This window comes from Heptranchias perlo, chromosome 16 (assembly GCF_035084215.1).
Source record: "Heptranchias perlo isolate sHepPer1 chromosome 16, sHepPer1.hap1, whole genome shotgun sequence".
Lineage (NCBI taxonomy): Eukaryota > Metazoa > Chordata > Chondrichthyes > Hexanchiformes > Hexanchidae > Heptranchias > Heptranchias perlo.
Genome location: NC_090340.1, coordinates 34,305,626 through 34,366,573, shown reverse-complemented (window position 1 = coordinate 34,366,573; position 60,948 = coordinate 34,305,626). Strand labels below are relative to the sequence as shown.

Here is a 60,948-nt window from a genome sequence, read left to right as displayed (position 1 = left end):
GCAACTTATCTTAATTATTATGTGAAGCAACAATCAAAAAATCTCAAAAGCAGCAGCATAGGTTGTTTCTGGGCCACATAGAGCATGCGATCAGGCTGCCCATATACATACAGCTTTAGCTGGTCTGTGGCTTGGGAAACTGGACTTTACCCTCAAAAATATTGTCAAACAATACTTTAGGAAACAAAGATGATCTGGAATTTTGTTTGGTTGGATTCAGTACAGCCCTGATAAAATAGCTAATATTCTGAGGGACACTGTCCCTAAAGGGGCATGTAGCAGCCCAGTTAAAATACACAAAAAGAAACACTAAAACTTACCCAAGGACAGCAAAGTTTACTTGACCCTGGAGGATATGAATTAAACTTACTGAATCGGAAGTACAGCATTTGCACAAGACTGCATTAATAAGTCAAATTTTAAATTGAAATTTAAGATAAAAATGTTATTGAATGCTTGAGTTTCAGATTAACACATTTATAAAAAATGACAATTAAACTGCAATATCATATCATCCCATGAAGCAACAGCATTGTTTTTGCACAACAGTTACAGAAAAAAGGCTTCAAAATGTTCATTTCAGCACTTGCTTTAGTTAATAGGACAAGCAGTGCTCAAAAATTATTTACAAACTTTAATCAACGATTTTGTAATTGATGAAAGGTAGTAACACTATACAAAGTATTGGATAAAGAACCCATTCAGCTCGACATCCTATCAGATGCAAATGATAAAATATTAAACCATATCTTGATAATCCAATCTGCTCTAGAAAGTTAAAATGACAATCCAATAAACATTACTCATTTTCTTAAAAGAAAAAATACACCAATCTAAAATGGCGAGAAATTTCTCAAGAGCTTTCAAGATATTGCCAGTTTTCTCTTTTCCCATAATTTCTAGGAGACACTGATTCCTTCCTAGGGTACAATTTAACAGCATTACCCACCCCCCATTACTGCATAAAAGTGCTCATTATATATGTGAGCCAACAGCCACCCAGCTGTGATCAGTTAAAGTAGCAGAAATCAGGGATCAAACCTAGACCATCCGAGTTCGTTATGGCTCTGCTCATTGAGTAAATGTGCAGAGATATCAGGGAAATCCTTAATCTGATTGAACATGGCAAAACTGTCACTGACATGAAGAATGCTGGGTGATGCTACATTTCAGAAACTGGTTGAAAAACAAAAAGTAGCATACTAGAAAACAAAGCATTAAAGTACAACTTTAATCCAACTTTAGGCATTTCAGTAGTGATCGATTTGAAGTATTTTAAGCACTTTTGTTCAATGTTTACAGCTACAGTTTTACCGGCTAGTTTTTGTTTAACAAAATACATTCTCAAAAAGTGTTGTTGATAGGTAGCCATCCAATCAAAGAACTTTAGAAATTTACACTTCAATATTTGTCAACAAAAATATATAATTTTGGTACTATTTACATGTTCTCACAGCCAGTAAATAAATAAAATATCAACCAGTTTATACACTGGCTTGTCTATAAGTGAAATATTCTTTTGCTGAATATTCAATCTTTGCAAATCTATGCTAAAAACTTATTCTCTAAAAAGAATACCTTCAGATCTTATACTTTACAATAGGAAATGCTGAAAGGTTAATTGAAAAATGACTTCCCATTTTCTCATCCTATTCTTCAAGCTACCTTTATCACCATGAGCCCTTAAATGAAAGGAGGCAAAAGATGTTTGACTCAGCATTACTCCAGCTGAGACAGAAGGAGGACACATAGGCTAAAAGTAGATTAATTGAGATGAGACTTGTACCAGTTTCTTCTGTCCCGTGGAAATGCTGCAGCCACTGACTGAGCAAAAACCTCAAAATTTTTGGCTCAAAGGCCAGCTTCTGCCTCAACTCAGACAAGCAATCATGGCGCGGTGAAGAAGGGCTTTGCCACTTTACTACTGGTCAACTGTGAAGTTAGACTGGGTACCCCCCAAATTAACATTTATATTCTAACATTAAGAACATATGAACAATTATTACGTGGCAACTTATTCTTGATCCAGCACCATTGCAGACAGTGCATTAGGGTCCCTCATATGTGGCTGTGCTGCAAGAATTTGATCAATTTTCTGCCTTTGTCTGAACTCGGGAAATATCTTCAACAACTCTTGTTTTAGTTGTTCAGTTTCCTCTTTCGATCGCAAAGGAGGGATCGGAGGTTGTCTCAAGGCGAATGGGAAAATGGCAGAGGGTGCTGCAAGTGGTACATTTTGACCAAGCATTGCATTTGGCCTCTCTGGTAAAGCCCTAAAAAGCAAGAACAAAGTGAAAAGGTGCTAATATCAGTTCTCAGAATTGCTAAAAAGTACAGCTCACTATATAATGAGTGACACATCCACATATTCAGTTGTTTGTACACAAGCATAATTTTAAGTAAGTGCGCTTTCTGGAATATTTGAGAACATAAATGCAAGCTGAATTTGGTAAACAACAGTACTGTAAGGCACACTTTTGAAATACATTTAATTTTCTACCATTCTTGGAACATCTGGATGGATGGTTTGAGCATCCAAGGCAAACACGCTTGCAGGAAGTATTGCCTCCTGTCTTCGCTCATGCTTGAAATTGCTGAGCTTGAGGAGCAGCAGACTGTTACATGCAGCAAGTGGAGAGGTTTCTGGATCACATATTCCAATACATCACAAGCAGAGTGATACAGGATAAGAATTGGACGTGGCTGACCAGTCCAGGTAGGAAGAGAAGCAGGAAGGAAGTTCAAGGGTACCCTGACAGCATGGATTTGGCCATGTTTTTGTGCTAAAAGTGAGAAATGTTAGTATTTAGGAATGGAATTCTTCCCATTTCAGCCACCCAGTGTATGCATCAATCAATTCCAAGGCAGGTATAGCACAGCTAGATGCAGAGTCTATTGTGTCCCAGTGAAGTGCTTCAACCCTAACTTCAGAAGAACAGCATCAGTGTGATATTTGGACCATTTCACATATCAGTCATCTTGTGGTGAATTAGGGACAGTTTTGTGCTGTAGGCACTGCTCACTTGGACTGGTTGAGACTATCCAAATTAATTTTTCGTAGGACTCTTTTAGCTAGCGAAGGAGACTTTCATCTCATCAGTCTAGGTTGGATTCAGACTCGGGTCCAGAGGTGACCTAACTCACCACTAAACCGACTTCACCCGCAAGCAAGTTTTCAATACTGAGGAGGATGACGACTCAAGTAAGGGCAACCATGAGGGGGAGGGGGTTTGGAGAGGGAGAGTTGAATTACATTTTTTTGACGTATAATCACTGTTCTTTAGGCAACCACAGCAGCCAATTTGTGCAGTAGGCCCACAAACAGCTGATAAATGACCAGTTAATCAGTTTTAGTGGTATTGGTTAAGGGATGAATATTATCAGAACACCATGAGAACTCCCTGCTCTTCTTTGAAAAAGTGCCATGAGATCTTTTACATTCCCATGGACATGCAGGTGGAACCTCAATTTAACATCTCATCTGAAAGAACAGTCTGAATTGAAATGCTAGTCTAGATTATATGGTCAAATCCTGGAGAGGGGCTGGAACCCACGATCTTCTGACTCAGGTGAGTTTGTTACCACTCACCCAAGTAGTACCAATTGATGTTTTATGTCACAACAAACAACGTACAGAAGAATAGGGAAAAAGAATTCCAGGAGTTAGGGAGCAGTTTTAGAAGCACAACCTCAAAAATTAGTAATCTCAGGATCACTACCAGTTCTATGCACCAGCAGAATTAGGAGCAGCAAGATTAGGGAGGTAAGTGTACCATTACAAGATGTATTCAGAATCTTGGGGCATTGAGACAAAGCTGCCATACCAAGGAAATTCAAACTAAAGTGAATATACATCAATGCAATGGTATAAGATATAATGATGGAGAACTAAAATAAAAAATCATGACGTAATAGCAGTAAATGTGACTGCAGCCTGGTCAGGATTGCCAATTATATATTCTTGGGAATAAAACTTTCAAAGTGTTTGATAAAATACCACATAACAGACTTGTTAGCAAAATTGAAGCCCATGGAATTAAAGGGGCAGTGGCAGAGTGGATACGAAATGGGCTAAGAGCAGAAAGCAGAGAATTGTGGTGAATGGTTATTTTTCAGATTGGAGAGAAGTATGCAGTGATGTCCCCCAGAGGTCAGTATTAGGACCATTGCTCTTTTTGGTATATATTAATGACCCGGACTTGAGTATTTCAAAGTTTGTAGATGATACGAAACTTGGAAATGTAGTAAACTGCGAGGAGGACATAGACAGACTGGTCAAATGGGCAGACACATGGCAGATTCAATTTAAGGCAGAGAAGTGTGAAGTGATTCATTGTGGTAGGAAGAATGAGGAGAGGCAATATAAACTAAGTGGTACAATTTTAAACGGGGTGCAGGAACAGAGAGACTTGGGGGTGTACGTACACAAATCTTTGAAGGTGGCAGGATAAGTTGAGAGGGCTGTTAAAAATCCTTGGCTTTATAAAAAGAGGCATAGAATACAAAAGCAAGGAAGCTATGCTAAACTTTTATAAATCACTGGTTAGGCCCGAGTTGGAGTATTGGGTCCAATTCTGGGTACCACACTTTAGGAAGGATATCAAGGCCTTCGAGACGGTGCAGAGGAGATTTACTAAAATGGTACCAGGAATGCAGGTTTTCAGTTACGTGGACAGACTAGGGAAGCTGAGGTTGTTCTCCTTAGAGCAGAGAAGATTAAGGGGAGATTTAATAGACGTGGGAGATTTCTTTTTGGACACTAAGGGAATCAAGGGATATGGGGATAGGGTGGGGAAAATGGAGTTGAGGTAGATCAGCCATGATCTTATTGAATGGTGGAGCAGGATCAATGGGCCATGTGATCTACTCTTGCTCCTATTTCTTATGCTCAAAATAATGATTGATTTTGATATTTTTTTGAATTTTTAAAAAAAAACGCAGAGTGTTGATATTATCTGGAATGCACTGCCTGAAAGAGTGGTGGAAGCAGATTCAATAATAACTTTCAAAAGGGAATTAGATGAATACTTTAAGGGGAAAAATCTGCATGTCTATGGGGAAAGGGCAGGTGAAATGGGACTGATTGGATAGCTCTTTCAAAGAGCCGGAACAGGCACGATGGTTGAAAGGCATGCTTCTGTGCTGTATCATTCTATGATTCTATGAGGAGTGATTGGGAGAAAGAAAAGGAACAGGGGTAGCAGTAATAATATCGTAGCATTAGATTTAAATAGAGAAGTGTTCCAAACAGAATCTCTTTGGATTGAGCAAATTAACAGCAAGGAATCATTCACATTACTCACAGTATATTCTAGACCATCGATCAGAGGAAGGAAATTTGAGGATGAAATTTATAGACCCGATTAGAAAGATGTGCATTAACAAAATCATAATTGTAAGGTTTACATTAACCAAAAATAGACTGGGATGTGGAAATATTTGTGGTGAGAAAGAGGTTTTTTGCAGCATTTTCAAGTCAGTTTCCTCCACCAATATGTTGCTGGTCCAAGAAGGGAGGAAGCTCTATTTGACCTGATGCAGGGAAATGAAGCAGAGTAAGGTGGTGACCGAGAGTAGGAAACATTTGGGAAAAGTAAGCACAATATATGATTGGGATTAATGCAAGAGTAGAACAGGAAAAAACTTGACAAGAGTACTTGATTAGAATGAAGCAAAATATACCGAGATAAAAATGAATCTTTCCTAGATTAAATGGAAGAAAAAAAATTGGCAAATAGAACCATAGATCGGCAATAGGAAATACTTAAACATGAGATGAAAAAGGTACAAATCAAGTATATCCCCGTAAGAAGAAAAGGGAATGAATTGAAAGCAGAGGTTTCATAGATGAATAGGTAAATTAGATATTAAACTCAATAGAAAGTACTTAGCACTTACAAGGTAGATAGATTAAAAATAAGAAATCCTGAACAAATTTAAAGAATATAGGAAAGTTACAAAAAGGGAGATTAGAAAGGCTGAAAGGAAGCATGAGAGAAAAGTGGCCAAAAAATATAAAAGGGGAATAAAAACACTTTATATAAGCACATGAGTAACACAAGGATGGTCAAGGTTCGAGCTGGGATGCTAAAAGGAGGAAAGTTTGTAGTTGAGATGTGGAGATGCCGGTGATGGACTGGGGTTGACAATTGTAAACAATTTTACAACACCAAGTTATAGTCCAGCAATTTTATTTTAAATTCACAAGCTTTCGGAGACTTCCTCCTTCCTCAGGTAAATTGTTTACAATTGTCAACCCCAGTCCATCACCGGCATCTCCACATCATGACTACCATCGACACCACAAACTGCCGGCTCACAGTGGAAAGTGTAGTTGAGAGTGAGAGGATGTAGATAATTAAATACTGAAGTACTAAAATACAAAATAATTACTTTGCTTCAGCTATCACAGAGGTGGTGAATATTCAGGTTGCAGAATTTAACAAAAAATATATAATTTGTATTAATATAGCATGTTCAGGACATTCCAAAGCACTTTGTAGCTAACAGTTCACTTGCTGAGCTATATTGGCTCCTAATGACCCAAAGTTTTAATGGTATTGCCAACCTCTACACGTTCCACACTATACCAGGGCCTACCTAGATCCCAAATACTAATTGACCTGAAAATAAATAGCAAATATAGAGGAGTATAAAAATGGATGGCAACTCCATATTGGCTCAGCTGGTTGAAACACTTAGCAGTTGAGCCATAGAGAACAGGAAGGTTCCATATTCTATCACTGGACACTGTTGATTTAGTATTAGTGACAATAAGAGTGCCATAACTGGAATCAGTACCCCTGGGTTAGGGAGAAAATAAAAACTATCCAGTGCTCCCTGCTGAGATACGTGTGCAGATGTGAGATGAAGACATAATTGGGTTGGTTGCAACTCCCACTGTGGTTAATAACCTACTGACACTACCTGAATTTAAGCATAAAGAACTACTTCAGCAAAATACTGGAGGTGCCTAGTTCTCATGAAACTATACCCCAACAAGTAGTTAGTATCTTCAGCAGAAAATGATTAAAATACAAAAAAAAACTTTGTTTCACTGTTAAAAAAAATCTGAACTGTGGAGAAAGCCATAAAATGTGATCACTTTCCAGTGCATAAATGTCTGATGAAAGGTCTCTTTGTAACAAGTACCTGCAAGTGTCCACTTGATGCAGAAAAGCATCCAATCTGGGTCCATGCCTCCCAAGGGGATCATCTGGTATCATGAATATGTCTCCAACAAATGTATATTGTAGTAACCTAATTCAGAAATAAAAAGTTTACAACTTGCCCAAAGCAAGGCAAATGAGTATTTTTAAAAAATCACTATGAGAATATGTCCAGGTAAATTTCTGTAAAATAATTGCTCATTTCTTCCCCCAAAACTGGAGGTGTTTTTGTTTGCTCTCATCACTCAAATGAATCAGATATCAATTGCTTGCTTAAATTGGAACTCAAAACAGATCAAAACTTCACATCTAGGACTGGTGGACTTCAGCACTAATTTCCATCCAATCAGATAATTTGCTAAATTGGGGAATCTGAATTTGTCACTATCACTAAGTGAAAAAATATGTATCATAATGCAGTTTTGCAAACTAAGACTCAAAAACTCTATAATTAGAACTATTAAAGATGTAACATTAAAGTACAAACTGGATGCATGAACAATGTATGTAGTCTGTTCAGCATTTCAACAGCACAGATCTGCATCACCAGATTATGTTCCAGGTATTAGAGTAGCCTCATATTCAATAAGAAGTTAATCCTCCAACATTATAGCATTCTACTGGGTTTCATCCAAGCATACAAACGACACTCCAGTTTTTATTGATGTCAATTATAAAGAGACAAAAAATGGAATTCCTCGATTGTTTAAATAAGTAAATGCACCATTTAGTCTGGTACTATTTAATGCAAGTTGTTGTTGTACTGAGTTATTCAGGTTATGATGGTGTGCAGGAATTATATAATCTCAGCTAGGCAATGGTGGGTGCACTACAATTGGGACCAGTGGCCTCGGGCTTGGGAGGGAGAAAATAAAAGCATAGGCAGTGTACTGCTCTCAGTCATTATCCAGTCACTCCTGCTGGAAGGTGCATTTGTATGGTCAGGTCCTGTGGCAAATGATACCCGGACTTCAAGGGTTAAGTTAAGAGGAGAGATTACACAAATTGGGGTTGTATTCTCTAGAGTTTAGAAGGTTACGGGGTGATCTGATCAAAATTTATAAGATATTAAGGGGAATGGATAGGGTGGATGGAGAGAAACTATTTCCGCTGGTTGGGGATTCTAGGAGTAGGGGGCACAGTCTAAAAATTAGAGCCAGACCTTTCAGGAGTGAGATTAGAAAACATTCTACACACAAAGGGTGGTAGAAATTTGGAACTCTCTTCCGCAAATGGCAATTGATACTAGCTCAATTGCTAAATTTAAATGTGAGATAATACCTTTTGGTTGCCACAAAGCTATCTAAGGGATATGGGCCAAAGGCAGGTATATGGAGCTAGATCACAGATCAGCCATGATCTTATCAAATGGCAGAGCAGGCACGAGGGGCTGAATGGCCGACTCCTGTTCCTATGTTCCTAATGCAGCCCTCCATGGATAAACAGCCAACTAATATCATCTAAGCTCAAACATGAAGAATGGCCATTTTAGTAAGATGCCCAAGGAATGCCACCCATGGAACCATATCACAACATTAGAAGGAATAAATGGGAAAAATCTATTATATTAAAAATCTTGCATATGGCATAGACTTCTTGACAACAAACCTTACTTAATGTCACAATTTTGAGTCACGCTTTTTAAGTCAACATTTAATATTGAAAATCAGTATAATATTTATAATGGAAAAACCCTATCCAAAAGATGTTTCCTTCATTGTCAAGGTTTTTTGATGAGTGAAGCAAATCATTCAAAAGGCCTGTCATCTGTACATTCTGAGTTTGTCCAGTTTGCAATTTGTGCATCAACACGAGTTGAAGGGTAGAAAGGCATTTCTCTCATCTAGTGAGGATTTGAAAGTTTATTTGCCTTTTCTAAGACTTTGAAAGAAACATGAAATCAAATTCTCAATGCGCTACTTCAAGCAAGTCTGGCATTTATTTAAATATATTAGCAATTTTAAAAAATAAATTAAATGCTCACACAGACAACAGCTGTAAAGAGATTGTTAATTTAGAATGTAATATTTTAGTCACTTCAGTTAAATCTCTTCTAGACTATTTTTGAGGCATAAGGAATTTTTCCATATATAAAACTATATAAATGATGAATTTTTGAGCACTTTGAAGTAATTTTTTCGTGGAAATTTGTCTATTAATGACTGCAAAAGTCAGCAACCTCACCAAGAGTGCACTAAGTTGCCCACTTCTGTACTCCTGGCACATGTCTGGAGTGCACATCAGGAAATTACACAACCAAGCCCATAATTTACCATCCAGTCATTTTAAGCAGAACGTTTATGCTTAAATGGACAGGAACACGATGACAGGGACTGGCTGAGAATGGGAAAAGTAATGGGTGGGGCAACCTAGGGTGCAAAGAGAACAGTGGATGGATTGGAGGAAGGACAAGTGGGAATATAGGGGGAGAGGGGGTTGGGGTCTGGTAGTTGGAAAGTGGCCAACTGCAATTTGGGTCCCATTCTTCTGCCACCCCCATCTACAAGGCGGTTAGGCCTTGCTCCACCCAGTGCTATCAGACCCCAGCAACCCCAATCAATACCGCCAGACACTAGCCCCTCCCAATGTTCCAAAATCCCCTCCCCAGTCCTGCTGGACACCAGGACCATCTCCTGAGACTTGCCCTCTTAGTAATCAAACTCCTATACCATATTCCCAGTGTTCCCTGAACTCATAACCACCCCCCCCCCCATGATCCCAGATCTCTAAACTGCCTTCCCATTGCCCCCAAATCCCACGATGCCTCTCACTGTGATCCCTGATCCCAGGACCTGCCCTAACTTAAACCATACATAAACAGTCATTACTTCATGGCACATCATGTGTGAACAGTATGCTAAATGTATATGGTTGAAAGAATAAGACTGGCATATGGTTACCTGTCTTGAATTATTGATTTCCAGGCTGAAGTTTCATACACAAATTCTTTCAGGTTGTCATTAGTGACAATAATCCCTCCTGTTTTCTCAGCAAGATGCAACAAAAACCTGCAACGGGGAATTGTATGTCAAAATCGTTTGGAAATATTAGAATAGACTGTCAACTACAGTTGTGAGGTACTGGGGGTGGAAAGTGCTTCAATATACCTCTCCGGTTTTTCACTCCCCCAATCCATAATTTGAACCCATCGCTATTCCCTAGCTTTCATTCTCTTTTGTCACCATCTCAGGCTTGAATATCCTATGAACAAGCCCATCCAAAACTCTGCTGCCCATATCATATCCCACACTAAGGTCTTTTCCCCATCATACCCATCCTTAAATTACAAGCTTTTGGTCATCTGCCCTTGGCCAGTTTTTCTTGGGATATTTTGCTATGTTAAAGGCACTTTATGAATTCAAATTATATTCATATGAAATGTATATGATAAACTGGGATTAGGCATACTGTGAAAACATGGGCCAAGCTCAGCCATTTACTAGTTAAGGCTTAAATGGAATAGATCACATTACTGTATCATATTAGCAATCCTAGCCCTTCTATACTATTAGAATTGTTTCACAAATTAGAGGTGGGTCAAGGAAAAGGTAGCACCTTATACCACTGCGGTACTTTTTTGTATTCCATCACAACTTTCCTCATGCCAGTACAATGCTGCCAGGCAGACGTCTTTCAAGTCGACGTTGCAATAGTTTTTCTTTGTGCTGACTATAACTCCATCCACTACAACGTTAGCCTTTTATTACATTTAAAAAAGACATCCAACATAGGTTTCTGATTCATCATTCAGTCTTCAACTGATTGAAGAGCCAGCAGTCTCATCTGTTCTTTTCAAATCAATAAATACCGATGATCAAATAACCTATACATGTCTTCAGAAAATAGGGAACGTGCTAAGTTTTATGTTTCTTCATTTACATTTTTTTTTCTTTCCTTCCTTTGCAGTTTCTCATTCATCCCAAATTGTTCTCTTACTGGTCTGTTTCAATCCATTTGTTTTACGGTTTCTCATAATTTTCACATTGTTTGCCTTGGATTTACAGTATCTCTTACTTGATTCTTTTCAAGACTGCAATGCCCACATATAAACCAATTGCACTGCATGGCAGACTCAATAAGTATATGCTCAAGTTAATTGCAGAACATTGTGGGCAATAATTTTCACAACAAAATGTAGCATTTTACTCAACAGGGGGGCAGGAGAAAAACAAACACTTTTCTCAGTGGGAACTTGAATGAAAAAGTAATTTTAAAAAAATGTGTTGTATTTGACCCATTTTATTGCAATTGGAGTCCTACCATCTGAAGCAAAGATTATAGTCAGTATAACTGCTGTATAACTATATAACTAACACTGTAAACAGCTTTTACAGAATTTTACAGCAAAAGTAACTTTAAATTAGGAATAAACGTTCATTGAGCAGTACTTCAATTAAAAAAAATACAATTAAAGAAAACGTACATATCAGGAAATAATCAAAGTATCAGAGTTCATAAGCCATTAGCATTGGTCTAGAGTAAAGAACACAATGAAGGTGTACTAGGTACATCATTTTACCTGTCATCATGAGATGCAATTCTTACTCCACACACAGTTCTAGCTGGTGTGAAAGAAAGCACACCCAGTTCCTCAAGTTCCGTTAAGAAATGCTGCTCTGTTTGAAAAACAAACAAGGTTTATCACATTCATCTTGTACTTAAAATGTCTAGCAAAAAACACTTGTTCTAAAAAAAAACTGTGGCTTTTACAGTCTGAGGTTTAGTCACTAAATTTATACAGACTCACATTTACAGATATGCAGCTCTGGAAAGCCATATAGAGTGGAAACATATAGATATGTTTTGTGTATACCCCAATAGAACTAAGAACGTCATGAGACACTCAATGCCAAAGTCAAAGAGAAAATAACTTTTTGCCTCAAGAATTTCAGTATGTTTATAAATTCAGGGTATATACTAATGTACAAGCACAGAAATCCCAAAATTATAAATGTTTAACGCAGGTTTTATTTTTAGAGCATACCTGTGATTTTGGGATCGCGTTTGGTTCTCCACTGAGGAACAAACACAGTTATTTTTCGGTGACCATGATTCCAAAAGAATTCCACTGCAATAGCAATACCACGACAGGAAAATATTTTTTTCATTCCATGGCTATGAAAGTAAAAATATATCATGAAAAACTGTTAAGACTCAAAAGACAGTATCATGCATTTATGTCACAAATTCTTGCAATATGAATTCAAATCAACCCCAATTGCTGCACACGACAAGGACCTGGAGTGTAAATATTTACGTACAGCTTACTCTTGTTAATTCAAAAGTAATTTTTTCCTCAAAATATTTGAATTACCCAGTCATTTGAACAGCAGAGGCACAATTAAGCAATTTCAAATTATGAGTAGATTGTGTGTATATACAGACAAACATTGCACACAAAATTTTTGGCAGTAAATTTGCCTGGTACTCAATTTTTTTTTCACAAAAGCTGACTTTATGTTTAATAGCCAACTATGTAATGTTTCTGTAGGACAGTTTATTTGGACTTATACTAATGGTACACAAGAATCTTATTGCAAAACTTAAATTGTCTGTCTAGGTGAAGAGGCGAATTGCTTACGCAGACCTCATATTAATCTAACTAAAGATTAACAAATGAGATCTGAACCTGAATTAGGAAATCACTTGCCCAGAAAGATCATTTGAAGTCTATCTCATAGATGTTCATTATAAACAAGTTTAACTGAATTATATAAAAAACACAGCACAGAAATTGAAGACAATAACACAATATTTAGTATAATTAAAATTTTACAAACTGATTTTAGGACATAACCTGAAGTCCATTAATTACACAGAATTTACAGCACAGAAATAGGCTATTCAGCCCAACCCAGACGAGTCTCCTCCCACTCTACTTCATCTAACACTATCTGCATATCCTTCTATTCCTTTCTCCCTCATGTACTTATCTAGCTTCCTCTTAAACATATCTATGCTATTTGCCTCAAATACTCCATGTGGTAGCAAGATCCACATTCTAACCACTCTCTGGGTAAAGAAGTTTCTTCTGAATTCCTTACTGGATTTATTACTGACTATCTTATAGTTTTGGACTTCCCCATAAGTAGAAACATCTACTCCAGGCCTACCCTATCAAACCCCTTCATAATTTTAAAGAACTCTATTAGGTCACCCCTCAGCCTTCTCTTTCCCCAGCCTGTTGAGTCTTTCCTGATAGTTATAACCTCTTCAGTTCTGGCCTCATCTTTGTAAATCTTTTTTGCACGTTCTCTAGTGCCTCTATATCCTTTTTGTAATATGGAGACCAGAACTGTGCACAGTACTCCAACTCTGGTCTAACCAAGGTTATATTTAAGTTTAACATAATTTCTCTGCTTTTCAAATCTATTCCTCTAGAAATGAACCCCAGTGCTTTGTTTGCATTTTATGGCCTTTTTTTAAATATAAAAGTTATATAAATTATGTGACAACAAAGTTCTGGAAAATGAAGTTAGGCAAATAAGTGATGAGATTAGGAGAACAATTGGGAAATAGTGACTATAACATACTTAGGCTCCTTGTCAGAACAGAAAAAGATAATTAAGAGTTAAAGATAAAGGTGCTGAACTGGAAAAAGGCAAAGTTCAATGAGATAAAAGGGGATCTGTCCCAAATTAACTGGGCAGAAACGTTGGCAAACAGGTCAAAAAGCAGTGGAAAAAATGTGATGCAGTGTACAAAATAAATATGTTTCTATAAAACAAAAAGGGGATGTAAAGTGTAGAGGTCTGTGGATAAAGAGACAGATCAAAACAAACTTAAAAAGGGAGGCAGATGATAAATTTAGGGCTAAAAAACTAAAAATAATCTTGAGGAATACAGGAAATGTAGGAGGGGAGGTGAAAAGGGAGATTCAGAGGAGCTAAAAGAGAATATGAAAGAGAGCTAACGGATAACACAACAGGAAATAGTATGGGCTTTTATAAGTATATAAAAAGTAAAAGAATTGTTAATGAGAGGGTAGAACTACTCAGATGAAGGAGGGAGTCTAAATGTGGAGAATGAAAGTATGGCACAGATATTAAATAAATATTTTTCATGAGTTTTTATAAATGATGGTAGAAGTGAAAAAGTAGTGTACCAGAGAATATGAAACAATTAATAGAACTGTGGAAAAGGAATTGGTTCTGAAAAAAAATTAACAGAACTCAAGAAGGATAAATCACAGGCCCTAATGGCACGTACCCTTGGCTACTGAAAGGCAAGAGGGCAGATAATCAAGGATCTGGCCACAATTTTTTTCCTCCTTAAATATGTAAATTATGCAGTTGGACTGGAGAGTAATCAATGCATCACTCTTATTCAAGAAGGAAGAGAAGGCCAAATCTGGTAACTATCGACCAATTAGTCATCAATTTTTGGCAAATTCAGAATCCATAATTCGAGATAAAATTCATGAGCGTTTTGAAACGTACGGATTAATCAAGAACAGCCAGCATAGATTTGTTAAAGGCAAGGCGTCCTTGTTTTTTTGAAGGAGTGACTAATTAAAGGCAATGCAGAAGGTATAGTGAATATGGAATGCCTTCTGAAAACCATAAGGTGCCTTACAAGAAGCTTGTTCCCTGTCCATTAACCGACCTTCTATCCACATTGCTGCTTGTATCATATGCTTGTTTAGGCATATGAAATAAAAAGGGACATGTAGCAGCACAGATAGAAAGCTAGTTGATACACAGTAAACAAAGTCTCAGGGCAAGTGGGTGTTACTTGGACAGGAGAAGGGGTGGAAGTGGTGTACCCAGGGGTCAGTGCTGGGTCCACTTTTGCTCTTGGTATGAACTTGGGTGAAGGGAACACAATCTTGAAATCGGTTGACAAAACAAAAGTAGGAGGTTTGGCAAACAGTAAATAGAGCAGTAAAAGATTAACCCGTACATTTCAAAATGCTCATGAATTTTATCTCGAATTATGGATTCAGGAAAACAGACAGGGTAGCAGAATGGGCAGATCCAAATTAATGTGGCTAATTATGAGGCAATACATTGTGGGAGATAAAGCAAGGAACATGAGTATACCCTTAATGAAAAGACACTGGACAGTGGATGAATAGAGCACCTACAGGTTCAAATACACAATTTCATGAAGCACGATGTGGGTAGATAAAACCATAAAAAAGTCCAATAGAATTTTAAGTTTCACAAATAGGGGCATATAGGAGTAAAGAAGTAATAATGAATTTATGTAAAACATTTATTAGCTCACACTTAAGAGTACTTATAACATTTTGGATGTCCCATTATAGAAAGGACATTAAAACAGTGTAGTTTCACTAGGATGATGCCAGGGATGGAAAACTATAGTTATAAGGGGAGACTTGAGATACTGGGACTAATTCCACTGGATTAGAGATGGTTAGGAGGAGATTTAATAGAGAATGTTAAAATGATAAAAAGAATGTAATAGATTTAATAGGGAAAGACCATTTCTTCTATTTGGGGTGTCAGTGACATGGGGTCACCAATTTAAAATTATTACTGAGAGTGAGGAGAGGGGTTAGGAGAAATTTCTTTATGCTGGGGGCTGTTGGAGAATGAAATGCTTTGCCACAGGAAGTGGTTGAGGCAGAGACCATTGAATCTTTAGAGAAAAACTGCAGTAATATTTGAATCAGAGGAAGATACAGGATGAGAGAGTGGGACAGTAGGATTCATTTTAGATTGCTCTAGCAAAGAACTGGCACAGACATAATGAGCCAAACAGCCTCCTTTCATGCTGTTGAGTCCATGGTTCTATGGTAAGTGCTGGTACATGTAGCTGCTATCCCATGATAGAGCTTGGGTATTTTCTGATTCCATTATCACTAGAGCTTACTACTTACAGGAATAAATGCAGAAAAGATATTGCGCTTTATGGCTTCACTTAGTCCTTCACCCAACCTCAACATGATTGTATTCTTCCCCCTCCTCTTTTATGGTAAGCGAGATTCTTTACATTGCAATTCTCCATAAGCTTAACACTGCAAAAAGGCTCTTCTTGCCTTACAAATCAACTAAATGTAGGCAATTTCAACTTTCCATACGTTCCAAGAAATGTTCCTATGAACACAGTTTAATATTTCAATCCTTATTCTGCTTTCAAAAGGTCACATTTCAAAACAATTACTGCTAGTTACTTATATTTTTTTTAAAAAGACAAGCATTTGTACACGGGGAACAGTGATTGGTTTAGAGAACATGCATATTATTATTTGGAACCACTAATTATCAATACATTGTATATTTATTTATGTACAATGTCCACCAAGAATTAATCGGCATTTCATACTTAAGTCAGCATCAGGAGAGTCGTTTCGTGATTGTTACCATAGTTTTGAGAAAACATGGTCCTGAAGCCAGTTCCACAGTCACTCTCCCTAACTACATGCTGTTCAATAAAGTGGATATCTATTTTCAAACAAAAGGTGATTTAGCCAATATCCCTGACAATTAATTTTTTAACCACCATTGCTGATGAGACAATAAAGCATCCTGCTTTGCTCATTTTTATCAAATCCGGACCACAAACACACAGATGAACAATTCCACAAGCTCCCCCCACAATGAGTATCTTTCCAATGACCCAAAGCAACCTCCTTCATCTCCCACATCAAGCAACTTGTTGAATGTAAGCTACCTCCTCAGAGGAGCAAACCCTCCCCCTCCCCCAACTGAATATCAGCTTGATTTGGCAATTCCTTCCTCCCAACCACAATTCCTTTGTAAGTTAGAACCCTGCAACCCCCATCAATTGAACATCTTAATACAGCCCCCCCCACCCCTACGTAGCATCATCTGGGCAAAGTAGACTAACCCTCTTAGCCCTAAACCGCCCCCCCCCCACCCAACTTTCTACCTGAACATCATTCAAGCAATATACAATGTAACACACCACTCAACAGATCAGCTTCATTACCTCCTTCCAGCCTCCTTTACCTACCTCCTCCTCCTCCCCTGTCCCTCCTTCCTCTCCCCATCTCTTTTCAACCCTCTTTACCTTTCTCCCTCTCCGCTGTCCTTTCTCCACCATCCTAACTGCTTCCTTCCCCCTCCCCATTTGTGGTCCAATTCAATTATTCCTCCATGTTCCTTCACCTTCCGGCCCTACTTGACTTGAATACTGCATTTGATCTTAACTGCCCACGTGCAACACCATGGGAGATTGACTAATGTATATTCTTTTACATATTTATCATTTTTTATGCCTTACCAGTGTTAAAGCTAAGAATACACAGCAAGATGGTATGGAAGATGTACAAGTTGGAGTTACAGATCTGTTATTTAGCATTAGTGCTTAAGGGGAGTAGGCTTTAGCTGCACTGTTGGCAGTCGAGCACTTTGGCAACACTGAAGGGTAGTCTTGGGATATGGTAGCACTAGGGTGGGGGTTCTTCAGTTTAGTAGCACTGTGTTCGGGCTTCTGAGGTGTAGCAGCATGGGGATGGAATGTGGGACATGGCTCACTGATATGGATTAGACAGCACTGTTGGGGTGGGGCAAGGGTGTCCTATATTTGGGTGCACTGGTTTGTAACTAAGAGAACTGTGCAAACTTTAAATTTGATGTTGTGTGATTGGTTCCTGGAAGTGTATGTCTGTCTATCTCTCGTGTGTCAGTAATTATTTACAATTTGTAACTTAACAAAACTCAGCTAATGAGAGGCTTTATTTGGTTTCAAATTTCAACTCATGTTTTTTTTTATAAACAAAACAGAACTCTAGTTAGGATGAGGAAAGACATTGCCTGAGAGGGAGGGAGGGACAGACAGATACAGAGACACAATTTGTCCTCTGGCGTTACATCAAACGGTTTGTTAGAAACAGAGAGAAACATTCTACCATTTCGCTATTTTAAATGGTACTGCTGCATCTTATGCTCAGACTGCAGGACCTGCCTTCAATTAAAACCACCACCGCTCTGGGCAAAATATTTACATTTTCAGGAAATGTTTAATGAAGGTAATAAAGGACACAAAAACAATTCAATGAATATATTTAAATTATGTCAATGAAATATGTAAATTAGATTTTTTTGTTGAAAACTTATTTGAGATTAAATACTTCAATTATTCCAAAAAAGTCATTTTTTATCCCCAAAACGCACTGATCGATTTAATTTATTGACAAACAGTGACCATAAAATGAACACACAATGTATATTTTTTCCAGTGTTCTAGGAAGTAATATTTGTGAACAGGAAATGCTTGCATATGCAAGATTATATTACACATATTTATGGATTTAGGAACTCATCCCCAGCCCATTCATGTAAAGAAAAACAGCAGGATCTCACTTTTTGTGGAAATTCCCTTAGGAGATATCAATTACAGCTTTTAAAGGTTATAATTTTTCAGCATGGATTACATTTCCTCAGTTAAAAACTAAGCATAGTTCTCTTCATTCCCCATACTTTTTAAACATAGCTTTTATGGTAACTAAATGGAGCATACTCAAGTCTGATGGAAAAAACTTCTTGCAACATTGTTTTCAGTATTTCAAATGTTCGTAATAAGCAAAAAATTAAAAATCAACTTCCTGGAAGCTCCATGCTAGGATACTAACAAAAAATTTCTAGACACATTAGGGCAGTTGGAAAACTTGTACAACTAAATTAAAATTTTGGAAACATTTCTCACTAAGCTACAACCTACAAAAGCAATTGTCTAAAAGTTTGTTCACATAGTTACAGGGAGGAAAGTACAGAATACCGACGGTTACTGCAAAGCAGCAATGTTTATGGTAATGTGGTAATGTGGGAATCCCCCAATCAGAACACTAATGGTGATTAACTGACTCATTCCATTGAATAGCAAATAGTGTATACTTAGCATCTGCACTATACAATTGTATGTGATACAAGGAATCTAGTTATGATTCAGACTGACATGACTATCTTTTTATTACTGTGAATAGCACTTCTATGTATACATTTATGCTCTGAGTGACACGCCTACAGCACTCCTTCACAAGTATGCAGCGTGGAAGGAAAAAAAAATTGTTAGTCACACTTTAGTCACAGCAATAACATTTGGTAGAATCAGTCTAAAGGGTAGTCTCATATCTCACTCCAGCCTCAGGTAGTTTTTAATTGGGTAGTTGAGAGTCCCTTTGGTTTGGGTTCAGTACATAAAAATTTCTGCACCCCCCCAAGGATTACTCTAAATAATTCCCCCTTTTTTCCCTCACATCTCAATAAATGGAATTTAATACCACAATACGTGCCAAGAGTCAAGCATTATACAGAATCAGACTGGAAGCAAACCCAATTTACCGCCATAGTAAAAAAAATCTCGCTACTTTACCTACCCTCTCTTGGCATATCCCAATATTTCATTTCTGTTCACTTTGCATTGAGGCTTCAAAAGTAACAAGAACATAGAGTGTGAAACAAGAAAAATCCATCTGGCCCATCAAGCAGGGTGTTGACAAGACCCCTAGCATATGCTTAGAATCAAAGTGAAAATCGTAAACCTAAGTCACAAGGAGAAACAGTTGCATTGTGTTACTCTGGCCATGAACTGCAAAATTATTGAAATGCATTGAGTTTTGATGAATAGATGCAGATTGTGAATTAAGTGCATAGATTTTGATCTTGCATGAAACAGTTAAAAAGTTAAATGTCATTTTGTTTTTGTAATGTGTGGCAATAATGAGTGAGAGAACAGGATATTACAGGTTTCTGTTCATCTCAAAGCTGACTTTTTAAAAAAAATGTTTTTAAAATGCTGTATCTGCTCAAATTAAAATCAGCACACCAGGAAACTTAATGCGGTGCGGAACAAAATACAAGGGAAATGGAATGTCATAAAAACTGAAGTTAAAAGATGAGCAAATATTTAACAAACCTAGAACAGGGAGGATGTTCCCAATGGATGGGGAATCCATAACCAGGGGTCACAGTCTCAGGATACGGGGTATGCCATTTAGAACAGAGATGAGGAGAAATTTCTTCACTCAGTGGGTGGCGAACCTGTGGAATTCTCTACCACAGAAGGCAGTGGAGGCCAAGTCATTAGATGTATTCAAGAAGGAGATAGATATATTTCTTAATGCCAAAGGGATCAAGGGAATTGGGGAAAAAGCGGGAACAGGGTATTGAGTTAGACGATCAGCCATGATCATATTTAATGGCGGAGCAGGCCCGATGGGCCGAATGGCCTACTCTTGCTCCTATTTTCTATGTTTCAAAAGCAGCACTATACATTTAGAAAGCAATAGCCACCTTTCAGGTTTTATATTTACTTACTTATTGGAAGGCTGTTTCCAGTGGAGTGCTGCAGGGCTCAGTACTAGGTCCTTTGCTTTTTGTGGTATACATTAATGATTTGGACTTAAACATAAGGGGCATGATTAAGAAATTTGCGGATGACACAAAGATAGGCCGTGTGGTTGACAGTGAGGAGGAAAGTTGTAGACTCCAGGAAGATATCAATGGACTCGTCAAATGGGCAGAAAAGTGGCAAACGGAGTTCAATCCGGCGAAGTGTGAGGTAATGCATTTGGGGAGAGCAAACAAGGTAAGGGAATACACAATAAATGGGAGGATACTGAGAGGTGTAGAGGAAGTGAGGGACCTTGGAGTGCATGTCCATAGATCCCTGAAGGTAGCAGGATAGGTAGATAAGGTGGTTAAGAAGGCATACGGAATGCTTTCCTTTATTAACCGAGGCATAGAATATAAAAGCAGGGTTGTTATGCTGGATAAAACAGTAGTTAGGCCACAGCTTGAGAACTGCGTACAGTTCTGGTCACCACATTACAGGAAGGATATAATTGCACTAGCGAGGGTGCAGAAGAGATTTACGAGGATGTTGCCAGGACTACAGAATTTTAGCTATGAGGAAAGATTGGATTGGCTGGGGTTGTTTTCCTGGAACAGAGGAGGCTGAGGGGTGATTTGATTGAGCTGTATAAAATTATGAGGGGCCTAGATAGAGTGGATAGGAAGGACCTATTTCCCTTAGCAGAGGAGTCAATAACCAGGGGGCATAGATTTAAAGTGATTGGTAGAAGGATTAGAGTGGAAATGAGGATGGTGGGGGTCTGGAACTCACTGCCTGAGAGGGTGGTAGAGGCAGAGACCCTCAACTCATTTAAAAAATAACCGGATGTGCACCTGAAGAGCTGTGACCTGCAGGGCTACGGACCAAATGTGGGAAAGTGGGATTAGGCTGGGTGGCTCGTTTCTCAGCTGACACGGACACGATTGGCCGAATGACCTCCTTCTGTGCCGTAAATTTTCTATGATTCTACTCACCTTCATTTGCTTTGGCAAGATCATTAGTTTCATCACAAGGTCATTTTCATTGCTGACATTACATGAACTCTACAATGTTTCAGCTATCACGTAAGAGGGGAAAGAATCTATCTGATCACAAGTAGTCAGCTACTCTTTTCATTAAATCAATGTTTTTTTAAAAAAACGTCGACATTTTGGATTCTCCTCTACTTGAGTTAGCTGTGCAATTTATGGCTCAAATGATTCAGATTATCACAGGTGAAAGAAACTTTAATACTCAGATCAAAAGGATGAATTTAAGTATAAATGAAGTCTATATAACAAGTGAATGGGAGAGATATGATTCATTGCTGCTTGAAATGTCATGGGAATTAGGATGCACTGCTGAATGGAATTGGAGAGCCTTGTCAGCTTAAAAAAAGTGAGCGGTGTATTGTTCCAAGTTTTCTGTGGGTTTGGAAAGCAAGTTTACATTGGCTCTTCCGAATTCATGCCCACTTCTTTCTAAAACGTCATGACGACATTGTTGGGATGTTACAAAACTGCCCATAAGAAAGAAAAGTTTGAAATTTGAAATGCTGAAGATAGTGTTTACACTTGGGTTAAAGATCTGAAATTGGACTTTGAAACTCAACAGCTGGAGGTTTCTTGTTCCTGGATCAAGTGTAATTGAGGGCCAGATCACTTATCTGCTTTAATTTAATGGCAAGGATTTCCTGCAACGGAATGATCGGCAAGGTGTGTTTCCCGGAGGAGTAATTTGAACACACTGTAGCGGGCACATTAGTGAATCAGAAGACCTCGGAAGCGTTGCAGTCAGTGGTTTGCCACAAAGGCCAATCACAGGTCACCATAGAAAGCTCATAACAGACGCCATAACCCATAGCGAGGCTTGGGAGTTAAGGCAAGTGTTATGCTGTATCTGTCTTGTCTAAAATTACTTTAAATTACTCAAAACATTTGAATTTAGTTCAAAATTGCTGTAAAACAATGCAAAAAGTAATTTCCAGTGTCTGAACTGCCCCTTTTTCAGAGAGATGCTGCAAGACAAAGCCAAAACAAGTGCTATAAGCTTTGGCAATGAGGACCAGCAGGCCCTCTTCGAGGAGGTGTCAAATGTTAGGAACGCTTGCAGGAAAAGTTTTATTAAAGAATAAGGACTCCATTTCTAGTTAAAAGACAGATTTACAAAATCTGTTAAACAGGCAATATCTGTAGAATATCAACAAATAGCTCAAATCTCCACGGCTGTACCGATTGACATCTTACAAGATAGCCTTGGGTAGTTCTAATCTTCTAATAGATATATCTATCTGTTTAGCGACAATATGTTTACCTTTTCTGTACTTGTAAGGACAGCTTTTGTTATGAGACCCATTCTCTGGAATGCTGAGTTGATGTAAGTTAGCTGCAAAACTGAGAGTGAAGGTCATGGAGGAGGTGATGTAATGGCCCTGTAGCTATAATAAAAAACGAGACCATTGTGAAGAAGGTAGGGAAGACCCAGAGGGCTAAATCACCTTGCCACCGAACTCAGCAACTATAATATGAGGTCTCCTGCGGCCTTCGCATTGTTGTGTGCCTACAATAAATTCATATAATAAAATGTGAAACTAAAACTACATTTAAAACTGTAATTCCTGGCACAGGGACAATAGCTCCAAGCTGCGCTCTCTAACAGTAGGAATCAACAGAAAAGCGCCACGAGTGGCTCCTGGGGACATTTGGTGAAGGCTCCCCATAAGGCCAGCAAGCAGCATGGAAGGAGATGGCAGCGGCCCCGAGTGCCACTTCATTGACGCCACGGACTAGTGTCAGAAGAAATACAATGACCTGACCAGGGTTGGCAAGGTAACAAACCACTGCAGCTTTACGTTTCTTAGCAGTGGCTGCCTGTTCTCGCAGATTCACCAGAATGGTTCCAGGGCTTCAAGGTTTAAATTATGAGGCAAGGTTACATAAGCTTGGGTTATATTCCCTTGAGTTTAGAAGGTTGAGGGGTGTTCTAATTAAGGTGTTTAAATCAATAAAAGGATTTTATAAGTAAATACACAGTAGAAATGTGGAATTCTCTCTTTCCACCCCCCAAAAGTCGGTGATGCTTGGTCAACTTAAATTTTCAAGACTGAGATCGACAGATTTTTATTAGGCAAGAGGAACAAGGGATATGGGACAATGGCGGATAAATGAAGTTGAGGTACATATTAGCCATGATCTAACTGAATGGTGGAACAGGCTTAAGGGGCTGAATGGCCTACTCCTATTGCTATGTTGCTGAGTGTTTCCAGCATGTTCCAGTTTTGTTTCATGCTGTTGTAAAGATATTGGTTTAGAACCTGCAGGTGGTCTCTTAGTGACAGGTGCCAAATAGGTGTTGGGCTGCTCATGCAGAAATTTAGATAGGTGACTGGCACGTGCTTTCAGGCTAAATGTGTTTAACAAGATCCTTGAATCTGTGTTGACCAGGGAGACAGGCTTATACAGGGGTCCTGTTATTGAATTAAGAGAAAGCAGGTCCCCATTCAAGGTCAAACTAGAAATGCCTTCAAAGTCCCCATAGAAAGTGGTAATCAGTAGCAGAACACCTAAGCAAGCTGTCACCCTAACAACTATACCTCTCGCACGTCAAGTCAATTTCTGCACAACTCACCTATATTCTGTTTTCTCTCGGCAGGGCAAATTAATGTGTAACTCGTGTGAGTGCAGGGTGACTGGTGGGGGATAACTTTCCTCAAAGCACTTACAATGCATGAGGAGAGGGTCCTCCAAATACAGGGGAGTCATGATCTGTAGCACACTGCGAGGTGAGATCAAGAGCCCTGTTTTGTCTCTGGGACAGCTATTCACCCCAAGACTGCATCGGAGGATGGAAATGCTGCACCATTCTAACCTTTTGTCTTTCTTTCCTACAGGTTCAGAGGCCCGATAAGCCAAGGGGAGAGAACGACAAGGGGAAGCCTGAGCAGGAGGACGAGGTGGCAGAGCACCCATAGGGGCGAGTCGGAAGAAGGGGTGTGTGCATACTCAACCAGATACTGAAGTGGAGGAGAGGGGAGTCCACAGCATCCCTCTTGACTCCCCTTCTGAAAGCCTCATTGCCAATTCCTGGCCCCACCCAAAATGTAGCAAATGCACCTGCAGACACCCACGTGGGAACAAGCACCCCTGTGGACCCGGTAAGACGGCTGGCTAATTCCAACAGGTTGAAGGACCAGGGACAATTGGAAGGGGGGGGGGGGGGGAAGGGGGTGTTAAAGATGTCCCCAATGAGGCAGGGTCAACGACAGGCGATGACCGAGGAGGTATGGAAGGACTTCAGGTGCCCGCATCAGAGAAGGATGCTGCAGGAGCATCGCAAATACTTGCAAGCTCTAGGGTTGACCAATTGCCAGTTGCACCTGCTCACTGCTGATGGTTTGCAGGGATAACTGCGCGAGATGGGTACCTTTCACCAGTAGATTGTTCAGGGCCTTCAGAATCTGGCGGAAGCCTCAACATCCACCCTGCAACTGATGTCCATGCCCCACGAGCCAGCGCTGCCTGCTGCATTGATAGTAGTGGTCTCAGATGGACGTGCTGCACCTCTCGGGATGGCAGCATTTCTTAGGGCTCTGGCCTTCTTCCTCAGGTTCTCTGCCAGTGCCACAAGCCAGCCTCCCAACTGAACTAGGAAATGATTATCTGTAGCACTAAAAACAAACTAACTACTGGCCATGATCATTAATTGTGAGTGGTTTTCAATGTACAGGCTCAAAGCTCAATAAATATTTTGTAATGGGAAAGCTGGCTCTGGATAAATCCAAGAAACTTTTCTTACAGTCAAGATTCCTCTGTCCTCTCCAATAAAAAAACTGCCCAATTCTATTAGTATAAGCTCATAGCTTAGGCCATGAGTCCCAGAGTACTCGTTACGTTTTTGAACCCTTTAGAAAAAACACACTAGAGCAATATTGCAGATATAGCTTTAACAATGTATTGAATTACCCCTTTTCGTCTTGTAATCAAATGCTTTAACTGTCCAGAATTAAATACTTTTTAACGATTGAGCAATATGCTCAAATTTTCTCAAAAAAAAGGTACTTGTACACAGTGCACACAATTCCTATACTGCCATGTATTTGCGTATATTTTTCCACATTAAAATCTATTTGCTATCTCTTACCCATCTACTTTTTATTTTAAATGATTTCTGCATTGATCATCTGGCCACAAAACCAGAAATCAACAATTTAGTAACTACTAAATGTACCCTAATCTAAATTCCACCAGTGATTGCTCCCAGAGCCTCCTTCATTTTTCAGTTTTTGTTGCTCTTTGAAAATACACCACCTAAAGTCAAGACCACCCTGCTGTCATGTGCTATCTATGAGTTGACAGGAGACACATGATAACATAGCAAAGACATCCCAGACAATTTCTCCCTCCTCCTTCACAGCCTCCACTTGGCACTTTCTCTTCTCACTTCCTCGAAAGCAATCAGTGGAGTGGAAAAAAGTGAACCTGCATTTCTTCACTCCATGATGGTTTCCGTCAACCAGCAACATCATCATCTGCTTTCAACTGCAGAAATTGTCAGATAGATAAGTTGTTAATTTTAATGGCCTAGCCTCAAATGACCTCTGAAAATCCATATTCATTGATTACCTTTATTTCAGGAATCTACTTCCCTCTGCAAAAGAATTCCCATTTTTATTGCCTCTATGCTCTTCCAATGAAGACTTAAAATCGTGTGGAATAATCTTGTACAGTTCCCCCACTAGAGATGCTCATCTAATAGGCCCATGAGAATTATATCTTAGCTCTTGGGTACAACCCCTCATAGCCAGAGCTCTTGAAAATATTAATTTCCTCACTAATTTCCTTGATCCAAGGATCGGTAGCCATTTGTTTTGTCTACGATACAAACAAGATTGCTACAAATCTGGTACTTGTCCAGTCATTCAACGTCAGAATTTGAACTATTGAAATTTAAGTTTATTGGAAATGGGTTTCCATCAGCAAGATATAAAGTAAGCAACTACTTATATATAACAAAATAAATAATTTGTAATTAAATAAAAGATTAATAATTCAGTAAACTTAGCCCCAACCAATAAACTCAAGTCAAATATGTTGTATTTATTTTGCAAACCTAGCTAGGTTAAATATCTAGCTATAAGAACATAAGAATAGGAGGAGGAGAAGGCCATACGGCCCCTTGAGCCTGATCCGCCAGTCATGGCTGATCTTCTACCTCAACTCCACTTTCCTGCCCTATCCCTTGATTCCCTTAATGTCCAAAATTCTAATCGATCTCGATCTTGAATATACCCAATGATTGAGCATCCACAGCCATCTGGGGTAGAGGATTCAAAGATTCACAACCCTCTGAGTGAAGAAATTTTTCATAATCTTGGTCCTAAATGGCCGGCCTCTTATCTTGAGACTATGACCCCTAGTACTAGACTCTTCAGCCAGGGGAAACAGCCTCTCAGCATCTACCCTATCAAGACCTCTCAGAATTTTATACGTTTCAATGAGATCACCTCTCATTCTTCTAAACTCCAGAGAATATAGGGCCATTCTACTCAATCTCTCCTCATGGGACAACCTTCTCATCCCAGGAATTAATCTAGTGAACTTTGTTGCACCCCCTTAAGGCAAGTATATCCTTCATTAGGTAAGGAGACCAAAACTCTACACAGTACTCCAGGTGTGGACTTACCAAAGCCCTATATAATTGCAGCAAGACCTCCTAACTCTTATACTCCAACCCCCTTGCAATAAAGGCTAATGTACCATTTACCTTCCTAATTGCTTACTGTACCTGCATGTTAACTTTGTGATTCGTGTACAAGGACATCCAAATCCCTCTGACTACCAACATTTGTTAGTCTCTCACCTTTTAAAAAATATTCTGCTTTTCTATTCTTCCTACCAAAGTGGATAATTTCACATTTCCCCACGTTATACTCTATCTGCCATCTTCTCGCCCACTCACTTAACCTGTCTATATACCTTTGCAGCCTCTTTGCATCCTCCTCACAGCTTACATTCCCACATAGCTTTGTATCGTCAGCAAACTTGGATACATTACACACTGTCCCCTCACCTAAGTCATTGATACATATTGTAAACAGCTGAAGCCCAAGCACTGATCCTTGTGGCACCCAAAAATGACCCATTTATTCCTACTTTGTTTTCTGTCCATTAACCAATCCTCAATCCATGCTAATATATTACACCCAATCCCATGAGCACGAATCTTGTGTAACAACCTTTTGTGTGGCACCTTACTGAATGCCTTTTGAAAATCCAAATATACACATTCACTGGTTCCACTTTATCTACCCTGCTAGTTACACCCTCAAAAAAACTAATAGATTTGTCAAACACGATTTCCCCTTCATAAAACCGTGTTGACTCTGCTTGATCATATTATGATTTTCTAAGTGTCCTGTTACTAAGTCCTGACTGACAAATTCTAGCATTTTCCCTACTACTGATGTCAGGCTAACTGGCCTATAGTTCCGTGTTTTCTCTTTCCCTCCTTTCTTTCTTGAATAGCGGGGTTACATTTGCTACCTTCCAATCCACGGGGACCATTCTAGAATCTGGGGAATTCTGGAAGATCAAAACCAATGCATCCAATATCTCTGCAACCGCCTCTTTTCAAACCCTAGAATGTAGCCCAACAGGCCCAGGTAATTTATCGGCTTTTTGTCCCATTAATTTCTCCAGTACTTTTTCTTTACTAATCTTAATTACTTTAAGTTCCTCACTCTCATTAGACCCTTGGTTCCCCACTATATCCATTATGTTTTTTGTGCTTCTACTGAGAAGACAGATACAAAATATTTATTTAACTTCACTGCCGTTTCCTTATTTCCCCGTTATAATTTCTCCTGTTTCTGCCTCTAAGGGACCCACGTTTACTTTCACTAATCTCTTCTTTTACATACTTGTAGAAGCTCTTCCAATCTGTTTTTATATTTCTTGCTAATTTACTCTCATATTCAATTTTCTCCCTCATCAATTTCTTGGTTATCCTTTACTGATTTCTAAAACCCTCCCAATCCTCAGGCTTCCTGCTCCTTATTTCAATCGTGCCTATGCCAACTGGCTCATAATAGAGAAATTTATTCAATGTTCTCACTATTTCAAATCAGTGTAGACCTAGTATATTTATACATTTACAGTCTTCAAAACAAAGAAGCTTGTGTGTCTGTATAACACTATTGTGTTTCTCAAACAACTCAAAGCACTTTAAATGCAATTAATTACTTTGACAAATTTGCCTATAGTCACTCAATTTCAGTCATTTTTCACAAGATCTCACAAACAGCAGAGAAAAATCAGTTAACTTTTTTGTTGGCTTGGATAAGGGAGCTATGTTGGCCAGATGAACTATGCTCTGCTTTGAATAATGACATGGGAATTCAGTCTGTTCCAGAAGACATCACCTCTAGCAATGTTGCAATCAATAAGTACTGCACTGGAATGTCAAATGCTGCAATAGGGCTTGAATCCACAAGCTTATCAAAGAAGGGTGCCACAACTGAGCCAAACTAACACTGGTACAAAACTTTGCCACTTCCTATGCAGTGCATGCAAGGTTAATCATAAAGTAATTTAATGATACTTACGCCATAGCAACATTACTTCCATCGATTATAATATGTTTTAAATTTGGTTGCCCAGGATCACTTGTTAGGGTTAGCTTGTAAGGGCTTTTTAGTAAATCGTGGAACCGTTGAACTCCAGTCACCGAAGCACCCACTTGCTGATTAGAGGGCACAGCAGGCTGCCGAAGAGTCACAGTCAAATGTGGCTGTTCAGAACTGCCTCTTGCTACAATATCACTTTCAGTTAGTGATATTCTCTCAGTAACTAATTTTTCAACATTGTTGTAATGCTTGGCAGGCTGAAATTTTTCAACATCTTGAATTAACCTCACTGCGGGAGGCTTTCTTAAGACTTCATCTCTGTTGTCCTGGGCAGTGCCGACCAACACTACATCTACAGGATGACAATTTTCTTTAAGTGTCTCGTTTTTCCTTTGGTCTTGTGAATAACTGGTTGATTTAGATTTTGGTTTACTCTCTTTAACTTCAGCAGTTCTGGCAGTACAAGTTCCCTGTTTCTCCATTTGTGGATTCTTTGTTTCATTCACTAGATTTGCACGAGAGCTACTTGAAACAGCTGTCTGCTGTACACCAGCAGCTTGGTCTTTTTCCGAACGTTTACTTTCTTCAACAATTCTTTTTAGCAGTAACATAGGTTCTTCAGTCTGCCCCATTTCACTAATTACTCTTTTTATAACATCGCTGGAATAACCCATTGTTCTAAAAAATTCTACAAGCATGTTGAACTCCATTTCTGGAGTAGTAGCAGTGGAGTCTTCTTCAATTTGATCATCCTGCTGTTCAATTAAGGAAGCGTTACATACAATGGGGTCACTGGTGACCAAGTCATTACAAGGTGTTTTAGTTGTAGAGTTAATTGCTACAAAATCATCGATATCTCCTGAAAACTGCCGCTTTGTATGTCTGTCCTCACTGCTAGATGATCTTCGTTTGCATGACGGTCTCTCCTTTCCCGTTGATGAAGACTCCTCGCAAGATGTTTGTTCTGTTTCTGGACCAAATGATTTTTGCGTTACTTGTGTGAGCATTGTGTCCATTTGCTGAGCAAGTTCAGATACAGGTGTGCCAGCCTGTTTTCTGGCTTCTTCTAAGGAGGGCAGATCTTTACATTTTGCCTCAGAACACTCAGTCTTTTGGGAGGAGTTAAATGCATCATGATTAACGATTTGTGAATTATCAGGTTCCAGAGTAAGATCTATAAATTCTTCAAGGCGAAGTACATCTTGAGCAAGATTCATAAGTTCCTCCTTTACAGAACTGGGCAAGAGCAGCAAATCCATTGTATATTTATCAGCATGCGATTCTACAAAATGTTTGAAGTTCCTCTTAATGAAAGATTCCCTTTTGCTTGGTAGGCTTTGGTTATCTCTGAAGAGTTGCACAAACTGCTGTATTCGGGTTTTTGCCATAATCACTGCCTCAGTGACTCCTGTAATAGCAATCACTCCAGCACTTGCCATGGAAATGTCAGCACAGGTATCCTGTATGAGACACTTGAGAAACAAGCCCTTAGCTCCTGCAAAAATGCAATGCATATCCTTTGGATAATGTTCAATTTCACGAAATTCTGGATTACAAACACCCTTGATATATTCCTATAAAATGTAAAAGAAAATATTAGGTAGTTGAAGTGTTGATCAATACCACACAATTAATTAAGACTAAGATATTTTTTGTGCAAAACTTCACTTTCCTTGCTCATTGGAAAAAAAGAGTCAAGCAAGCAAGTGCAGAAAAAACTCCTGGCAAACTAACTATGAGGATTGGTGGGAAGATCATTGCTGATCCAATTGGCCAACTCCAAATACCACTTGGCATTTTTGGAGCCAGGCACAAGGACATTGAATCTGAGAGGCTTAGAAAGAATATTCTAATGTACTTTTCAATAATGTGATAATAGTTGCAAAAATGATTAAATACGACACTTTGCACTGAGAAAGTTCTGATTTAGACCATGATTTAATTTTGCTGAAAACACTGACACCTGCTACCTCACTTGCCTCAGTGACAAGTTAAATACAGTATTAACAAGTCAACCAAAAAATTCAGCTATGACATTTGTGTCTCTAAACATCTTTAAAAGTAACTGATAGTGATAAATATATAAAGCTATTTCACTCCAAAATGCACACACATTCTATGCACAAGAACAGTTCTAGGGACACAAGAGTTTTAAAATATGTATTGCTCAAGAAATGTTCAATGCAGCATAAAATATAACAAGACAATAGCAGAATGACACAGCATTATGGCATAGCCTTATGGGAATTTAGTAGAACTTCTGGCTTTGCAACTTAAAATGCCTAGCCCAAACAACTATAAATTAATACCAATGGTTGGCTAATACAAATGGTGGCCTCCCACATTCATCTCCTTCCTTCTACCTTTTATAGAACCATTGCTTAGCAACCAAATGAGAAGGATATACAGTCCTGGTTTTCAAATGTCGCAATCATGGAATTTTTCTGTAAACACATCAAGTGACTAAATAAGAATTCCACAGAAACACATTTGATATAGACTTGAAATGTATACAAGTCCATATCACCATAACATATTTTGGGACTTTGTAATTAAATTGAACTCTGGAAGAAACCCAATCAAGAAATCAGTAATTATATGTTACAATCAAATTCACCCCAAATACAAATATTAGGTTGGTTACAACACTACTTTTTTTATAATCAGATTAAATAAATCTGCATGCTGGAATTTAAAAACAAATACCTATAGGTTGATAAAAAGGTAAGAAAACTCATTAAGAGACAAGCTGGTGCTAAAACATTTGAGCTCAGCTGTTGACATCCACAGAAACACTACTTCCAAAAATGTAAGACTCCTGAAATGTATAGTCTTTACAAAATTTTAAGCAAATCCATTTAAGCAACATACCCTCTCCCTCACACAAAACAATTAGTGTCCTGTAACTGAAATACTCTGGAATCAGCATGGAATGATTCTTTCATTAATGTCCTCCAACACAAAGTCCCAATAAACACAGGAACAGGAGTAGGCCTTTCAACCCCTTGAGCCTGTTCCGCCATTCACTTAGATCATTGTAAACAATTTTACAACACCAAGTTATAGTCCAACAAATTTATTTTAAATTTCACAAGCTTTCGGAGGCTTCCTCCTTCCTCAGGTGAATGTTGTGGATCATGGCTGATCTGTATCTTAACTCCATCTACCTGCATTGGTTCAATACCCTCGATTCCCTTCCCTAACAAAAAAAAAAATCGATCAATCTTTTGACATTTTCATCTAACCTAACCTCAACAGCTTTTTTTTTTGGGGGGGGGGGCAGGAGTAGTTCCAGATTTCCACTACCCTTTGTGTGAAGAAGTGCTTTCTGACATCATCCCTGAACGGCCTAGCTCTAATTTTAAGGTTGTTCTGGACTCTCCCACCAGAGGAAATAGTTTCTCTCTGTCTACCCTATCAAATCTTTTACTCACCTTAAATACTATAATTAGATAAACAGTACCCCAAACTCTCGGGAAATACCAGGCTTAGTTCCTGCCCAAAACAACAATTCCTGCACTACAACGGATACACAGAAGCACTTTAGAGGGAAAAAACTTACTCTTTGCAATGTTTACTATTAAAACTATCGATCGTTACTGATTATCACATTACAAGATTGACTGAGCTCCACTCTTCTACATTTCCGGCTCTGCTCCTCCCCCAGTGGAGACTTCGGACAGAAGTAACCAGGCTGAGGCCCAGGGCCAACCCAACTTAACTCGGTCCCCAGACGTACCTTCGCCTTTCTCACATGTTCCTGTCTCCCCTTCAGGTGCACCCAGATTTGTTTGGAGCCGGGAGACACTGGCGGGTAATGTACCATCGTCAACGGCACCGAAATGGCCAGAACCACTCTGAACAGCTCTTGGATCGAGGTCTTGTGGAACTCCAGATAAACCTGTTTATCGCTGGCAACCGCGAACTCATCGCTAATCTCGCCCCGGCTACCTCCGACGCCGAGAGGCGGCGCCTGACCCCGAGGAGTAGAGGCTCCTGCTCCTGCCTCAGGAGGACCAGGCCTAAGGAGCTGTTGTTTAGGCCTGTGCCCGTTCGAAGCCGCCATACCGGCCATATCTAGCAGATTAGTGTGTGCGACTGCTGGTACACTCGGACGCTGGTGGTGGTGGTGGTGAAGCTGCGGAGCGCTGCTGTGGTCCCCGTCCCGTCCAGACCAGACCAAACCGGGCTCCGACATCTCTCCTCTCCGACATCACGACACCTACAGGGGTGGGGGTGGGGGGGACAAAAATCCCCTACTGTGACGTCACCGCGCTGTGAACGTCGGCACCGAAAACAAATCGTCGCCGCGCGTGCCCGCCTGAGTCAGCGCGAGCGCCCGGGGGGAGGAACGAGCACGAGCGCACACTGGGACTTTCCTCTTACTCACTGCACGCATGACAGTGACATGCTGGGGACTTTTTTTTCCTGCAACAAAAGAAGAAAAAAAAATTGTATTATACATGTAGAATAAAGCTGCAAATGACAGAATCTTGTCATGAGGGAAAGAACATTCTAAGTGTGTTTATTATTAAAAGGGCACTCCATCCTCATGAAAAATTGTTAGGTGGAGCTCATTTGTTTAAAAACATGCAGCATCAATCTTGTCGAAACAGATGGGGGTCCTCATTTGGATTGCCAACTCTGGTGGGAACCAATGCTGGAGGTTTGATCACGTGAAGACTTGCTCGCATGAAATCCGACCATGTGACATCCGCAAATGTTACTGCATTTACCTTATAGAGGTTGGGTCCCGTGCAGTTGAGTATCTGCTGGTGGCTTTGTACCGGTAGCTGTTGTGTGAGAAGTTCCCAGAACCAGGAGACCCCCGCAAGCAGGTGAAGAAGGGAAACCAAGGTTGGGGGCGAATCGCAGGAGGGAACCAGAGGTGTGAGGAACTTTGATGTTCCCCAGTCTCTCTGCCCGCCCCCCTCCCCGCCTTGCTCAAGCTCCAATCCCCAGTCTTCCTCTCTCCCTGACCCCCATTCCCCTAGTCCTCCCTCTCCCCAAATCCCGACTCCTGAGCTTCCACCCCCCCCCCCCAATTCCCGAGGCGCCCCTACTCCCGAAGTCCCAGATTCTCAAAACAAATGTAATCTAATTAAACACACTTCTTTTCATGAGCAAAAAAAATCATGCAGCTCCTTTTATCTTTGTACCTGTAATGTTACATTCAAAAAATGTAAATTCACTTTGGAACTCCGGCAACAACTTGCATTTATATGCCGTCCTTCACATTCGAAAAAGGAACTGCTACATGGTTTTGTAAGGCAAGGTGTACCTGGACGAAACAAATTAAATGTTGAGTAAGGAAGCGATTCATTTCAAACAATTGCTTGTGTTTAGACGAACCGCCGATTTCAGGAGACTCCCGCCAAAAGTGGGAGGGTTGGGAACTCTAGTCCTGACTTGCACGCAGCATCATTGTGATGAAAATTACCAATTGGCTTTACTGTTCGGTTTTCATGATCTCCCGCTGTAATTTTGGTGTAAGATTGGCAGAAATTTCGGAGAAATGGCAGAGACAGCGCTTTACTCCTTTACTCCAGGATTTCCTCTTATTTTCTGTTGAAGTTATGGTGGGAGATCAGGCAAACCCCATGGAAATTTCACTTTGTTATATTTTTAGGCCTTTACTAGATATTTCTACACTGTTCGATAATAAAGACCACTCCCTGCTCCCTACGAATTGTCCAATGTCTTTATAAATGCAATTATCTGGCAATTTGCATTGTCTGATAAGAATACATATTCTTATCAGACTTAGAGTTATTAAACATTAACAATTTGCATTTATATGCCATCCTTCACATAGAAAAACATCCCAGCAGCATAATCAGACAAAAATCAACACCAAGCCAAAGAAGGAGATGTTTGGAGGGGTGACCGAAACCTGCTCAAACAGGTGTGTTTAAAGGAGAGTTTTAAAGGAGGAGGGGGTGGTGGAGAGGCAAAGAGGTTTAGGGAGGGTATTCCAAAACATAGGTCCTAGACGTCCTAAGGACCTTCGCAAAAGCATATTCAGACAAAAATTGACATTGAACAAAAGAAGGAGATATTAGGAGTAGTGACCAAAAGCTTGGTCAAAGAGACGGGTTTTAAGGAGGATCTTAAAGAAGCAGAGCAAGGTGGAAACGTTTAGGAAGGGAATTCCAGAGTTTACGGCTTAGGTGGCTGAACGCACAGCCGGCAATAATGGGGCAAAGGGAGTGAGGGACGCACAAGGGGCCAGAGTTGGTGGAATGCAGAGTTCTCGGAGGGTTGTGAGGCTGGAGATGATTACAGAGATAGGGAGGAGCGAGGCCATGAAGGAATGTAAACACAAGGATGAGAATTTTAAATTTGAGTGAGTGCGACTTATTGTGGGATAGAATATGGGCAGCATGAGCTGAAGTTTATGGAGGATGGTGGTTGGGAAGCCAGCTTGCAGAGCATTGGAATAGTTGAGTCTGGAGGTGACAAAGGCATGAATGAGGGTTTTATCAACTGATGGGTCGAGGCAGGGGCGGAGACCGGTGATACTACGAAGGTGTAAGTAGGTGGTCTTTGTGATGGAGAGGATAAGGGATTGGAAGCTCAGCGAAGGGTCAAATAGGGCACCGAGGTTACAAACAGTCTGGTTGAACCTGAGACAATGGCTTCTCAATGTTTAACTGGAGGAAATTGCGCCTCGTTCAGGACTGGATGTCGGACAAGCAGTCTGAGAACACAGAGGCAGTGGAGGGGTCAAGAGAGGTGGTGGAGAGATAAAGCTGGATGTCGTCAGGGTACATGTGAAACCTGAACCCATGTCTTTGGATGATGTCGTCAGGGGCAGCATGTAGATGAGGAAGAGGAGGGGGCCAAGGATAGATCCTTGGGGGACTCCAGAGGTAACAGTTCTGCTACAATTGAATAGGTAAGAGTGGAACCAAGCAAGGGTAGTCCCACTCACCTGTACAATGGAGGAGAGGCGTTGGAGGAGAATGGTGTAGTTGACCATGGTGTGTATCATTTGTGATTTTGATTAGGGCTGTTTCAGTGCTGGGGCAGGATTAAAAAGCTGATGGAGTGGTTCAAACATGGAGTTGTGGAAAAGATGGGGATGGATTTGGGAAGCACATTCAAGGACTTTGGTTTGGAAATGAAAGTTCGAGATGGGGTGTTGTTTGCAAGGACAGGGGAGACAAGGCTGAGTTTCTTGGGGAGGAGGATGGTAATGGTGGTTTTGAAAAAGAGGGGGACAGTACTTGAGGAGAGGAAATAATTTCTACGTCAGCTAGCATGGGAGCCAGCAAGGGAAGTTGGGTGGTCAACAGTTTAGTGGATAGAGGGTCAAGAGAGCAGGAGGTTGGACTCATGGATAAGATGAGCACAGAGAGGGCATGATGGGAGATAGGAGACAAACCAGAGAAAGACATGGGGCATGATTTTGACCTGGAGCCCAGAAGAGAGGGGGTGGATGGCTTTCGGGTGGGAAACCTGAACGTGAGGTGAGTACTTCGGAATCTGCGATCGCAACTCAATTAAAGGCAATTATTTTTGCTTCCAGGTTTCCCGCACGAAACCAGCCAGATTGACGGGTTGGCTGTCTGGCAGGCGGAAGGGCCAGGGATCGGAGAGCAGGGAGGGAGGGAGAGATCATGGGCCGTGGAGAACATCGGGGAGTGGGGGGGTGGGGGGGTGGGGGGGTGGGGGGGCGCGCTGGATGACATCTGGGTGGGGGGGAGCCGTGGAGGACATCGTGTGTGTAGTGGGGGGGGGTTTAATTGAATTTATGTGATTTATATTAATTAGTGTTAATTGTGTTCACACGGTGGGTATCAATTCGGGTGTCCATTTATAGGAGGGCGTGTAATGTGAGCTGTGTGAATAAAGGCATGGAAGCAATTGGAGACCACGCTCTAGTATTCTATCCTTCACCACCTAGCTATCCAATTTATAACGGCGGGGGGGGTGGCGTGGAGGACATCTAGTGGGGGGAGGGGCCATGGAGGACATCAAGGGGTGGGGAGGGGAGGACATCGTTAACTATTGAGATGTGGCTGCATCCCAGCATCTTCCATAGGTCTGCCACTGTGTTCTATTTGTTCAAGCTTTGGCATCTTGCTTATCCTCAGCATTACTTATGGGTCTTTGATGTAGTTAACTTTCACATAGATTGAGATAAGCAGACGAGCTCATGTCAGAAAGGGAACTAGTTTCTTGAGTGTGTTCAGGTAAGCGTACTCCAAGGCAGCCTTCGAGACACACGACAACGCAAAATCGTCGAGCAGAAATTGATAGCCAAGTTCTGCACCCATGAGAACGGCCTCAACCGGGATCTTGGGTTCATGTCACGCAACACGTTACCCCACCAGCGAACAAATGTTATCTGTTTTTAATATAACGGGTCAGTTGCTGTCTTTTCTATGTTTCTACCTCTCCATCTCTGTTTTTTTTGGGGTTTTTTTGGTGATTTGTATATTCGGAGACCTTGTAGGTAACACCTGTCTGTCTGCACACTGATTGCCTTGGCAACGGGCAGTTGAAAAAACTGTCTGTAATCACCAAGCATTGTTCTGTGATTTATAAATGCGATTTCATTTCGAGGATTTCATTTCCAACAACGTTCACCTGAGGAAGGAAGAAGCCTCCGAAAGCTTGTGAATTTAAAATAAAATTGCTGGACTATAACTTGGTGTTGTAAAATTGTTTACAATTGTCAACCCCAGTGCATCACCGGCATCTCCACATCATCCACTATTTAAGAAAGGTGAGAGAGGGAAACCAGGGAATTATAGACCAGTTAGCCTAACATCTGTAGTCGGGAAATTACTAGAGTCTACAATTAAGGATAGAGTGACTGAACAACTTGAAAATTTTCAGCTGATCAAAAAGAGCCAGCATGGATTTGTAAAGGGTAGGTCATGTCTGTGGAACCTGATTGCATTTTTTGAAGAGGTGACTAAAGTAGTGGTAGGGGAATTCTATATATGTTGTTTATAGGGATTTCCAGAAGGCATTCGATAAAGTCCCTCTTAAGAGACTGTTAGCTAAAGTTGAAGCTCATGGAATTGAGGGCAAATTACTGACCTGGTTAGGAAATTGGCTGAACGGCAGGACACAGGGAGTAGGGATAATGGGCAGGTACTCAAATTGGCAGGATGTGACTAGTGGTGTCTCACAGGGATCTGTGTTGGGGCCCTCAACTATTCTCTGTATTTATTAACGACTTAGATAATGGGATAGAGAGCCACATATCCAAGTTTGCCGATGACGCAAAGATAGGCAGCATTGTAAGCAGTATATATGGAAGTATAAAATTACAGAGAGATATTAATAGATTAAGTGAATGGGCAAAACTGTGGCAAATGGATTTCAATGTAGGCAAGTATGAGGTCATCCATTTTGGACCTAAAAAGGAAAGATCAGTGTACTTTCTAAATGGTGAAAAGCTCGAAACAGTGGAAGTCCAAAGAGACGTGGGGTCCATGTTCATAGATCATTAAAATGTCATGGACAGGTACAGAAAATAATCAAAAAGGATAATGGAATACTGAACTTTATATCTCGAGGACTAGAATACAAGGGGGTAGAAGTTATGCTACAGCTATACAAAGCCCTGGTTTGACCACACCTTGAGTACTGTGTTCAGTTCTGGGCACCGCACCTTGGAATGATACCTGGACTCCAAGGGTTAAATTATGAGGAGAGATTCCTGGAATTTAGAAGATTATAGGGTGATTTGATCGAAGTTTTCAAAATATTAAGGGGAACTGATAGAGTAGATAGAGAGAAAGTATTTCCGCTGGTTGGGGAGTCTAGGACGTAGCCTAAACGTTAGAGCCAGGACTTTCAGGAATGAAGTTAGGAAACATTTCTACACGCAAAGGGTGGTGGAAGTTTGGAACTCTCTTCCGCAAACGGAGTTGATGCTAGCTCAATTGTTACATTTAAATCTGAGATTGATAGATTTTTGTTAACCAAAGATATTAAGGGATATGGGCTACGGCGGGTATATGGAGTTAGGTCACAGATCAGCCATGATTTCATTGAATGGCGGAACAGGCTTGAGGGGGCTAAATGGCCTACTCCTGTTCCTATATTCCTACGTTCCAATGTCTGCTGTGAGTAAATAATTAAACTTCCTTTAATACGCAAGTCAGGGAATTTTTTGTGTTTCTTAGCAGATCAGTCCTAAACAAGGCATGGTTTTCTTTGCCTCACTTCCTTTAACATCCAAGCATGGGTTATAAATATAGGCATTCATTAGTAACGAAAGAAAGGTTCATTTCTAACTCGGAGCTATCTTCAACTATTCACTCATGCCCACATCTCTGTTAAAGTTAGTGCAGAGAAGCAAATATGTACCATTATTGTAGTCTGTGGGAAAATGTTTACGTGTGTACATAGAATTTTGCCCAAAAAGCTTTGCAGTCTATTATCATTTCATTTGTAAGTACAAATTACAAATGTCTGTTTTCTTACAGCATGCCTCAATTTCTACACCTTGTTTTACCTTTGTGCATTAATGGTATATAAATAGTGTGTGTTGGGATCATTGTTTTTTCGTCTTATGCAATGAGAAGAGTCTGTAGGGCTGATAATGCGACAGCAGACACTCCTTATTATTGGGTACAGAGGCTAGAGGCAGTTGATCTGTCTGAGGTGCTCAGCACACCTGATGCAGCCAGTCAGCATATAGTGTAGTCAGAGTCAGTGTACCAACTGTGCGCAAGGCTCAGTAAGGCCCCATGTTATCTGCATTTCAGATACACAGCATCAGTGGGCCATGGAGAAGATTGCAGGCCGGGAGGTGATCGGGCTGACAGAAGAGTCGGAGGTCGGGAGGAATCGGAGATCAGAGTTAGAGGTCAACAGAAGAGTCGGAGGTCGGGAGAGCAGCAGAAGAGTCGGAGATCAGGAGGAGTTGGAGATCAGAGGGCAGCTGAAGATTTGGAGTTCGGGAGGAGTCGGAGAACGGAGGTCAGCAGAAGATTCAGAGGTCGGGAGGAGTTGCAGATCGGGAGGTCAGCAGAAAAGTCGTAGGTCGGGTAGGAGTCAGAGATCGGGAGGACAGCGGAAAAGTCGGAGGTCAGGAGGAGTTGGAAATTAGAGGTCAACAGAAGAGTTGGAGGTCAGGAGGACAGCAGAAGAGTCAGAGGTCAGGAGCAGTTAGAAATGGGAGGACAGCAGAAGAGTCGGAGTTCAGAAGGAGTCGGAGATCGGAGGTCAGCAGAGGAGCTGGAGATCGGGAGGAATCAGAGATTGGAGGTCAGCAGAAGAGTCGGAGGTCGAGAAGGGGGTCGGACATCGGGTGTGGGGTGGGCCAATCGTGCAGGTCCGATGGCAGCAAATAAGATAGTTGGGCCTGGAGAAAACACTCCGGCTCCTTCTGGCCCACAAGCAGTGCAATAAAGGCACCTATCTCATGGACCCAGCCCTTCTTGCCTCCTTTTCACTAACGAGACTCAGAAGCTAATAGAAACCCATGTAGGAGAAGTTAAATTCATTTCTGTTTAAGAATCAATTTAAAAATATCTTAAAGTACCTCAACGATCTTAATTGATGCGCTAAGTACCCGCCCGCTAGAAGTAATTGGGGATGCGACTTTTGGGTTTCGGCTGCGCCAGCATTAAACCCGGATGTGGGCGCATTAGAGCCAGGTTGTGGTCGCGCTACAAAAACCTATGATTTTCACAACCCACACACTCCTCTACCCACCCATTTCAGGGCTATAGCAAGGAGGAACAGTAAAGGAGGATTGGCTTGGTGGACAAGGGGTAGGGGTTTATGTGGCAAAGCAGCAGAATGGATGGTCTCAGCCATAGTGATGAAGAAGTCCATGAGCTCCTCACACATGTTGTTAGAGAAGAGGGTGGGGGAGGCAGTGGAGAGGGGTTTACGGAAACAGTTGGCATTGGAAAAAAAAAGCCGGGGCTTGGTGTTCTCTTCAGGATAATCTTGGAGTAGTGAGCGTTTTGGCAGAGGAGGGCAAGGCCTGATAATGCTTGATGTGGTTCAGCCAGATCTGATGATGGATGGCTAAACCAATTGTGCACCAGATATGCTCAAGTTTGCACTCCTTAGACTTGTAATGAGGCCCAGTATTGGGGGCGCCTCGGGCCTCATCATTCAGGTGCAGGGCTTGAACCCTGCGGCCTCTGAGCACTCAGGAATGGGCGCATCCGAGTTTCTAGGCCATAGTCCTTGTACATTTATCACATACACAGGATACTTTAAATTATATTAATTTGTTATTCTCTTTGAAGAAATCTTTGGCCATCATTCTCCTTCTTAAACTTGACTCTGCCATTAATTACCATATCAAAGATAGCACCAATACTAAAATTTAATATTAAAATGACAGTGTGGGAAAAGAAAGGCTCCCTTTTTCTCACTTGTACTTAATATTTAAACGATGTAATTCGGACCCTGATGTGATATTAACTGCCAATCGCAGCAGTGATGTCCAGTGCCAGGCCTGATAGTGATACATGGCGGCAGGCATGATCATGGCAGAGCAGGAGTGCTCCTCTGGGTCCCACAAGGAAATCTTGGGCCTCCCCTGCCCAGGGCTTCCCTTCCCCTCCTCTGGACCTTTCTCCCTCAACGCTGACATTAGTGCCAGTGACTGTTCCCTTGGGCATGCAGCGGTGGCCTCTTCCCACCCACTGGCCTCCTTGTCATTCCCATCAGATTCAGGCCGGAGTCCATGCTGCAACATGGTAAGGTCAGGAGTTAAAATGGCTGACGTGATGATTGGTACTTCCCGTCTGCCCCGGCCTCTGCACAGCACACTTATGCCCTGAGTTAAAATTGGGCCTTTAATATTATTAAGGGGATCAACATGTAGGTTGTTACTCAGAAAGCACTGCAATACAATTCTTCTCCTCAGTTAGTCAGAAGCCTACTTACTTTTTCACTTAAAACCAAAATCAGCCAGTTTTGCTGTGGTCCTAAGGATCCAACAACAAAATTTGGTCATGCTTTTCATAGTACAAAAATTATTGTGAAAATGTAATGTGTACAGAATAGATAGCTCAAAATACTCATTTTGTAAAGTTGAAGTGTATTAGTTTTAAGGTGTTTGATTGTAATTAAATGTTCCATATGAAAAGTACTATTAATAAGTATTAACAACTAACTATTTTTCAAGAAACAACAATTGCAAAATTTCTCTATAACTTCTTAAATACAGTGAAAAATTCCCAAAATGCACAAAAATAGCTGTAATTGATATTTTGCAAATCGGTATTTTTTAAATCATTATAACATGAATATTCATGAATACATATTAACAACAATAGTGTAAACAAAGAAGAAAAACATGGATTTTTTTCAAGCAAATATAAACTGCTTAAAGAAAACAAGAGACAAGTTGGTGAGTTTGACATCAAGAAGCCAGTTTCATGTTGAGAAAAACTTGATCCAAAAGTCTGCAGCCCTTCCAGTAAACTCCCATGATAACTTCAGTGAGAGTGCACAGGAAGAGCCAAAAATTAGGCTGTGAGTTGAATCTATCGTTGGAGTACCTGGGATAGCCTGTTGGGGCTGGAGGCCATTGGCGTAAGAGGGGTGGGGATGGGGACTTTCTATGTCAGCGGTTTCTGTGATCCTAGCACTCAGAGGGACCTGGCATAGATAAGACCAAGCATACCAGCAGAAGTAGAGCTCACCGAGGGGCCAGGATGAGATTATGGTCTGGATCCTTGAAGAGGAACTGGATTTTTAAAAAAAGTTTGAAATGCAATCCCCTTATGAAGGAGTGATGTGGAGATGCCCCTCTCCACTGCCTCCGAAAGCTTGTGATTTTAAATAAAGCTGTTGGACTATAACCTGGTGTTGTAAGACTCCTTACTTATGAAGGAGACCACTGGAGAAGTTTAGAGATGTTTTGGAGGAACAGGGCTCAATACCCCTGTGGCCAGCCACCCTTCTGCTGGACTTTCTGGCCTCCTTGGTGGACAGGTGCCCTAGATGTGGCCCTCGTGATGCGGGCGCCTGCCATTCCCATGATAATGAAGGGACTACCCCTGACCCTGAAAACTTTGGCGGGGTCTGCGGCAGAAGTGCCATGCAGACACATCTCAGCACTTATACCAGGATGTGCCTCACAGATTGTTGACCCCAGCACTTTATATATAAAAGTAATTTATTTGAAAATAATTTACTTTTGCAACCATAATTTTCTGGAGTATTTTATTCCACATGTTTCCCATTCAAAATGCTGATATTATGTAGTCATGGGACATGATACTTGAGTTGTGCTAAGAGTGGGATGGTTAAACCAGGCAATAAAGACAAGGTTAGCTTTCCTCCTTTGCTCAGTTTGTTAGATAACATTGTCCTTGGCAGTCTTACCAGAAATAATACATTCCACGAGTGATGGAGCTCTTAAAGGGACTCAGGCTTTTTAATCTGTTTTTTTTGTTTTGCAGTACACTTTTAGTGCAGGCTATTGTTATTAATTTATTTGGCATTTTTATGAAAAAAAACTTTATCTTTTTTACAATAGTGCACAGTGTTTATGTAGAACATAAAGTAGCCAAATAATGTCTGCTAATTCATCAGAAAGCTGACTGTAATGCAGCATTCGTAAGATTTCTGCAGAACAGGAAGAACTGAAGAAAAAAAAACAACTTTTACAGTGCAAACTTTCACAGGAAATCAGAGAACAAGAAGACTAGTAAGTGTAGAGTCCCCGGTAGTCAGCAATTCAAGTTAAAATTAATGATGGGTGTTGGTTTTGAAGGACCACAAATGCAAAGGCACCAGACCCCCACCATTATGCCATCACCCATATCCACAGGGCCTGTGCACACCTATGTGGCAATGAATGTAAGGAACTGACTCCGCAGTTTCTGGCTTAGCACAGAGCCAACTGCATGTATATCCCATCTGCTGCAAGGACGCCTGAAGCCAATCTCCACCATAAGGAAGGCACTGTTAGTGACAATTAAGTTTAACTCTTCCCTCAATATTTTTGCCTTCACATTGCTTTAACTTTTCCCAGTAGCCCTTTAAATATTGTCATTGCATGAACTCATTAAGGGCTGTTCACTGACACAATTTCCCGCCACTGACCCCCTTGGGGAGCTTTTTGCACCATTACACGTATTCTGCAAATCTATGTAATGACAATACAATCCCTAAATGGATAAGTTACAAAATATAAGCCTCAATTTTAACCTAACCCGCCTGAAGAGAATGGGTTGAGTTTGGGTCGGGCTCCCAATTTACACCCAGCCTGACTTTTTAAACACAATGTTGGCATCATCTAATTATTGCTTCTTGGTTGATTTTGTTTTCCATACTACTCTATTCAACCATAGTGGTGTCCTGCATTGTGGGCTGGCTGTCTGTTTGCAATCCTGGATGCCTTTACTGACCTTCGGATTGCTATTTGATAGAACTTTTCCCAAGACAGGAGGAACTTATATTTTTACTTTTTTATATTAGTAAATAGCTTTTCATAATATAAATTGCGAGTGCATTTACCTTGCCATATACATTAAGTTCTGGAAATGAATGATACATTTATTTACATTTCTAATTGTAGGTTTCTGTAGCCACAATAGCTTGGGTGCGGTTGTCAAGAGAGTTGATGAAAATCATAACAGAGGAAAAAAAGGCTTCTCCCTATTGAAATGATATGTTAAACACCTTGCTTGATTATTTGCAGCATATCTGGAAGAAGTAGAATGTTCTTTCTGTGATAGGAAAGGGAATATGAAATGAAATTCTGCCAAATGTAGTACGGAACAAATATATTTCACCTGTCAGAACAAATTACATGAAGGTGCAACAATGTTACCAGTTAAATATCTGCTACATTTATACAAGTAGTCACTCCTGCAACCCTGAGATCTGAGGATTTTTCCACTGTGAATCTGGGATTTTGGGAATGTTAAATTGGCGAGACTCGAGAAACTGGGGATCTTTTCATTGGAGCTTGAAAGGCTAAGAGGAGATTTCATAGAGACATTCAAAATTATGATGGGTTTTGATAAGATAAATAGGGAAAAACTATTTTCACTGGTCAGTGAGTCAATAATTAGAGGACATAAATTTAAAATCATCACCAAGAGAAGGGAGAGATTGAGAATTCTTTTTTAAGGACATGGACTGCCCTACCAGAATCACTGTTAGAAGCAGAATCCATAATAGCTTTTAAAAGGGAAGCAAATAAATATTTGAAAATTAAAAATGTAAAAGACTATGGGGAAAGGACAGGGAAATGGGACTTTCAGAGAACTAACACAGCTGTGATGGGCCAAATGGCCTCCTTCTATGCTGTACAATTGTATGATTTTATATTTTATGGTGTGTGATCTTGGTTTCTGGGATTCCAGGATTGCAAATCTTAGTCCTTGACTCCTCACCTTGGTTTGCCAATAATATAAAAAAATCAGGTCAGAGAAAGGGAATTAAGTATTATTTTGATGTTTCTAACAACTTGAGGGTCAAATGCAAATTTTTCACATTCCATAAATCTTTCTTGCTAATTTTTTGTTTACTTTTGTATTTCTGAACATTAACAAAAATATGTCATACAAAATCCATGATCAGATCCAACATGTCTTGGAATGAAGGCTGCAGTACCGCTAGCTTCCTACTGGTGGTGCAGTTAAGCACAATAAACAGATGCTCAGCAGTGTCACCAGCAGACATTCCGCAGCACTGCAAACGCGGGCAAAGCTTACTTTTGACAAAATTGCAAAGTTGGAAAGGAATGTTGCAGGATAAAAGTCTACAACAGTCTTCCCCTCAAATATTTCTTCAAAGCATTTTTGTTTAGCTTTTTAAAATAAAAATAACAAAAATTAAAATGCAATCTTTTGATATTTTGCTTCCCAATTAAAGTGTTCATTAAAAAAAATTGAGCCTGAATACTGAATCATAATGTCGTAGTACTCTTCCTGTTTCTTCCAGCAGGCCCTGCTGCTCTAGTAAAAGGAATGGAGTGTATTTCTGCTCCTGAGAAAGACTCAGAGAAGCTTTCCCAGCCATTCTTGAATACTTAAAACATTATCAGATATAGATTTTTGAGTGTACTCCAATCCTATAGAACTTCCAATATCTCCATTTCTATCTAGCAGTTCAAAAATAACAGCAGTTATTGGTTCCAATTTTCCTGACCACCTCCTCCAGGGAACATCTATCTCCCAGGCACAAAGGTTAGGAAAATGAGGGTGGAGACCTTTTGCACTGGGTCTTCTCCCTCCTTAATGTTGTCTGAGGATTTCCTGCAATTGTGCACCAAATAAAGATGCAGTTCAGCTGGGACATGCTCAGCAAACTTCGGGTGCACTTGTAAAATTCTTTATACTAATGTTAGCTTTTAAGTGAGTTTCTGTTAGCAATGTTCAGTTCATAAAAGCGATTCCAGTCTGACTGTTTTAGCTGATGGGAGGCCACAAAACTGATTCTGTTAGCAGTAGCCTTGAAAAGGCACCTGCCATAGATCTAGAAATTTAGAGAGTGAGTCAAGTTATGGGGAGTTACTCTTGTTAAAAAAATGAAGTTATTGCAGCTAATTGGATGAGGTACTACCTTGAAACATGATGATTCTCACATAGCCAAAGTGAAAGAAAGGTATAAAAAGAGGGGTGTTAGAATAATACTTCAGAATTTGACAAAGCTTGGCCAGCTGATCACATCTAGTTCAATAGCTATAGCACGGTGAATTCTCCAGTCTGGTACTGTAAATGTCTCAAGCATATGTTTAATTATTATTAGTAATAGTTATCATTGTATATGTATGGTTATTGGTAATAATAGTTATCATTGTATGCTTAATTCCTATGAAAGCCAACAAATGCCTTTGAACCCTATTATCTTGTGGAATAACTTATAAATTTATAAGTAAGAATATCCATTCCCTAACATACTGCCCCTGTCCAGTGCTGGGACATAAAGGGGTGAGGAAAATCTGCCCCATTATGTATTATGGTTTAGGCTTCTTCCCAATGGCTACACGGCAGTTTCCTTATTCAGACCGTGGGGCTAATTTTCACCTCCTGATATAAATCAGGTCTAAATGGCTATGTATTGATGCTAATCCCATGAGTATGATAAAGTGTTAATAGCATTCAAATTTCCTGAGTGTGCTCAAATGCATAATTATTCACAGATCCAGATGCAATGTAGGGAGCACACTAGGTCTGGTTGGTAAAGTGTATCACAACTGCTGAAGTCTTTAATCAGAATGCAAGATTAAAATAGCAGTATAATACAGAGAAACATGTACATGTAAGGATGAGAAAATGATTGAAAAAAGATTATGACCCTGGACAGCGACTCACCACAGAGATGAAGCTGTACATCCCAGAAGAAGTCAAACAGTTAATACTATAAAAAAAATCTATCAAAAAGAAAGTAAGACTTGCATTTATATAGCGACCTATCGTGACCTCAGGAATTCTCAAAGCGCTTTAAGGCCAAAGATGTTCTTTGCACTTTTTAATTTGCACTATGGGTAGGTACAGGTCTTAAATCACCATTCTCACTGATGATGATGATTTGAAGTGTGGTCACTGTTGTAATGGAGGAATATTAAAAGGAGAATATTGTATCTTTGTGCTCAAATATCTATTAAAACCTGGGAATTAATCAGTGAGACATTGAGTAAAAATGGTAAATATAACCCTGCAACATTGTACTGTAATCTAACTTTGTTCTACTGTGATCAAGAGAACCCAGCTCCTGCTGAGATACAGTGATACACTTAAACTATATTGTTGCCTGCATTGATTTTGACTCTCTGTCTGTTAATTATACCTAAACACTTATTGAATTCTCAATGTTTAACCAGGTGATGGTATTAATTGTATTAGCATAGATTTTTAGTAAATAAAGTTGAATGAGTTAATGCATCTCTACGTCAGACTTCATGCTTGATGACTCTGGCAAGAAGTTAACTCATTTCACTCAGTGTTGTACTGTGATTCCATGGTGATTAACTCAATGAGTAATTATTAAAATTATTTGGATTGGGTATGTAAGATGGTTCAAAGGTGAGCTTACTGAGGAATCCTGTAAATCTTGAACCTGTAAAACAGATTTCAGTCCAGTTCTTATATGCTAGTAAAAAGAACAAAAATTTGGATAATACACTCCCTATGTGTTCACATTATTTTACACTTCCAGAGCAATAACAGGCCTTAATACCTCACTTAGGAGCACCTACTACCATATCCCACTAGTTAACCCATTTTTCAAGATGATGAGCAGAGAGCACTACATCTCCAGGTAACTCGGCCAACACCACACAACCTACAGCTACATGTAACAAAGGACTAGCAAATGCAAAGGCAGCAACAGTTAGCCTGGCCTGAAACTTGGCTGCACCTCTTTAGAGGCATAATGTAATGCCAACCTATGGGGATGATACAATGGAGTGGCACAAAAGGCAGCCCTTCTTGTAAGCACTTAATGCAGAACCACCTCCATTTGAGCAGCCATCAAACAGTGGGTCCAATGCTGGGCAGCTCTGTCACTTGTTTGCAGACATGCCTACATGTAGGATTTCCCTCTCCCTTCATTTTAACCTGCCGCTTCTTAAACCCCTGCCTCTTTAGCCTTGTAAAAGGCGGATAATTGGTTGAGATGTCGTCGGAGGCTCTCCAAAGGTTTTCAGAATTTTTGTCCCCCTATTGTGACAATTCCCTTTAATTGCCCCAATCCTTTTCAATTTCATTTGCTATTTTCCTTTTAGTGTATATGCCAGCTTCATTGGTGCTGTGGATAATTATGCAAAAATAACTTACATTGGACAACTGAGTGCAATTAGCAGTTGACTTTTCAGGTAGGATTTGCACCAATTCTCAACCATTCAGAAGTGACTTAGACCTGTAGATGAAAATTGGCCCTTTTATGTCTCTAGAGTTATACCTTTGAGATTTATTCTGTGGATCAGCACTCAACAACCCAGAGACAGTCACTCGGGGTGCAGATGAGGAATTGAATTATGTCGAGACGCAGAGACCAAGGAAGCCAGGAGATACATGTATGGAAGTGGATCGCTATGTTGTTGAGCAGAGGCTTAAGAAATGTCAGCCCCTGGCTACAGAGGGTGTGAATGGTGCTCTTAGGGATCCTGCTATGAAATAAAAGATGCTAGCAGAACGTCAAACGCACATGGAGGTTCTGGATAGCCTCTCCTAAGATATGTGGCAGATGGCTGGGATAGTGGTGCCCTCTGCCAGTATGGATGGAGTTTCACACCATTACAGTTTGCATTCTGGAGAAAGTGGCAGCTCCAGGACCATCTGCATACTTTTATCCGCGCCATGATTGATGCAGACGAGTCAGTCAATTCAATATGGAGGCATTCAGAATTAGGTGCGATTTCATTGTAGTTCTGGAATAAGGTTCTTACAGATGATTATGCAGTACTTGGATTTGTTGGTCAGTTTCATGAAAGAGGCAAGTTTAGTGGATCGTTGAAAACTGGGCTCTGAATGGGAGTACACATTTTCACAGTGATGACTCGTATTCCTTGATTGATTTGTTCCTAATTGCAAAAACCTGCTCAGATGCTAAACTCATCAAATTAGAAACATTTTACTGACTCTTAAAAAAATGTTAGCCCGTGCATAAATTTATCCTTCTGGAATAGAAAGTATTGGTTGAATTCTGAAGATAGTATCTTAATAATTTATTAAATGTTTGATCAAAATAAACAATTCAGATTCTGAGAAATGTGGCTATCCCAATCTCTTTCTGGACACCATTTTGTTCCTTTACTGACTCCATTATGTAAGTAAAAATATATAAATACCAATGTGCCTTTTACTTATATTGTTCTTGTCCTTGAATAAAGGCTGCGAGGCTGTTGATGCCAAAGTATAATAGCTTTATTAAGAAGTTGTAACAAGTAGCAGAGATGTTTAAAATACAATAGTACAATTAAGTATGCTGATTAGATTGATACAACCTGGCTAATTGTTCACGAAACAGCAGATCCCAAAATGCGTCATTGGCAGCCTGATCTCTGGGCAGTCCAGCCGTGCCCCGAGAATGTTCTGGCTAGTTACCGAGACACATCTCACTTATATATGCTTTAAAGACAAACAACTCTGTATGTCTGAGCTTCCCATCAATCATCTCCTCTGTCTCAAAAGAGAGGCTATGAGTCCCTCTCCCATACTCCCAACATTAATTCTCACAGTCCTATCCTAACTCCCTTTTGCATTCCTTCAGTGATACCACCATTAAGATGGCCTAGGTGCTAGTTAACCAAAAGGGCTTTCTCTCTCTCAAGGTCGTGAGCAGCTTGTTTTGATACAGACAGCAAGCCTTTTGTTCACAGCTGACTTAACATGTATTTTACTTTAACATAAGGTTTATAATAATGTAGATTAGGTTTATAATAATATAGAAAGCTTGTTTAGTGCTTTTCTTACATTCCCTCCTGTTGAGCCTAAAGGAAGAAATCCTTTAGGTTCATACCTCTTCCCCATCTTTTGTTCATAGGCCGTGCACCACATCCATTTGCTTTGAAGATACATTGAAAATACTATGCAAAGTATTATGATAGAGCAAGGATGAAAATGTGTGAGAGAATTCTAGCCCAAGGATGTTGTCCTATGTTCTATGTTATTTCCCACCATGCATGATTCGAAAGGGTAGTTGTCTCCTTTTCAATATCATTGTTTCATTTCAGTCTTTCAATCTTAACCTCCAACAGCCCCAGGTGACTTCACATGGCCTTATCTAACATCCTCATCTTGTTGACATCACACACCTATCTGAGCCATTTGCAATCCTGGTCTGAGTTGGTTGTGAACTTCCGACTGTCCCAATGGTTCTAATTTTGGGCAATTTTACAACACCAAGTTATAGTCCAACGATTTTATTTTTAATCCCACAAGCTTTCGGGGGCTTTCCCCTTCCTCAGGCAGTGTGGAAAAGACAATTTCGAATCCACACTGTTTTCCACACTGCCTGAGGAAGGGGAAAGCCCCCGAAAGCTTGTGGGATTAAAAATAAAATCGTTGGACTATAACTTGGTGTTGTAAAATTGTTTACAATTGTTAACCCCAGTCCATCACCGGCATCTCCACATCTAATTTTGGGTGCAGAGTGCCCTGTCTTTATTCTATTTGGCTGTTGGGGCTGCACGTACGCATTTCTGGTCTTATCTTCTAGTCATAAATTATCCCACCACCGCCCCCAGCCCTGCCCGCCCGCCGTGCTGACTCAGTGTTAAACAACTTTAGATGGACCTTGTCACATGACTATCCCATCCTTTACCCCTACTGTGCATTTACACACACAGATACAGCTGTTTTCCTCACACACAGACAGGAACCCGTCACCTCTTGGCACCGCCCTCTTGCTAAATGCTTAGACGGCAAGCGAGTTGGGATAATTGACAAGGTTTAGATTTAAACCATATTCTTATATCTCCAACCTTGGGACCCAAATGAAACCACTCTGGGTTAATTTTCACCTTTCCCTGTAGCTTTCTTCTTGATCGAGTCTAAGATCACCGTGAGTTATATTTTATTAACATAAATACACACAGGAATATCCATATTGGTTCTAAGTTTCATTTGGTTAATACAGAAATCTACAGTGTATCATAATATCAAGAAATCATGGACTTAAAAGATTCTCCAGCCCTCCTTTTGCTAATATCCATCTTGTGGATCTTTTCTAAGTATTATTTCCCTCAATTTCATTGTTAACTGAAAGGAACCTAACCCTAAATTTTGGAAATCCAAATGACTATGTCCCTTTTTACTTTAATTTCAATCCCTCTAATTGGTACCAGTGTTTCCTGATTGTTTTATTAATTAGTCGGTTTCTCTATGGAGCATGTGTTAGTGCCAAGCTTAAAAGGTTTTCTCACTCTCCTGGACCACATTAAGCATTTCATGTCATGCTGCTGTCAAGTGTCTAAGACCTGTTCTTCAGTGCATCTTCTTCATGTATTTCCGCATACTAGCAACATATCATGGGTAATGTTCTTGGAACCCTAGTAAAATTGAAGTCAATGGGAATCAGGGGGAAAACTCCCCAGTGGCTGGAGTCATTCCTAGCACAAAGGAAGATGGTGGTGGTTGTTGGAGGCCAATCATCTCAGCCCCAGGACATTGCTGCAGGAGTTCCTCAGGGCAGTGTCCTAGGCCCAACCATCTTCAGCTGCTTCACCAATGACCTTCCCTCCATCATAAGGTTAGAAATGGGGATGTTCGCTGGTGATTGCACAGTGTTCAGTTCCATTCGCAACCCTTCAGATGATGAAGCAGTCTATGCCCGCATGCAGCAAGACCTGGACAACATCCAGACTTAGGCTTATAAGTGGCAAGTAACATTCACGCCAGACAAGTGCCAGGCAATGACCATCTCCAACAAGAGAGAGTCTAACCACCTCCCCTTCACATTCAACGGCATTACCATTGCCGAATCCCCCACCATCAACATCCTGGGGGTCACCATTGACCAGAAACTTAACTGGACCAGCCACATAAATAGTGTGGCTACAAGAGCAGGTCAGAGGCTGGGTATTCTGCGGCGAGTGACTCACCTCCTGACTCCCCAAAGCCTTTCCACTATCTACAAGGCACAAGTCAGGAGTGTGATGGAATACTCTCCACTTGCCTGGATGAGTGCAGCTCTAACAACACTCAAGAAGCTCGACACCATTCAGGACAGAGCAGCCTGCTTGATTGGCAACCCATCCACCATCCTAAACATTCACTCCCTTCACCACCAGCGTACCGTGGCTGCAGTGTGTACCATCTACAAGATGCACCGCAGCAACTCGCCAAGGCTTCTTTGACAGCACTTCCCAAACCCGCGACCTCCACCATCTAGAAGGACAAGGGCAACAGGCACATGGGAACACCACCACCTGCACGTTCCCCTCCAAGTCACACACCATCCTGACTTGAAAATATATCGCCGTTCCTTCATCGTCGCTGGATCAAAATCCTGGAACTCCCTACCTAACAGCACCATGGGAGAACCTTCACCAAACGGACTTCAATGGTTCAAGAAGGCAGCTCACCACCACCTTCTCAAGGGCAATTACGGATAGGCAATAAATGCTGGCCTTGCCAGTGACGCCCACATCCTATGAACGAATAAGAAAAAAAATAACTTTCTGCTGACCAGTCTCTTTTTCCTTATGGTATTTCTGAATGTGTTTTCCATGGCACACATCATATGTCCTGTAAGATTCAATCCTGTAAGAGCAACTGGTTTGTTTAAAGAGTGGTTCAATAGCTCATCAGGCTGCAGGACTTGGTAATCATATCCTTCATCCTGGTCTCCATTTCCAATGATGGCAACATACATTTGTATCTTTCATGTCCACTGTAGCCATTTTTAGGCTTTCAGGTTTTCTTATTAAAAAGATCAGGGGTGTCTGGAGGTCTTTGCTTATCTCCCCTGTAAGGTGTTTTGGGGTTATTCTCACCCTCCTGATCGGTGCAGATATCTGGTCCCCGGTCTAGCCAAGGAACACTTATACCTCACGGATCGGGGGTTCAGGAAAACGGGACTTACGCTAACACACCCGGTGATGGATCACACAGTCGAATAGCACAGAGAACACACAAACTCGGTGTTTGAATTGAATTGGAATGTTGGTTTTCTTATACCGTCAACACGAAGAAGATAACGACACAAACGGTCCTACACAGTACACTGAGTTACACACACCCACTACAGTACTTTATCCCGCTAAACTAAGAGGTTGGTGGGAATCCTTTGCACTTGCAGGTCTGGCTGACCGGTTCTCTCACGTAGGGTTCGTTGGTTTCGCTGAAAGCTGCTCTCCTCCAAGAGACAGGCAGAACAAAAGGAGCAGAACACAAGACAGAAGCAAGATCCAGAGAGAGCACACCAGCGAGGGGGGTTTTGAGTTTCCACTTATATATCCCTCCTCTTACAATGGTCTTCGTCACTTAAAAAAAGGCACTTCATGTCTGTTTAAACAGTTCTTACAAAGTCCTTAAGAATCTTTGGCGGCTTTTGATGGTCTCTCATTATGTTGACAATTGTAAACAATTTTACAACACCAAGTTATAGTCCAGCAATTTTATTTTAAATTCACAAGCTTTCGGAGATTTTCTCCTTCCTCAGGCAAATGTTTCAAGATCTCATTATGTTGCAATTGCTTTTCTCGATGGATCATTGTTCTTTCCGATTTGTTGATCACCTGGTATACAGGGCTCCTTTTGTATCCAACATCCTAGGTGTTGATCGGTTTTGCTTTAAAACAAAGATATGGCCCCACCAAGGATCTTTCAATGGCCTACTGCCTTTCTGATCTTGACCACCTGCTGTAGGTTTTGCATTAAAACAGAGACATGTCTGAAGCAGTAATTCTCCCACATTCCACTGTGTGTGTTGTTGATTCGTCTGGTGACCTCTCACCTATCCTTCCATATTAGGATTTTAGTCAATGGCCAAAGTTTTCCATACTCAGGGAAAAGGTAGAATTCCCAGAATTCTTACACCCCCTGCATGGTCCTGATGTCTGGGTAGTGGCCAGGCTATCAAATGCAGTTTTCTCATTGTTCAGTATAGGCAATGACACAAATATCTCCGAGAAAGTTATCAATTTACTATTCTCAACTACACTTTCCTGACTTTCACTAGATTTTACATTTATGCCAGATTGATATCTTTATTAAATCATGCCCAGGTCAATGACTTTAGAGAAATTCCCATTTAGTGGCGTAATTTCTCTGTTTCTATTCTTTAATTCTCAATCACTTCCTCTCATCCAATTTTATCCATCCCATTATATTACCAAACATGAGCCCTGGAGGAACTTTATGTCCAATACAATATTTACAGTCTCAAGACATTTTATTTATTTAATTTAAATTCTTCTTGAATCGCTTTTCATTTCCCCAAAATATCCCAATTCGAGAGTAGTGTTATTGCACTGACAGGACTTGTCAATGCACAATTTTATTCCCTTCCCAAAAATAAATTCCTTGATACGCAGCATTGGATAGGAATCATTTAGACAGGACTCATATTATTTTAATCTATAATTTGATTATCCCTTTAAACTACAGGTAGTAAATTTTCCCAATTTGAGTGCTTGAACAGCAACTCATATCAATTTTCTTATCAATTTCAATTTCAGAAACACATTATGTCCAGGCTTTGTGGTTCTACAGTCGAGACAGAGGTGCTTACAATTACTTTTGGATGTAACTCCCATATTATCCCTCCGCTCAAACAATCTGTCTTGAAAGACAATAAATGGGTTAAAGCAAAACAAATCAAAACATTTTCAAAAGAAGAAAAGCAGCTTGGATCAAGGCCGATAATTGCTTTTCCTTCTCTATGTAATTTTGAATTATCGAAATCCAAGTCTTAAGTCTTTGTCCAAAATATTACCACGCTGTGACATTTGATATCTGCTGATGTCTGCAGATAAATTCCTAACACCACTGGATCATTTCCTGCACCAAATTTCTCCATCAAAGGTTGGTCTGTAACTTTGTGAAGCCACTTTATGTCAAAAACCTACTCTTGGTAATCCTGCACCATTCAACACTCATGCGGTCCTGAAAACCATGGTCCCCTGTTTTAAAAGATACACAGAAAATCCACTGTGGCTCTTCTTGAGAGCCTAAGGAGTTGATTTGTCAAATCATCATTTATTATTTATTTTGTTTTGTCCAAAGGAGTAATCCCTTTACCCGAAACAAATCCAGAAAACAAAACAGGGGAGAGACTGCCTACCCTCTCTCTCTGGACCGCGCAGTCTGTCTGAAATTAACCCTGTTTCTCCCACACATAGATCTACATGGGATGATTGACTTCGGAATTTCCAACTCCAAGTCCTTAGGCTCGATTTTCGGACGTCCGAGCAGGTGTGTTTGTGGCGGAGGGGGCTCCAAAAATTGGGGATTCCCGGGGCGGGTCCGGAGCCCGGCTCCAATCTGCCCACTTCCGGGTTCCCCAGTGACGCGCTTAGATGCGCGTGCAGCCCCCGCATGCGGGACTCCCACCGGCAATTAAAGCCGGTGGGATCCCACTTAAGGCAATTATTTTGATAGTTCAGGTCGTTAGCAGACCTGATTTGTAGGATATTTTAGGAGGGGTGGGATTTTCATCTAAACTGAGAGGGCTTGATTTTCGCACCCGCGATCGGGTGCATTCGTGGCGAGGGGGCTGTGAAAATCGGGGAATCCCGGAGCGGGTCTGGAGCCCGGCTCCAACCCGCCCACTTCCGGGTTCCCCACTGATGAGCTCACATGCGCACGCAGCCCCCGCATGTGGGACTCCCGCCGGCAATTAAAGCCAGCGGGGTGCCACTTAAAGTACTTGAACAGGTACTTCAGGTTGTTTACAGACCTGATTGACCTGTTATTTTAGCAGGGATGGGATCTTGCAACTGATTGAGACTGTTTCCCGTATTGGGGGAAACATTCCCAGTTCAAATGGACGTGTTGCAGCCATCAGCCTGTGGCAGCTGCAAAGGTCCATTTGACAGGTGGGTGGTGGGGGGAGACCCTCACTCATTGCAGGAGGCCACTCTGTCACTTTGGACAAAGTTTGGCCTCCACCACCCTCCTCCTAACAATAAAATTCACCAACTTGCACACTTACCCCGGGGTCCAGACACATTTACCTACCTTGCGGACCCCCTCAGATGTACATCTTCCGGATGGGGGCCGCCGTAGCTGCAGTCATGACCTCCTCAGAGGGCGAACAGCATCACCAGCCTCGCCGGCCACGCCGTCCACCTCTGACACGTGGAGCTCCACAACACAGTGCTTTGACACATCCACCTGCACAGCAGGAGGGAGGGCTTCCGCAGAGAGAGATGCGTCTACAGACCGAGGCTCAGCTTCCTGGACCTCTCTAAGCAGCAGTGCACACGGAGGCTCAGAGTCACTCGACATGTAGTCGTAGATATCTGTAGCCTCCTTCATGCTGAGCTGCTCCCAGCTGGCCTGAGCACCATCTTCTTACCTGTCGCTGTGAAAGTCACCACTTCTCCTCCGCATCCTTTCAGTGTACCACCGGGGACATCGCCGGCGTCTCTCAGTCATCTGCACAAAAGAGCCCTGCAAATACACCTACACCCACTCTGCAGTGACAAAATGGGTGGCATCAGTTGTGGGTCTCCATGGTGATCCTCAGGAAAGGGCATTATTGCACAAACCAGACCAAACAAACAAAAGTAAATCAAAAACATGACATTTTGTCTTACACCCTTGTGCATCCCCTTTGTGCTCACAAAACCTTCGCCTTATATTTACAGGAACCCCTACGTGGTGCTACCTCTGTGGCTTCAGCAGAGGTAGTGGCAGGTTGCTCTTGCCCATGCCCTGACCGATGCGATGCTTTGCGCAGACGCCCTCTGGGTTTCGGTGCCCGTGAGGGCCCCTCCGAAGACTGCTCCACCTGCAACTGTTTAGGGGCAGACTCGGCCACCTGGAGAGGGGACAGTATTGTGGGTACTGGTTGAGAGGGGGGCAATGGGTGAGACGTGGGAGCGCTTTAAGTGGCGTCCCCACTTCCATGTCTCCTTTCACCATCATCCCTCTCCTGGCCCAGGGCCACATCATTCCTTCCACCCTGCTGGACGATAGTTTGGAGGACTTGTGTGAAGCCTTGGAAGGCCAGTTGTAAGGTATCTGTCAGCCTGTTTAATGTTGCTCACCCTGAATCCGAACGGCCGTTGTCAGGGCCTGAATGGACCCATTGTTGAGCCGTGCTTGAAGCTCGATGGAGGCTAGCCTTCCCTCCTTCGCAGACATTCCCACACCTATCCGTGACACTATCTCAGAGATGCCTTCACGTCCCTGTGACAGTATTCCACTCATGCAGGAGTTGGACTCCTCCATCCTCTGCGCGATTGTGGAGAGTGTGTGTGGCAATTTTTCCAGTACCTCGGCAATGTGCTGCTGGCCCTCGATAACTCTCCCTTTCACGGCTGGCCCCAGGGTTCAGCATCTGGGTCCAGCTGAGCAGAGCCTGGAGAAGAAAAGTGCTCCCACCAACGTGGACTCTCCATGGTTGCCCCTGCCACCAGGGTCTGCTCGTGTTCGCATGTGCGTGGTGACTCACCATGTGCAAGTCCAACTAAGTGAGAACAGGGACCCATCGAGGTGTGTGTATCTGCGTTGGTGGATGGCTGGCTCAGATGTGACGATGCCCCCTCAGAGGCCGGCAGGTCCTCTGAGGAATCACCCTCCGCCGTCATGGCGCTCGCAGATGGCCCTACAAGAGAACAGAAAGCAATATTAAGCATGTGGACAGATGTTGAGGTGCTGCAGGTGCCAAGTGATGCTAAGATCATTCGCTATCATGAGTGCTGAGTGTTAGATTTCTGACACCAGCCACTTGTGCACTCCCAGCCTTGGTGTCCACCACGGACAGGCACTCCAGCATCCAGCTTATTTCGAGTGCCTGCTGCTCCGCATCTGTTAGGACCACCTGGTGTGGCGGGCCCCCTCCGGTCTTTGCCCTCTCCCGGGCATTCTGGCATCTCTTCTCCTATCAAGGCAAAACACAGAGGCATGATTGAGTGATGGTTGCATGGTGACCCGCTGCATGCATTGGTGTGGGTGGGGGTGACCGTGAGGGAGATGCATGGGAGGGTGCGTGTGAGACATAGCTATGAGATTGTATGAGGATTGGGTTGCGTGGTAGTGTTTGAATGGGAACTGGGGCGGTAAGTATGTGCAGGCAAGGTGAGGATGATAGTTGAGTGGATGCGAGGAGTGATGCGAGAGTGTTGTGGTGGCAGCGGAGAAGGAGCTGTGTGGTGGTGGAGGTGATGCGTAAGTATACTCACTTTGGCTGACCTGGTTAGGTCTTCAAATTGCTTCCTGCACTGGACCCAGATTCTGGACACATTGCCGCTGCTGGTGACTTCCTCGGCCACCTCCAGCCAGGCCTTCATGGTGGTGGAGGGAGGACACCTCCTCCCATCCGATGGGAAAAAAATTTCCCTCCTCCTTCTCACCCCATCGAGCAGCACCTGGAGTGAGGAGTCAGAGAACCTAGGAGCAGCCTTGCCTCTGGCCTGCTCCATGATCCAAAATTGGTTCTTTGCTGCAGGAGGAGCATTGGAGGACTGCCCCTTTAAATAGGGCTCCTCCTGCTGACAGCCTGTGATGGGGGTGCGCAGTGCGCCCGCTGCGCGGGTCTAGAACGGAAAACCCAGAAGCCAATGCAAGTGCCTTCAATTAGGCTGCAATCGCGTGTGGAGCACCCCGAATTCACTGGGCGCGTTACCCACGCACCCAGTCAACCCCCCCGCTGCCAACCCGCCTCCCTCCTAATATCGGGCCCCTTCTCTTTGTGTTTTCAAAATGTTTTAAGAAAAATGTTTTGTGTTTTTGATTTCATTTATTCCCTCAGGTGAGGAGGATTCAGAATGTTCAAACTCCCACTCCCTGTCTAATGTTATTAAAGGTTCAAAGCCTGGGAATGTCCTTCTGGAGTCGGTGGAGGTGGTCTCGTCCTCCTCAACTTGCACATTGTCATTGTCCATCAGCCATAAAAGGATCATAGGGACGATGGCATGTACCGTTTCGGTATCCTGTCCCTGCAACTTCTTTATCTGGTTAATATGTACCCACCTAGCCTTTTTATCAGTCTGAATTTCGTACACATTATTACTTAATTTGTCTATAATGGAGAAGGGTCTTTCAAATTTCTTTGCCCACTGTCCTGTGACGTTGTTCAGTTTAACCATTACCTTATCCCCCACTTCAAGACCCTTTACATAAGGACCAATCATCTGCCAGCACTTATTATCGTGGCCAATTGATAGGGCGGAATTTGGGTAAACCTGTCCATGGTCACACTCTCATGTTGGTGTCTTGAGAGGGCTCCACCGAGCCTGATTTAATCATAGGGTCCTTGCCATGCACCCCTGAAAAAAGGGGGTGTTTCACTTCGAACTTTACAAAAATGGTTGTTTTTATCAATAAACCTGTTTATACAGTAACTGCTCTTTCCACTTTCACAAAGCTGTGACTCCAAATATGTCAGACTAACTTCTAAAAAAACACTAGTACAGTCCAAATACTTCAGCAATACAGAAGTAAGGGTTAGTTACTTCTTGCTTGTCAAAACCTTAAGGGGTAGGGGGGAATCAATCACAATAGTACAAAGTGCTTCGAAGAAGTTCAAATTAATTTATAACCAGAGACCATCCTGCAACTGTAACTTATAATTCTTTAAAACTGCAAAATCTTTTCTTTTACAAATAATCTCATTTTTTCAATTATTTTAAATAAATGCAAAGGCTGGTGAATTAAAAACAGATGTTGGTGTCCATGGAAGGGACAAAACGACGGAGCCCGATATCAGACGCAAGCAGTGTTCTCAGTGTATGTCAATGTAGCTCTCCCATAAATTTTTTAAAAACATTTGTGTCGGGAGATAGAATTTCCCTTCGTTCATTTCAGTTTTTAGTTAGTCCAGTATTTCCAGATTGTTGTGATTCCTATCTCTAATTTTGTTCCATCAACTTTTGTTGAGGTTGCTTTCAGTTTCTAATTGTAGTTTCTAATTGTTTCTTAAGTTTTATACTTTGCTGTCTTTGCCATAACACAACTATAGCTTTCCAATTCATTTTTCTCCACATACTTTTTGTAGATATGATCTTAACCAACTCTCCTAGCAGTTCTAGGTATCCTGCTTTTCCTATCAAGGAGATACAAGATATCCTTTTTTTAAATCTGTTCTGTTTTTCAGTCACACAGCGAATCACAAGATAAAAGGGTGTGCTGTCAGAGCTAACAGCTTAACAGAGATGATTATCCCAAAATTATCAAAATTGATGCCCTGGACTAGATAACAAGATATTATCGTTCTTTGATTTACAGTTCACACAACATTAACTCCTTACACATCAATTCACAATCACCAATACTCAACACAACTTAAACTTCAAATCACTCGACATTTACTTCAAATCATCAA

At 41.2% G+C, this 60,948-nt stretch overlaps 1 protein-coding gene across 1 annotated transcript; it reads right to left on the bottom strand.

Annotated features, from left to right (window-relative positions):
- Positions 1–321: 321 nt before the first annotated feature.
- Positions 322–33,292, bottom strand: n4bp1 (nedd4 binding protein 1). Its single transcript, XM_067997922.1, has 7 exons — positions 32,795–33,292; positions 29,035–30,629; positions 12,154–12,284; positions 11,689–11,785; positions 10,070–10,177; positions 7,153–7,260; positions 322–2,273 (listed from the first exon to the last, which is right to left on the bottom strand). Exons 1-7 carry the CDS (start codon positions 33,251–33,253, stop codon positions 2,015–2,017), a joined length of 2,757 nt encoding a protein of 918 aa, XP_067854023.1. The 5' UTR covers positions 33,254–33,292; the 3' UTR covers positions 322–2,014.
- Positions 33,293–60,948: the final 27,656 nt, after the last annotated feature.

Coding starts and splice junctions, on each gene's coding strand:
- n4bp1 (XM_067997922.1), bottom strand. CDS start 33,253: ATGTCGGAGCCCGGTTTGGTCTGGTCTGGACGGGACGGGGACCACAGC. Junction 11,786..12,153: donor ACGCGATCCCAAAATCACAG/GTATGCTCTAAA, acceptor TTTTTCAAACAG/AGCAGCATTTCTTAACGGAA. Junction 7,261..10,069: donor AAATCAATAATTCAAGACAG/GTAACCATATGC, acceptor TTTCTGAATTAG/GTTACTACAATATACATTTG.